Source organism: Manis javanica, chromosome 5 (genome assembly GCF_040802235.1).
Source record: "Manis javanica isolate MJ-LG chromosome 5, MJ_LKY, whole genome shotgun sequence".
Classification (NCBI taxonomy): domain Eukaryota; kingdom Metazoa; phylum Chordata; class Mammalia; order Pholidota; family Manidae; genus Manis; species Manis javanica.
In genome coordinates, this window is record NC_133160.1 from 1,048,953 (window position 1) to 1,106,150 (window position 57,198).

General features: G+C 58.4%; 4 protein-coding genes and 1 long non-coding RNA gene across 10 annotated transcripts; 2 read left to right on the plus strand and 3 right to left on the minus strand.

Moving 5' to 3' along the window:
- Positions 1-495: 495 nt before the first annotated feature.
- On the plus strand, positions 496-16,597 carry TCFL5 (transcription factor like 5). Of its 3 annotated transcripts, none has more exons than XM_037006459.2 (6): positions 502-1,194; positions 2,154-2,337; positions 2,620-2,782; positions 4,170-4,416; positions 6,240-6,381; positions 15,829-16,597. In XM_037006459.2, exons 1-6 carry the CDS (start codon positions 563-565, stop codon positions 15,949-15,951), a joined length of 1,491 nt encoding a protein of 496 aa, XP_036862354.1. In that variant the 5' UTR covers positions 502-562; the 3' UTR covers positions 15,952-16,597. The 3 variants fall into 3 exon arrangements, with proteins under 3 accessions (XP_036862353.1, XP_036862354.1, XP_036862352.2); XM_037006457.2 differs by having other exon boundaries at positions 4,173-4,416; XM_037006458.2 differs by lacking the exons at positions 6,240-6,381; positions 15,829-16,597 and adding an exon at positions 5,313-5,445 and having other exon boundaries at positions 496-1,194.
- On the minus strand, positions 14,456-40,445 carry COL9A3 (collagen type IX alpha 3 chain). Of its 2 annotated transcripts, XM_037006452.2 has the most exons (36): positions 39,847-40,445; positions 39,497-39,570; positions 38,617-39,049; positions 37,771-38,010; positions 37,155-37,223; positions 35,856-35,891; positions 35,206-35,277; positions 34,490-34,543; positions 33,442-33,477; positions 33,147-33,170; positions 32,936-32,989; positions 32,543-32,596; positions 32,110-32,151; positions 30,885-30,941; positions 30,457-30,510; positions 29,829-29,882; positions 29,555-29,608; positions 29,156-29,209; positions 28,718-28,771; positions 28,014-28,067; positions 27,273-27,326; positions 27,127-27,180; positions 26,951-26,995; positions 26,803-26,856; positions 26,679-26,732; positions 26,172-26,225; positions 25,995-26,066; positions 25,777-25,812; positions 25,222-25,266; positions 24,102-24,134; positions 23,788-23,934; positions 23,611-23,665; positions 20,330-20,512; positions 18,294-18,371; positions 17,172-17,378; positions 14,456-14,542 (listed from the first exon to the last, which is right to left on the minus strand). In XM_037006452.2, the coding sequence occupies exons 4-35, from the start codon at positions 37,840-37,842 to the stop codon at positions 17,188-17,190; spliced, it is 2,049 nt and encodes a 682-aa protein (XP_036862347.1). In that variant the 5' UTR covers positions 37,843-38,010; positions 38,617-39,049; positions 39,497-39,570; positions 39,847-40,445; the 3' UTR covers positions 14,456-14,542; positions 17,172-17,187. The 2 variants fall into 2 exon arrangements, with proteins under 2 accessions (XP_036862347.1, XP_036862346.1); XM_037006451.2 differs by lacking the exon at positions 14,456-14,542 and having other exon boundaries at positions 16,734-17,378.
- Positions 40,446-40,555: 110 nt separating this feature from the next.
- OGFR (opioid growth factor receptor) lies at positions 40,556-47,717 on the minus strand. Its single transcript, XM_037006454.2, has 7 exons — positions 47,486-47,717; positions 45,078-45,146; positions 44,461-44,539; positions 43,682-43,760; positions 42,861-42,927; positions 42,266-42,414; positions 40,556-41,780 (listed from the first exon to the last, which is right to left on the minus strand). Exons 1-7 carry the CDS (start codon positions 47,648-47,650, stop codon positions 40,802-40,804), a joined length of 1,587 nt encoding a protein of 528 aa, XP_036862349.2. The 5' UTR covers positions 47,651-47,717; the 3' UTR covers positions 40,556-40,801.
- Positions 43,768-51,709, plus strand: LOC140849432 (uncharacterized). 3 transcript variants are annotated; one of them, XR_012131200.1, is made up of 4 exons: positions 43,768-44,108; positions 48,529-48,595; positions 49,281-49,409; positions 50,723-51,709. It is a non-coding gene; the product is annotated as an uncharacterized lncRNA (long non-coding RNA). The 3 variants fall into 3 exon arrangements; XR_012131198.1 differs by lacking the exon at positions 43,768-44,108 and adding an exon at positions 46,562-47,072; XR_012131199.1 differs by lacking the exon at positions 43,768-44,108 and adding an exon at positions 47,926-48,046.
- A 24-nt stretch (positions 51,710-51,733) lies between these two features.
- MRGBP (MRG domain binding protein) lies at positions 51,734-56,123 on the minus strand. The gene is made up of 5 exons (XM_037006455.2): positions 55,873-56,123; positions 55,426-55,547; positions 53,396-53,477; positions 53,099-53,173; positions 51,734-52,491 (listed from the first exon to the last, which is right to left on the minus strand). Exons 1-5 carry the CDS (start codon positions 56,018-56,020, stop codon positions 52,304-52,306), a joined length of 615 nt encoding a protein of 204 aa, XP_036862350.1. The 5' UTR covers positions 56,021-56,123; the 3' UTR covers positions 51,734-52,303.
- Between the last annotated feature and the right edge of the window lie 1,075 nt (positions 56,124-57,198).

A 57,198-nucleotide genomic window follows, 5' to 3' on the forward strand; every position in this document is an offset into this window, starting at 1 on the left:
CCTAGCTGCAGACCGCCTGGTCACACCTGTGCTGGGGACGCTGTCTCGTCTGCCTAGTCAGGGCCACAGACGTGCCCCTTGCATGCTGGGAAGGGGGACCTCACATCACCCACGGTGCTGTCAACTCCCCATGGAGCCTTACTGGGTAGATGCCTCTTGAATGTTCTCCACTACCCAGCAGGCCGGGCACCTGGGGCTTGTGGAAATTCGGACTAGTCAGCGGTGGTCTGGGTCCCGTGAACACTGACCACCTGGACCCTGCGGACAGCGTGCCCTTGCAGCCTTCAGCCCCGCCGCGGTCCTCGCGCACGCGCGCAGCCTGTGGGGAGGCACGGGGCCGAGGCTAGGGGGCGGGGCCTGGCGGGGGCGGGGCCTGGATGGGGTGGGGCCCAGCAGGCTGCGGGCGGTTGGCGGGGCGGGGCAGCCAGGGGGTGGGGTTACCGTTGGGGGCGGGGCCGCGCGGGCGCGCTGCGGGCCCAGCAGTTTCGCGCCCCCAACGTCGCGGCAGGCCTCCCGGCCCGTCCGCCGGCCCGCCCGCGCGCGCGCCGCCGTTGGCGCCGGCATGTCGGGCCCCGGGCCGCGGGAGCCGCCGCAGGCGGGCGGGCCGGCGGGCCCCGAGAGCGCGGACGCCGCGCCGGGCGAGGCGGGGCTGAGCTTCGCGCCCACCGACCTGAGCCTGGTGGAGATGACGGAGGTGGAGTACACGCAGCTGCAGCACATCCTCTGCTCGCACATGGACGCGGCCGACGGCGAGCTCGACGCGCGCCTCGGCTCGGCCTTCCTGGCGGCGGCGCCGAGCGCGACGGCGCCGGGCGGCTTCGCGGCGGGCGGCGCGGCGGCGGGCGGCGCGGCGCCCGTGTACCCGGTGCTGTGCCCGCCCGCGCTGGCCGACGGCGGCTTCGCGGGCGCGGCGCCCTGCCTGGGCCACGTCGACTTCCAGGAGCTGCGCATGATGCTGCTGAGCGAGGCGGGCGCGCCCCCCGCGGCCGAGAAGACGCCGGGCGCCAACGGCCCGGGCGCCGCCCGCCCCAAGGCCGACGGCAAGGAGAACGCGGGGGCCGAGGGCGCACCCGAGGCGCGGGCCAAGTCGGCCGTGCGCGTCCGCCTGGAAGACCGCTTCAGCAGCGCCCCCGCCGAGCCCCCGCCCGCCCCGCGCAGCGCCGAGCCCCCCGAGTCGAGTGTGGCGCTCAACAAGTGGGTGCCGGGGCGCCGGCGGGCTGGTCGTAGAAGGGGTGTAGACCAGGCGCCCGCCAGCCTCTCCCTGTTGGTAGGCAGGAGCGTAGCCGGGCCCCCCCGGGCTGGCCGCCGCCGGCCTCAACAGGGAGCAGGCCGTGCTGGGTCTGGGTGTAGGCGCAGGGGATCCCTGTACAAAGCCACCGGCCTCCTGGTTGGCATCTTAACAGGGAGCAGACCTCAGTGGGCCTGGGGGCTGACCTGACAGGTCGTGGGGCCTGTGCAATGCCAGCGAGCAGGTACTTTCGAGTAGTAAGTGCACCCCTGAAGTGTTACCTCTTGTTTGCACTCTTGAGGGTGTCCACATGGAGGAGACAAAAGTGTACAGATGCTCCTGAAGACCAAAGGTTTTCCCCAAATTACCTGCCCAAATCTCGGAAGACGGCTCTGCTTCCCCCTACGTTGTTGCCCGGGGTTTGGGTGGAGGTGCAACCCTGTGGAAGCTGAGTGCCTATTGTGAAGCTTTGAACATGAGGTGCAGCCTCACCCTGCAGCCAGACTGCCAGCCCTTCGTGCGCGCCCAGGGACGCTTTCCTCCCCACCCTGTGGTTTTTCCCCACTTTGCCCTCAGCCATCAGATTTGGAAGGATGGCCGAGAGAGAGAGAGAGAGAGAGAGAGAGAGAGAGAGAGAGAGAGACAGAGACAGAGAGAGACAGAGACAGAGAGAGAGGAGGTCAGAGGTGTGGTGGGAAAGAAGGAATAAGTAAGACGACACCCAGCGCCACTGACCTCTGTGAGGGAGGCGATTTGAACTTGTCCATGGAGACAGTCATGGAGACTTCCTAACAGGTCCCAGCTCCTGTCTGGAAAATCTAACGTTGCCCATCAGGGTGTGGTAGTGAGCAGTTGAAGTGTTTCTGGAAACTTCCCTGCCACGTGCTCTAAACACGTTGTCTCTGTGTTTCTTTTGTCTCGGCAGTTTGGTAACTCTTATTCGACGTCCATCCGATTTAGTGAATGTTCCTCATCATCAGCAACAAAACAAATGCACAACGTTAGTGAAAAATAAAACCGCGGCTGCAGCTGCCTTGCAGCTGACGTACCCTCTGTTCACTGCCAATGCCTGTTCTGCTGGTGGGAACCCTAATCTTCCACAGACACAGGTAGGGAAGGTGGTTTGTGAAGCTTTGCTCTTTTCCTTATTGAATGGGTAAGTTTTATCTTAGTTGAGTCCCAAGGATTTTTTTTTCTTTCTTGGAGCTTAATACACTCTTAAAATCGAGTGTTTATGTGGTTTGGGAATATTTTTAAGTGCTTGTGTGCACCTTAGCTTGGAATTTCATACAAACCAGATCTGACATTATTTGTTAGAAGTGCATCTATTTGTGTATTAAAGAGGTCAAGTCTTCTGCTGATAGAGTTCCTGTTGCTCCCTTTTTCTGCAGAGTTCTGGTAACTCATGTGCTCTACTTGAAGCTGCCAAGCACCAGGATATTGGATTGCCTAGAGCATTTTCTTTCTGTTATCAGCAAGAAACTGAATCCACGAAACAGACTTTGGGTGGTAGAAACAAAGGTTTACCTGAGCAGGTTTGGATTAAAGTGGGAGGTAAGATGAGGCAGAAGGTGCCGGGGCTCCCCATCCTGCTGGGGCCTTGTACCTGATGTCACTGTGACCTTGGATCCGGGAGGGAGAGGCCCTGCAGGACCGTGTGTGTGCATCATAGGGGTCCTTTTCCCACCTCTTTCCCCAGGCACTTCACTGTGAACATTCTATTGCATATTTGTACTGAGTATGGGAAAAATGAATTTGGAGGCTGCTTTTTCTTAATGGTAATGTCAGTAAACAGGAAAATTTACACTTCAAGTTACTGGAAGCGCGCAATAGGTCTTTCCCCTTATTTATGCCTCATGAGTGAGGCAGGGGTCTGAAACCTGCTGAAAGCTTTAGGAGACGATCTGCAGTTGGGCGGAGCAGTGAGGGGAGCAAGAGGTCATGGGGTGACCTGGAGTTTCAGAAATAAACTGCTGAAGGTAGATTTTGATCGCCTCAAAAAAATGAACTCCCAATCCCTTTTCCCTTGGAAACACATGGTTTCTCAAGTTACCCAACAAAATAGCACAGCTCACACTAAGCTTGTCAAGAGCTGAGGGACGCAGGACAGTGATGGAGCATTTACTGCTCTCCCTGTGTCTCCTTGGGTCGGTGACATTTCATGCAAAGGTTTATGTTAACATTTGTAAGGCATAAAGACTAATGTTAAAATAGTACCTGTGCCGAGTACTCAGCTTAAGGAGTAATTCCTGTTACCGATCCTGGTTATACTTCTCTGTATCTCCCTTGAAAAATTATCACCATTCTGCTGCTTGTGTTAAGTGATCCTTTCTCTGTAGAGGCTGTGGCCTTGTGTGGCATCTGGGCAGTGTGCACCACCACACACACTACTCAGAAGCCTGCTGTTCTCTGCTTGATGGAAATTTGACATATGTCTGTAGCATAAATAAAAGCTATGATGAGACTATGTCGCTTATGGGGAGAAGAATTGCTTGTAGGCGTAATTGATCTTAAGCCACTTGGATTTTGTCTTCTTCTGAGCATTGCAGTTAGAACATCAGTTGTCAGAATAATTGTATATAAAGAAAATCTTTTGGAGAAGTATTTTCAGCTTTTGTTTCCTTTCTGAATATGAGAAGCATCAAAAAGTGCTGGATTTCTCTATTCATAGATGACAGTTAACACCTGTTGACAAAAAAGGGGGACTTTGACAAGGTCATTTTGATTACACAGTATTGGGAATGTTTCAGTGTAGCCATAGGTTTAGGTTCAGTTTTGTGGCCTGGAAGTTGGCACGACCTGCTCCTGTGGAATCGTGTAGCCTGGCCCTTCCCTCAGTTCTGGGTGCCCCTCCCAGATTTACATCTTGGATTGAAAATGCATTTGTGGGGATAAGTTAACAAGGAAAAAATTTAAATGCCCTTTTGTCGTCTTTGCAAAGAAGAAGCGCTATGTAAGCAAGCGGTCAATAAGAGGAGTCGGAGCAGAATCCACCAGCCAGATACGGATGTGCAGCGAAGGGCCCTGGGAGAGATCCAGAATGTGGGCGAGGGTTCTGCTGCCACACAGGATGCCTGGCAGTCGGTGGAGTCCTCACAGGCGAGCCTCGGGGAGCAGGCGCAGAGTGGGCCGCCAGGAGGGCGGTCTCAGCGCAGGGAGCGGCACAACCGCATGGAGAGAGACAGAAGGTAATGGCTGTGGCGTCAGGACCGGGCCACCAAGCCTGTCGCAGTCACTACTGGCGGCAGATGGCTACTGCGTGCAGTAGCTTAGCCATCTCTGTGTTCAAAGGGAAGGAAAGTCGGCAAGAATAAACAGTGCCTTTGTTTTGCTAGGTAGGTCGGGGTCCCCAAGATACCTCCCAAGTTAGATGATGCAGTGGGGGGACTCATGGTGTCGATTCATTACAGAGGGACAGCTCAGCAGAGGCAAGCAGGGAGGAATCGGGGGGCCCAGACACAGGCCGCCAGCGCGGTCACCCCCACGTGCCTGTTTCTGCCAGCGCCAGCCAGGGAACCTGGAGGCTCTGTGCCCTGAGACCTTACAGAGCGGCCATGCAGGCTTTCTGTGCCTGGCACGCAGCCAGGCTCCGCACCTCTGGAAGGAGAGTGGGAGGCAGGCCGGTGTTCAACAAGAGCCTTACTGTCTGCGCAAGCAGGGAGCCCCTCCTAACGAATGGAGGGGGGATCCTCCCAGAATCTGAGTTCCCAGATGCCAGTCAGGGACCAGCCTCGCGAGCGGGCCTTCCCAGGGAGCCGGAGTCCGCCACGGGAGCACTGCTTACAGTGGCTGCTGAGTCTTGCTGTTTTTTTTTTAAAGAATGTTGAGGAAAGAGGAGGCTAAAACTTCAGCTTGTTTATCTATAGAGTTATTCGTACTGTTGTAGAATCAGAAGGTACTTAATTTCTTTCTGTTGTAGCTGGGTTTTTTCATAGTGTTCCCCTAACATGAAATTGATTAACTTGGTCATTTATTGAGCACTTTGTACCAGTTCCCGTTTTAGACTCAGGAAATACAGCAGAGCAAGACATCTTTAGTCTGTGAGCCCCAGTGCCAAACTAAAGCGATTCATTTCTTTTCAAAGGGATGTATTAAAGCTCGCTGGCTCGCCAGTCATCTTAGACATGTGCACACACTCTGGCTGAAGGACTTCACTGACTCACTGTAAACTATGAAGGACATTCTTCCTACTCCGACATCAATAAACATTTACTAAATACATACTGTGTGAAAACCCTTACCTGTTGACAGTGAAAGTTTGAATTCCGGTTCTGCCATTGCCTAGTTTAACGACCTTCAGCAAACGCTTCGCCTCCAGTCTGGAATTTCTCCTCTAAAATAGAGATGCTATCTGCCCAATAGACTTGAGATGAGGGGTAAAGAAGCTGCTGTGTAAGGAGCCTCTGGCCCAGTGCCTAGAAGTTAGGGAGTGTCTGGGAAGTGCCGGCTGTTGTTTCAACCTTGCAAGTTTCCACATAAAGTTCTAAGTGTGCAGTTGGGAAATGAGAACAAGAGCCACACTGAGTAAGCAGCTCGGTGTCAGCTTGTATAGGACGTGACATGCTACCCAGTGGAACGTGTAAAAGTCAAAAGTGGTTTAATAATTTAAATCACGACTTGAGCCTTCCTCTCTCTTGAAAGACCAGGTTTGGGATATTAAAAGTCTCTGGTCTGTGGCCCTTTTTGAACCAGGGCCCCTTGGAGAATCAGAGCTGTGCCTCCTTGGTGTGAGTTCGTTCCTTAGGATGGTATCAGGGCAGCTCAGTGTGTTGGGTGGAACAGTGACCTGCCCTGAAAAGGCACGGACAGTTTTGCTTGTGCATTCAGGGTGTTTGAATCCATCCTTGGTCCAGACTCAAGCCTGTCCCTGTCTCCTGGCAGTGAGAAGCGGGCAGGGAAAGCTCCCGGGGTGGCAGGTCTGCATGGGTGCGCGCTGTGCACCCTTGGGCCCCTGGTTTGCCCTCCTGCTGCTGCCACCGCCCTATGTGGCTCCCCTGGACTTTGATTGTAGGCGCAGAATCCGCATCTGCTGTGATGAGCTGAACCTTTTAGTCCCGTTCTGCAACACTGAGACCGATAAGGCAACGACTCTGCAGTGGACGACGGCGTTCCTGAAATACATTCAGGAGAGACATGGGGACACTCTCAGAAAGGTGAGTGTTTAGGCCGGCATAGTGTCAGAGTGCCGCAGCCCTCAGCGCTCTTACACATGCATCCCCTGGGCTACGTTTGTCCCTCGGACTCTGGGTCAGATGCTGAGTCCGGCAGGAACAAAGCCTGCCCGTGAGCGGCGTGGCCTGTCCTTGCCGCAGTGGTAATGACAGCCCAGCTTTGTTCACAAAGTGACAGAGTAGTGACTGAGTGTCACTTGCCAGAGAGCAGCTTGAGCACCTGCTCCGTGCAGTGGTCTGTGTCAGGGCTTCATGGTTTCAGAGGCCTGTGAGATGCCTTTGCCTTCAGGAAACTCTGGGAAAGGGATGAAGTAAAAAGAGCAAAAGAAAATAGGGACAGACAAACGCCCAGTCAGTAGCCTGGACGTCAGCCATTTTAAGAAGGCAGAGAAGCGATGCTCGTGCGGGCGTGGTGCCTGGGGTCCACTGGGGGCTCCGGCTGAGCACCTGGTCCTCAGTAAGCCCGCACAGCCTTGACCCTGTCTCTCGGGCTCCAGGGGCAAGCTTGGCTCCCGCGGGCCAAATGCTTGGTGTGGGTGAAACCCTTTCTGGGGGTTCAGGTAAAAGGTGAGGTGCTGTGGCATATTGGGTCCTGTGCTCTGCCTTGGGGGACCTCGGTTCCAGATGCTGGCCCAGAATTCTGACGCCCAGGATGCGTGGCGAGGCCCTGGGGAAGTGAGCCTAGTGCCCTGGTTTTGCCCCCTGCCCTCGCTGTCACGCCGCTGCACAGACTGCAGGGAGGCTGACAGGAGGCCGAGGGGGGGCTGGCACAGCGGGCGCAGAATCTCTGCGAAGAGCCTCCCAAGTCTGGCTCCTAGGAGGCCCGGGAGCGCCACGGTCAGCCTGCTTGCACTGTGCGCTCAGACTCTGTCCTCTGGGTGTCCCTCGTCTGTGTCCACATGGCGTTTACGCCCTGTGAGTCACGTGACTCCATCAACTTCCTTGCTTCCATCGCATGTTTGGCTGCGTCTTAGAGCAACACTTTATCAGATTTCTTCTAATTGAATCATTATAGTTATTTATAATGCAGTTACTCTTCAATATTATTTGTTAGAGGTAGACTATTGGTTTAATAAAGCTTTTATGTTTTAAAAATGACTTAATGTTTGCTTCTGTGTACCTAGTGGTATTATTGATGTAATTCATTCAAATATGATGAAGGTGCTCACAACAGAAAATTGAGTATCTATGCTGATTAAATAGGTTAATTAGAGATACCGTATTATGTATACATTAAGCCTCCTGGGTGTTTCTGAAATTTAATGACATTGGACTTGTAAGTTGTTTCTGGGTCAGATTCTAAGGCCCATCAAGAAACAGGCAGTACTGACGCCAGGCAGGCTGCTCGGGAGCCACCTGCCCCGTAACCTCCCCTCTGCCTGCGCAAATGCTGTTCTCTTAAAGACACAGTCATGAGAGTCTCAAGTGATTTTCTTAAATGACTTTAAAACACATTTCATTCCACGCATCCACTCTTGCCAGGCTTCTGTTCAAGAAGCTTGGGGGTACTCTGAATGAGGCAGACCCCGTGGAGGGAGCTGGCGCATGTGGGCCTCCTGCAGAGCGGCCTCCTGGGTCCCTGTCCGGGGTGCCCCGGGGGTGGGGGCGTTCAGGCAGGAGCCACAGGCCAACCGTAAAAACTAAACAGCCAGTTATTTTATGGCAGAATGAGTTTATTTGGCAACAGCAGGGGAATTGCACTTAGGAAGCAAGCTAGGCTGCCACGGGTGCATGGAAGACCCAGAGGGAAGGTCGCTCTGGGCTTTCAGAGGAAACAGGGACGGCCCACCAGTAGTTCAGAGGAGGACGACGTGGCTGAGAGGCCGGGAGGGGCTCTTGAGTCCCTTAAAAGGGGAGAGGTCCCACGACGGCCTCCCTGGCCACGGTCTCCTGGCAGCCGGGCACCCCTTCAGGCCTCTGGCTCCTCGGTGCTCGTGCTGTGTGGCGCGTGGCACGTCACAGAGGTTGCCAGGCCGCTGAGAGCAGGGTGCGTGGAGTGGGGCTGGGCCCACTCAGTCTAGGGCCGGGAGGTGGGGCGAGGCTGGGGAGGGCAGGGTGGGCGGCGAGCCGCGGCTGCTCCCAGCCGGACATTCGGGGCCGGTAGGCTGGTCAGTGAGTCTGCAGGGCTCCGTGTTGTCTGCAAATGGATGGCTCACTTTGTATTTTCTAATGGACCAGTGCTGTGAACACCTGTGCCCCACCCTGTCGCGCTTCTTCATGCACCCAGTGCCCTGTGAGCTCAGTCAGACACCGTGAGGTTGCCTCCTAAAACCTAGAGCCCTGTCCTGCCTCTAGGGCCAGGGTCCAGCTCGGTCCAACTCATTGTCTTTCTCCTTCGTCGTCGAGTACCTGGCCACACTCACATAACCCAAAGTGTTTTAAAAATGATGTTTATAGCTGTGTGATATTTTCCCCACAGTCAGCGTCCATCCATGGATTAGGCAGTGCATTTAATCATAGTTTTAAGTCTCTTTAAGCCACAACAATCCCGCTCTACCCACGGTCACTTACGGCATTAAGATTTTGAAGTGATCAGGCCAGATGTCTGCAGAATTCTGAATTCAGATGATGGCCTTTACTTAGAGTAGCTTAAATTTTTTGATACAATTTCAAATTTACAGAAAAATTACAAGTAGTGAGAGCTCCATGTATGCCCACCCTGTTTTTCCCAGCAGCCGGGGCTGACATTTTGCCCTATTCGCTCTCCCTCCATCTCCTTCTTTATATATCTTCTTGAACCATTGGATATTAAATTGCAGACACCATGCCCCTTTCCCAGTATTTATGTGTGTATTTTTAAAGAATAAGTACACGATCTTACATAACCAGAGTACAAGGCTCAAAAATCAGGAAGTTCAGCATCAGTGTAACACTATTATCTGATTCAAGGCTAGTGTTCAGATTCTGCCTGTTGCCCCCGTTATATCCTGTGCAGCTTTTTTCCCAGTCAGGATATGATCCAGGGTAATGTGGTTGTGAGATGACGTTTGGAGTCATGAGTGTGAGCCTCAGCAAGGCTCTGGGGACTGGGCCTCCCCTCCCACCCCGTCTGAAGCAGGCCTGCCCCGCCCCGCCGCCGCCCGCTTTTCCTGCAGGACCAGCTTATTAGGTGCACACGTGCCGTCGCGTCCCCACTGCTGTCCTGCACGCAGGAACTCTGGGTCCCCTCACCCTGCCGGCAGCCACCCGTTTCGTTGCTCTCTTAGCTGCAAAGTGCAAAGGAATCATCTCTCTCCTTTCTCCCACAGCCTTTGACGGCCACATCCCTGTTAGCCAGTGACGGGTGTAGGGGGCAGCGGTGCTGACCCACCCCCCCAGGCTCCCTGCCCCCGTCCATGCACGCCAGTCCTGGAGCTGGGTGCTGAGGGAGCCAGGGGTCTCACTGTGGGCATCCGGGGGTGCCTCCTCCTCCCTCCTGGTTGGGATCTGGGCTTTGGCTTCCAGCTGGGGCTGCCTGCCAGCTCCTGGTGGCATTCCGGGCCAGCCTCTGGCACCAGGGCTTCTACTCTGCAGCTCTCTGTCCAGCCACGTGCCCCCTTGCCCTGTGTCATCCCTAGATCCTTGTCTGTACCCCAATCTCTGACACCGTTGGCTTCCCTGGGCATGAGAACCGGCTTCTGGGCTTGTTCTGCTGTGCTGTCTTTGGGGGGGCAATGGGGACAGTGGTTGTGGTTTTTCTGTCATAATTTGCTTTTATGTTAATTGTTTTAAAGCCTCATTCTTTTTTTGTTCAAGTTTAATTTTTTCTGGTGGCTTGAGTTAAAAGTTCATTTATTTTCATTTTCCTAATTTTCTAAAGCTCTTCTTTTTAAAAATTTTAATGATATCTTTTTGTTTAATGCAATAAATCCAAATTACTGTCATTTGGGCATTTGATTGCTGTCTGAAAATTATCAGTGGTGTATGTTCCTTTTGTTTTCGTTTGTTTTATTGAGGTACATACAATAAAATGCACAAATCTCAGTGTGCAGGCCCACGTATTTTGGCATGTGTACACATTCATGTAGCCATCACCCAGGTCAGGTGTCGAACATTCTCACTAATTTTTCCCCTTTTTCCTGTTTTGCCCACCCCCCTCACGGCGACCACCAGTCTGTTCTCTGTGTCTGAGTCTGTTTCAGTTCGTTCATTTGTTTTTGTCTTTGTTTTTTTTTAGATTCCACATATAAGTGAAATCATAAGGTATTTGACTTCCTCTAGGTCCATCCATGTTGTTGCAAATGGCAATATTTCCTTTTTATGGCTTAGTAATATTTCACGGTGTATACGTCCCACCTCTTCTTTATCTATGTATTTATTGATGGACACTCTGGTTGCCTCCATATCTTGGCTATTGTAAATAATGCCGCAATAAACATAGGGGTGCATAATCCTTTCGAATTAGTGATTCTGTTTTCTTTGGGGAAATTTGCAGAAGTGGAATTACTGGGTCCAGCGGTATTTATATTTTTCGTTTTTTGAGGAACTTCCTTCCTGCTTTCCACAGTGGCTCCAGCAATCTACATTCCCACCAGCAGTCTGGGAGGGCTCCCATTTCTCCACATCCTTGCCAGCATTTGTTATTTTCTGCCTTTGGGGTAGTGGCCCTTCTGACTGGTGTGAGGTGATGCCTCATTATGGTTTTGATTCGCATTTCCCTGATCAGCCACGTGGAGCATCTTTTTTACATGCCTGTTGGCCATCTGTATGTCTTCTTTGGGAAAATGTCTGCTCAGGTCCTCGAACCCTTTTTTAATCAGGTTGTTTATTTTTTAGTATTGAGTCATATGAGTTCTTTATATATTTTGGGTATTGATACCAGATGTATCATTACTAATATCTTCTCCCATTCCCTAGGTTGCCTTTGTATTTTGTTGGTGTCCTTTGCTGTTCAGAACTTTTTAGTTTGATGTTGTCCTACTTACTTATTTTTGCTTTTATTTCCCTTGCCCGGGGAGACATGTCCTAAAAAAATTACTAATGCCAGTGTTCAAGAGTTTACTGCCTATGTTTTCTAGGAATTTTATGATTTCATGTCTTATATTTAGGTCTATAACCCATTTAAGTCTGTTTTTGTGTATGGTATAAGGTGATCTGTGCATTTAAAGCAGATTTCTGTTGTAGTGATCTTTTGAAAACTCCCACAGGTTAGGGTGTTTCTAAGCATTTTATTTATTTATCTCTAAACATCTAAATAGATGTCTTCACAGGTTTTCATTGTCTCTAAATATCTTACAGTTTCATTTGTTCGCCTCTTCAACATAGGAATTCTCTAGGAATTGGCTCTTTTCCATCTGTGTAGGGGTTTCTGTCTTTAAGAACAGCTTTATGTCTGTTTCTCACACTTACCACACTGTGATCTGTGAAGATGATCTGTATAAAAAAGCGGTCTTTCAGTGTGTGGAGACTTCCACTGTGACCTCTTGTGTGGTCAATTTTCTTGGAGTCTGTGTCTGGAAAAAATATACATTCCCTGTTTGCAAATTCTTTATGTCAGCTTGAGATCATTGGCTGTGATCAGACCTGCTCTTTTGTCTCTCAGACTCGCTCCGGGTGCTGTTCCCAGCGTCCTGCCTGTTTGCGTCCGTTTCTTTTAACCCTTTGCCTTCCACCCTCTTACCTCCCTACCCACAGCCCCAGCTTTCTTCCTCTTCATGGCTTCCTGGTATAATGTCCTGACGTGTGATTGGAACCATCTCTCTTTTTCCTATTAAGAAATACTATTTTTATTATTGGCATTCTCAGATTTACAAATCTAATGTGACCATGAGTTTTGGCCAGACATCATCTCAGGGTGTTGTAAGAATCCTTAAGCCTTAGTTATTTCTCTTACGTTTTGTCCAAAGTGGATGCTGCTGAGAGTGGGCCGGCAGTTGCAAGCTTACCTCTGGCACTGGAGGTCTGCGGTCTCACTCTTCGCAGCCGTTCCAGGGACCCTGCGAGAGCCCGGAGCCGCCGCTCAGCCCTTCTGGCAGAACCACTCGGAATAAAGACGGACACCCGGCCAACCTTGTGTGTGTGTGAAGAAAATCTCTCCAAGTACTTTGTTATATCTGAGAAATGATTGTTTTCTTGTTTCTGACTTCCCTTCAGTCATTTTCAAAGCTAAATTCTACCTTCTCAACTGTAGACAAATACTTCATATTTGGTCTTTGGGTGTCAGAATATAGGAAATTACCAAAATGTGGTTTATCTTATGTTGCACTGAGATCCTAAAACCTTTGAAAGTTTGGTAAGAAAATACAGGTATATTGATGCACAGCTGCGGCTTCAGAACATAGGTGTTGTGGGCATAGCCTGTTTTATCGCTTTAATGCACTGTGCAGACATTATGTTTCTTACAAATTAGAGGCTTGAGACCAGTAGGGAATGTCACCGCAGGTCTGGTGGAAACAGCAAGAGAACTGAAGTTGGACGTAGGGCCCGAGGGCAGGACCGCACTGCCGCGTCTCACGGCAAAGCCGGAATAGACCACAAGCTGCTCACTGCAAGCAGAAGGAGGTGCTTTGAGGTGGAATCTGCTCCTGCTGAAGATGCTGTGGAAACTGTTGGAATAGTAAGGATTTGGAATGTGATGTGAAACCAGGTGATAAAGCAGCAGCAGGGGATTGACTGCATTTTTGAAAGAAGTTCTGTGGGTAAAACGCTACCAAACAGCATCACAGCTCCAGAGACGGCGCAGTAAAGGAGGGGGCAGCTGGTGCAGCAACTTCTCTGAGTTCTGGGTTTAGAGCTTGCTGTGGCCGCCCCAACTTCAGCAACCACCACCCCGATCGGCTAGTGAGACCCTCTGCCAGCAAAAAGATTACAAGTTGCTGAAAGCTCAGATGGTCAGCATATTTTAGCAATAAAGTATTTTTTAAAAAAGGTGTATACTTTTTTTAGACATGGTACTGTTGCATACTTAAAAAACTACAGTATAGTGTGAACATAACTTGGATATACACTGGAAAACTAAAACTTCATTGGACTGGCTTCACTGCAGCAGTCTCGAGCCCGGCCTGCAACATCTCTGAGGTGTGCCTACAGTACCAGGCGACAGAGTCCCAGCCGGTCCCAAGATTTGGAAGTTAAACCAGTGGCAGTAACTTCCCTTCCTGTGAATTAAATATAAACCTACAGCCCAGCAACAAAAGGTATAGTTCAAAAACGGGCAAAGGACTCGGATAGACCTTTCTCCATGAAAGTTAAGCAAATAGCCAGCAAGCACACAGAAGGTGCTGCGCATCACTGATCACCAGGGAAACGCGAATCGAACCACAGTGATGTCACGTGACATCCATGAATCATGGCTATCATCAAAACCCAGAAAATAACAAGTCCTGCAGAGGATATGGGGGACGGGACACCTTGGGATTGCTGGTGGGATGTAAATGGTGTGTCCGCTGTGGAAGACAGTCCGGTGGTTCTTCAGAAGGGTAAACAGTTACCACATGACCAGCAAGTTCATGTTGGGTGGATCCCAAACAAATCGAAAACAAGGGCTCAAATGGATGCTTGTAGGTGAGTGTTCATGCAGCATCATTCCCAGCGGCAAAAGGTGGAACCAACTGAGGGTCCAGCAGTTGAATGGGCTAGCAAAGAGGGGTCTCTCCATACCACGGAGGGCTCCTCCAGAAACACGAGGACACCCTCACCCTCCGGCAGCACGAATGGGCCATAAGGGCCTGGCGCTGAGTGGGGTAAGCCAGACACAACAGGACAGACACTGCGTGCCCCCACTTACAGGAGGTACCAGGGCGGCCAGTCCATAGAGGCAGGAAGTGGGAGGTGGGCGCCAGGGGCTGGGTGGCCTATGCGGAGCACATGTTGAATGGGGACGGTGTGTCGGTTGGAGAAGATGAGAAAGTTCTGGAGATGCAGGTGGCAATGGCCGCACAGCAGGGTGAATGTACCGGATGCTATACTTCAGGTAGAAATGGTTAAAATGGATCTTACATTGTATATATTTTACTATAATAAAAACATTAACTTAGATCTAATTGTGTAAGAGTGCTGTGCTTTTTTACTTTTAAAAAGACTTCGGGAAATTCGTGCATACACAAAAGCGTGAGAACAGAAGCAGTCGTAACAGCTTCAGGCACAGTTTGTTCCAGCTGTACCTTCCCATCCTGCCACCTTCACTCGCTTATTTTACAGCAGCTCCAGACTCCTCATCATCTCCCTAGAAAGGAGAGGGTTGTTTAAAAATGTGATCATACATCGTATCGTTCCAGAAACCATCCCCATCTTCCTGCACTTGACATGAACCAGGATCCAAACGTAGCCAACCGGAACGTCTAATCTGTAATGGCTCCTGTGTCCTCTTTCCTTGCCAGTTATTATCAGAGACAGAAGCGTCTCTGGTGTCCCGCCTTCAGTGTTTTGCATGCCTGACATCCTCTGCTGCCCAGAGGCTGATGAGATTCCTGCTACCTGCACGCACTTGTCTCCTCTCGGGAGGTTTAGGCTGACCTGTGTGCTCAGGACTGGTCGGTCTGATCCTGGCCCTTTAAAGGGACATTGGGGCCAAGCCCCACGAACAAGCCCAAAACCAGCAGGGCTCTCTCTGTGGGTACAGAGACTGCCCCAGCGCCATGCCTCCCACAGAGCCCTCACCTCTGTGCGTGGGAAACACACATGCTCAGGGCTCAGGATGTAATGGGTCCCGAGTGTGTGGGTGGGTGGTGGAAAGTTCTGGAACTGGATGGTGCTGATAGCTGCACCGTAGTTTGAATGTACTTAATGCAACTGAATTGAATATTCACAAATAAAATGGTGAAATGTATATTTTACCACAATAAAAATAACATACAGATATGGCTGTTTTTAAATAGAAGGCGGCTTCATAACATGGTACAGCATTTTGAGAATCTCTTGGAAAACCAAATAAAAAGAGTTAAGTGTAACTACAGCTGAGCCTTGAACCAGGTGGGAGTTGGTGGGGACAGCCGCCCATGCAGTGGAATATCTGCATATAGCTTTTGACTTCCCAAAAATGTAACTACTAATAGCCTATTTGGATTAGAAGCCTTACCAGTAACATAAACAGTCGCTCATTTTTTGTGACATAAGTATTAGCACATTTTGTGTGTTATATGTATTGTATACTGTATCCTTACAGTAAAGTGAGATAGAGAAAATGTTCTTTAAAATTTTCACAAATCTCCAAATAATTTTCCACTGTATTTATTGAAAAAAATCCACATAGAAGTGCACCCCCATGGCTCAAACCCATGTTGGTCAGCAGTCAACTGCATCTGAGAAAAATGTTTGAATTTCTATTTTTATTTTATATACCCCCTTACAAGATGTGACCTAAGCTGTGAATGACACCTTAATCTAACTATATATTTTGAAGTACAGCTCTTCATTTCAACCTTTTGTGTTTCTAAACATAGTAGTTTTTATGTCTTAAATGTCTTTGATGTTGATAAATTCAGTATGTAAGTGATCATTTCTTGACTTCAGGAATTTGAAAGTGTATTTTGTGGCAAAACTGGCAGAAGACTCAAGTTGACCAGACCAGACTCCTTGGCGACGTGCCCTGTGCAAGAGGGTCCGCAGAGCACCCCTGCCGTGGATGTTAAGTAAGGAGCTGAACGCCAGTTCCTGGAGAAACCGGCCATTCCCTTGCGACCACAAGCATCTCCGCACCCCCGGACTCCGCGCTGATAGTCCGCCTTGAAAGGGCCATGGTTCGAGTTGAGGGGCTCTGGTGGGACTGTGAAAGCAGATTTTTAAGAATACCTAGAACAAATTACTTTACAAATGTCCTCTTAGACCATTTGGGGATGAAGACATCTTGACAATCAGTAATTTATTAATTATCTGTCTGATTTCATCATGTTTTCTTAACATGATAACTTAAAAAAATTAACATCCTTTGTAATTTCTTTAGTCTTAAAAGGTACATTGCTTTTTACTTATTTTATTTACATTTTAAATATGCCCTCTTAGCAACTGGAACAAGTTAAATAGTTCTTAACTAGAAGTAGTTTGAGATTTTATCTCATTTGTTTCTCACTCCCCCTTGTAATGGTCCCAGTGGAAAGGCACTATGTCACAAAAGGCAGTCCTGTCCTGACCCTTCCACTGAATGTCCTCCAGACTTCCCGTAAGGCCCCTTTTGTCCACATGAAACATTGTCACGGCGGGTGGCTTCAGGGCCTTCGCTTTCACCTGGAGGGTCATGCTTGCTATGTAATAAACTGTAGTGTTTGGAATGGAGTTTTTCAAATGAGTGGCTTTATTTATTACAACAGATCATACCAGTAGACTTTAGTGTGATACAAAGTCACCTTCAATAAATACTGTTTTTTGGAGATAGTTTGTCCACAAAAGCAGGAGCTGACTCAGGTGAGAGCTTTGTGTCAAAGGGACCCATACATTAAGTTAATTTTTTGTTACACTGTGGGTAGTCAATCTGAAGATATAATATCACTTTATTGAGATTATATTTAGACTTTAAACAAATGCTATGTAAACAAGTCGCTGAATATTATCTGTTGGAATCCTACAAAACTTCGTGTATGTACACGCTCTCTCCCTCTCAAATGCTGGGTTTACAATTTTATTACATAGGGTCTGTGTCTGAGGTATGATGTCACAGCTGAAACGGACCACCGTTAATACTCGCGGAGACGGAGTGCTTGACAACAGCTCAGGGACGGGCACGGTTTCCCCTGAAACCAAGCGTCCAGCTGCTGCCATTGAGGACATGTTGGGGCAGCCAGGAAGGCCTCGCCTGACGGCACGGCAGCACAGTGTGCAACACTCCAGGCGTGGCCCTCGGGGCTTGCCACTCCTCTCACCTTCTGAGGTTCTGTTTTAGGAGCGTCTAGCACCTGATTTTTCCCCGCCGCCTCCCATCACGGCTCCTTGGCAGGCAGAGGTGTCGCAGATGCCAGGGGGCCCCTGGGCTCCAGCAGCGCCGGGAAGGCCAGGATCTCCAGGAAGCCCGGGCTCACCGTGGGCCCCGTCGCGGCCGTCTTTGCTGATGCCAGGCACACCTTGTGGTCCTGAGACAGAGCGGGAAGGTGAGTGTGCACGCGGCGGGAAACTACACCGCCCAGCCGGCCAGCCCCTCTGCCTCACTAGCTTACTTCCTGACTCTGGAAGAAGCCCTGGGTAGGAGTGCTGGCCACGGGCGAGCAAGGGCAGAGGCCCTAAGTGGGGGAAGAGGTGGCGGGTGCGGTGAGAGGTGCGCACGTCAGGGTTTGCCCTCGGGTGGCAGCTGGCACGTGAAAAAGAGATCTTTGGAGCTGCATGGAGAGCGGGTGCAGAGCGGGCAAGAGGGTCTGCACGGGAGTGGCTTGTTGAGTGATGCTGGTGGCAGCCATGGGGACGGGTGTGGGTGAACAGAAGGGGAAATCTACCTGGCAGTGGCACCTGCCCAGGTGCATGGTGGGCGGAGGCAGAGGTCAGCAAAGTTGAGACCAGGGGGTGAGTTGCAGCCTCGAGGGCCAGGAGAAGAGCATTCGGGTATTGGGGTGCAGCAGGGCCCGTGGTATGGAAGGGGCTCAAGAGCTGGAGCTGACTGCCAGGATGTGTGTGTAGGTGGCAAGGATTCCAGAGGCGTCTCGGAGAGGCTGGGGTGTCCCCTCCGGTGAGCAGCTCTCCCTGCCGCCACCCCATGACAAAGCATTTATGTTGGATACTGAGAATGTAAACATTCAGGGTATGTTGGGGCCAAGGAAGAAAATTCTGTTAGAATCTACTTAACAAGTAGACACAGGAGGGCCTGTTTATTGATTAATGGCCACTCTCCTGTGTAGAAGCTTAAACTATTCCTCAGCTCAGCTCTGAGAATGCTTGGCCAGGAGAGAAATCGTTCCTGTGAGAGAAAACGTGTCCCACCTGCCACCCTGGCCCTGCTCTGTGTACAAATGTAGGGAAGGTGCCCCAACAGGAGATTTAGTGGCAGCGCCCCGTACCTTGGAGCCCCTGGTCTCCATGAGGCCCGTCAAGACCCGTGCCAGCCAAGCCCTTGTCTCCTCTGTCGCCCTGGTGGCCTGTGGTAGGTATTAACAGAAGCACGTTTAGAACACCTGGTGCAAGTTTAAGGAAAGCCCTCTGGTGTGTCGCAAACCACACCACGAGCCCATGGTCCCCCCCTTTTACAAATAGGATGCCCGCTTTTTAAGCTTTCTGCTGAAGTAAAACACATTTAGGGAAGTACCCACCACACATTGAGTGTGAAGGCAACAGACTGAATGAACCCACTGTGTGACTACCCAGCGTCAGAGTGGCCACTTTTGATGGTATTCTAGTTTGTTTAAAATATTTCTGTCGAGCAGCTGAGTACCTATTTTATACTCCTACTATCATGAGTTTGACCCACAAGTCACCTAAGGGTGTTTGGGATGGTCCCTCTGTGTCACGCCAGCCTTCCACTCCTCCTGGCTCTGGGCACCGAGGCGTGCTGAAGCCCGTGTGTTGTGCAACAGGAGACGTGAACAAGTTACTGTGCAGTTGGTTTTCTGGCAAATCAGCCTTCCGTGGGGACAGCGACGCTCGACAGGAGCATTTTGCAGGCAGTCAGCCTGCTGTCGGTGCGCTGGTGTCAACGGTAGCAACACCAGCTGTGTGCAGGCTGGTACGTCAGTGCGTGTTCCTGCCACGGAGTGGAAGGTGGGCCTTGGTGGCCCTGAGGCCCAGGGCAGCAGGGCTCAGCTGCTGTGACTTGCTGGCCAAAGTTGGTTCTGGGGAAGTGCCCCTGACCTGCTGTGTCGCAGGGGAGACGGAAGCTCAGGGGAACGGTGACTGGTGCCTGAAGACCTGCAACGGCTGTCCGGAGGTTGTCCGCTTTACTGAGGAAGGGACGGCGGCCCTGGGAGGCAAAGCTGTCTGTCAGCCTCCTGCCGGGAAAGGCCTGCCTTCCACTGCCACACAGGAGCAGCGCCCTCAGAGGACGGGCATCGACCAGCTGGTCTATGTGGGGGCTCCACTTGAACAGCAGCAAAGCTGTTTTTGAATTTTATTTTCAAAAGTTTTGCAGGCATTCAGATCCCTGTTTGAAAAAAATGCTATTTTGGTCTTTGGTAGGAAAATGCAGTCCTGGTGCCAGAAGTTACAGGCGTCGCCGAGAAGACATGGAGCTGTTAGGTGGTCACGTCGACGGGATGAGAAGGCGCCGGGACGCGTCTGCTGCGGAAGCTGTTCACCTCCACCTCTGGGTATCTTCAAAGTAGGTGGCCTGGTGCCTACGGGACACTTCCACCTGCTGAACTGAGTCTAGCCTCACGGAGGAAGAAAGGAACTCACAGAACCAACTTTCTCCTGGAGACTCTGAAGCTATTTTTCATAAACAGAAACTTCTCTGGTCAGGAAGTTGAATGAACGGGAATAGTGGGCTTTAAACCCTCAGTTTGGGCCATGAGGGTAGCTGAGTGGACGGTGGTGCACTGTCAGGATTTTAACATGAAGTGAATGAATGTCCAGCAGTTCATGCGATCCCCACAATGTCAGCGTGGTCACTGTAAACAAGGGGCCACCGCGTGGGGTCAGCACGGCAGCCTAAAGCGTCTGTGATTTCACTGCATTTCTGAATTGTGTCCTAGTTCTTTAAAGTTCTTAAGACGGATCTTTGAATCTTACCATTTTTACCTTTTGCAGCAGAAACGTTCATATATGCCAGTTTTCATCAATATAGGCGCTAGCACTTGTGAATGGGGTTCCTGTTTGTTCTTCCTCATGCTCTTATCCACCCCTCCTCCCCCGAATGTTGTTCTGATGGCATCGGAGAAAAGCGTCCCATTTATAAAACATGTTACAGTCCCTGTGGGGTAATGAGGAGTCAGCGGCCAGGCCCCGAGGCCCAAGGGGCTTCCCGCCAGATGGGCGCTGGCGGTGGCTCCGCCCTTCAGCACCTTAGCAGCATCTGACATGAGCCAGGGACACCGAGGCAGCTCGGATGTGTGTGTGTGAGACACGGGTCTTGGCAAGGCCGGAAGCCCACCGGTGTACCCACCTCTGGGTCCAGGATCCCCCAGCTCTCCAGTGGGACCGCGATATCCAGGGGGCCCTCGAGCACCCGGGTGGCCGATGGAGCCTGGGGACCCCGGAGGTCCTGGAGGTCCAGCTGGACCAGGCCGACCCATGGATCCTGGTGCTAAAGGCTTCCTCAGGTGAGCAGCTAATTGGGCGATTTGTTCTTTTGGAAAACAAAGATGCAAGCATTTATTCAAAGAGGGTTATCAAAGGTAATTTATGTAAAGCATAAAATAACTATACTGCTTTTGAGAAGGAAGTTTTGTTTATTGGTTTTAACTGCTTTGGGGTACAGAATCAATGCTGTTCGATTTCCTCAGCATACCCAAGAGAGAATCACAAGCCTAGAAAGGAGATTCTCATTTTTTTGGAGCTCCTTAAAAATCCCACAAGTCCACCAATATCCCTGATGAACAAAGATGCAAAAATACTCAACAAAATATTAGCAAACCGAATTCAAAAATACATCAAGAGGATCATACACCATGACCAAGTGGGATTCATCCCAGGGATGCAAGGATGGTACAACATTAGAAAATCCATCAACATCATCCACCACATCAACAAAAAGAAGGACAAAAACCACATGATCATCTCCATAGACACTGAAAGAGCATTCGACAAAATTCAACATCCATTCATGATAAAAACTCTCAGCAAAATGGGTATAGAGGGCAAGTACCTCAACATAATAAAGGCCATATATGACAAACCCACAGTCACCATCATACTTAACAGAGAGAAGCTGAAAGCTTTTCCTCTAAGATCTGGAACAAGACAGAGATGCCCACTCTCCCCATTGTTATTCAACATAGTACTGGAGGTCCTAGCCACAATAATCAGATAAAACAAACAAATACAAGGAATCCAGACTGGTAAAGAAGAAGTCAAACTGTCACTATTTGCAGATGACATGATATTGTATTGTACATAAAAAACCCTAAAGACTCCAGTCCAAAACTACTAGAACTAATATTGGAATTCAGCAAAGTTGTAGGATACAAAATTAATACACAGAAATCTGAGGCTTTCCTGTACACTAACGATGAACTAACAGAAAGAGAAATCAGGAAAACAATTCCATTCACAATTGCATCAAAAAGAATAAAATATCTAGGAATAAACCTAACCAAGGAAGTGAAAGTGAAAGACCTATACCCTGAAAACTATAAGACACTCTTGAGAGAAATTAAAGAGGTCACTAACAAATGGAAACTCATCCCATGCTCTTGGCTAGGAAGAATTAATATCAACATGGCCATCCTGCCCAAAGCAATCTACAGAATTAATGCAATCCCTATCAGATTACCACCAGCATTCTTCAAAAACTGGAACAAATAGTTCAAAAATTCATATGGAAACACCAAAGACCCCGAATAGCCAAAGCAATCCTGAGAAGGAAGAATAAAGTGGGGGGATCTCGCTCCCCAACTTCAAGCTCTACTACAAAGCCACAATAATCAAGACATTTTGGTACTAGCAGAAGAACAGAGTCACAGACCAATGGAATAGAATAGAGACTCCAGATATTAACCCAAACATATACAGTCAATTAATATATGATAAAGGAGCCATGGACATACAATGGGGAAATGACAGTCTCTTCAACAGATGGTGTTGGCAAAACTGGACAGCTACATGTAAGAGAATGAAACTGCATCACTGTCTAACCCCATACACAGAAGTAAATTAGAAATGGATCATGAAATGTAAGTCATGAAACCATAAAACTCTTAGAAAAAAACACAGGCAAAAATCTCTTGGACATAAACATGAGCGACTTCTTCATGAACATATCTCCCCGGGCAAGGGAAACAAAAGCAAAAATGAACAAGTGGGACTGTATCAAGCTGAAAAGCTTCTGTACCGCAAAGGACACCATCAATAGAACAAAAAGGCATCCTACAGTATGGGAGAATATATTCATCAATGACAGATCCGATAAAGGGCTGACATCCAAAATATATAAAGAGCTCACACACCTCAACAAACAAAAGGCAAATAATCCAATTAAAAAATGGGCAGAGGAGCCCATTAGTTCTCTAAAGAAGAAATTCAGATGGCCAACAGGCACATGAAAAGATGCTCCACATCGCTAGTCATCAGAGAAATGCAAATTAAAACCACAATGAGATATCACCTCACACCAGTTAGGATTGCCACCATCCAAAAGATAAACGACAGCACATGTTGGCGAGGCTGTGGAGAAAGGGGAACCTCCTACACTGCTGGTGGGAATGTAAATTAGTTCAACCATTGTGGAAAGCAGTATGGAGGTTCCTCAAAAAGCTCAAAATAGAAATACCATTTGACCCGGGAATTCCACTCCTAGGAATTTACCCTAAGAATGCAGGAGCCCAGTTTGAAAAAGACAGATGCACCCCTGTGTTTACTGCAGCACTATTTACAATAGCCAAGATATGGAAGCCACCTAAGTGTCCATCAGTAGATGAATGGATAAAGAAGATGTGGTACATATACATGATGGAATATTATTCAGCCATAAGAAGAAAACAGATCCTACCATTTGCAACAACATGGATGGAACTAGAGGGTATTATGCTCAGTGAAATAAGCCAGGGGGAGAAAGACAAGTACCAAATGATTTCATTCATATGTGGAGTATAAGAACAGAGAAAAAACTGAAGGAACAAAACAGCAGCCGACTCACAGAACCCAAGAATGGACTAACAGTTACCAAAGGGAAAGGGACTGGGGAGGATGGGTGGGAAGGGAGGGATAAGGGGAGGTGGGGAGGAAAGGGGGTATTATGATTAGCATGTATAATGTGGGGGGGCACAGGGAGGGCTGTGCAACAGAGAAGACAAGTAGTGAGTCTACAGGATCTTACTACGCTGATGGACAGTGACTGTAATGGGGAATGTGGGGGGGACTTGGTGAAGGGGGAAGCCTAGTAAACATAATGTTCCTCATGTAATTGTAGACTAATGATACCAAAAAAAAAATCCCACAAATCCAAGTGGCCAAAAGATGTCCACTTGGTCTGTCCAAGCCAACAAGGTACACTTATTTGTCCCTTGTCCCTGTTTCATTGACCAGACCTGCAGAACAGCCACCGTGTGCCAGTCCTGCAGTAAATCCTGCAGGGAGCCTCTTCCACTCAGTGCAGATGCACCCACTGCACCCCCAGGGCCACAGGCGGCTGGAGAGCCCGCCCACAGCTCAGCTGGAGAGTGGTGGAGGGGCCGGGGGGGGCAGGGCGGGACCCGGGACCGAGGAGCCCGGGAGGAGCCCACTCACCGCCGATCATGGCCCCGCACAACTCCCTGATGCGCTGCTCGCTGGCTTCTCGGCCCTGAAAGTCACCCCACAAGCGGGTCAGCAGATGGGCATGCCGGCACCCCCACTACCTCACTCTGAAAAGCAGCTGGCCAGTGCTGATGGGCAGGGACTCAGGGAAGGGCGGGAACCACGTACCGGGACGCCAGGTATCCCTGTCACACCGGGCACACCTTGTACACCCTGGAAGCCGACGGGGCCGGGGGAGCCCGGGACGCCCTCCACACCACTGGTGCCGTTGGGACCCTGGATGCCTTTTGGGCCCAGCTCCCCTCGACTGCCAGGCTGGAGAGAGAGCAGGATGAGGCCGGTCACAGGCAGGCCACCCGGGGGCTCGCCAGCCCACACGCCCCCCCCGAGCAGAGGGGCTGGGGTCCGCCGACCCACAGGGCCCCGCCGGCAGCCTGGGGGCGGGGAAGCCCATGGGCTCCTTTGGGTTTTTCAGCCCTCACCTCTCCTTTGGGTCCTACAGGGCCACGGGGACCCTGCAAAAGAGAAGTGCATTTTAATTCTCCTTCGTGGTTGGGTGGTACTTGCATCTAAAGAGATCACCTAGCATATTGGTTGGGGATGAAATATCAGAGAGGTTACATCCTCCTAACTCTCCCAGTACGTTGTTCATATTGCTGAGTTTGGAGATTATGTACTGAGGCTTCGGTGACATCTTCCTTAGAGCGTGTTTAGTGGCAGCACAACACCTTTTCTGATGGTTTACTTTGTTCCCCCTTTTGTTGTTATGGATAACGGCGAGCTGAGCGTCTCTGGCTGAAGCCCCCCTCCAGCTGTGTCCTCAGGAAGCTTCCCGGCTGGTGTGAACGGGTCACTGTTACGACTGGACAGCAGAAGCCGGGACCACTCACTGGCGTTGCTGTCTGGGTGAGAGCCGGCCACCACACTGCTCAGGCTAAACAGCAGCCTGCCCTCAGCGAGGCCGGAAGGGAGCCCCCAGGAGGCCACGGGGCGCAGTGTGCATGTCGCCCGTCCGATGCACGGACCCGGAGCCCCAGGGTCACGTCTGCTTCTTCCAGCCGATCCCCAGCCAGCCTTGACACCCACACCCTTGAGGCGACCTTGGCTGGAGGCTGACAGTGCGAGCCGGGCTGCAAGGCCGCGGTGACGGGACCAAGCGCGGCCACCTCCTCCTTGCCAGACGCTGAGCAAGGCTCCATGACAGTCCAGCACCCTGGCCACTGGGCAGCCAGGGACCCTTCTGCCCAGAACTCCATGGTCGTTTCTGTTACCTCCAGCAGAGCCAGGAGTCTTTCGCTGAGCTGGGATTCTGCTGTGAACTTAACCCGAGGGGTGGCTCTGCGGAAGCAGTTTTCTTCCATGAACACCCAGCAGTGACCAGCACAAGGTCACTTTGCAGGCACTGCTCAGGGAATGGGAGAGTGTAGAGAGCCACACAGCCAGGCCTCGGAGCCCCGCAGGGACAGCGCCCCCACCCTGCGACTCACCCCCAAGACTGAATCCCCCGTTCCTCCGCCTGGATCTGCGGGGTTCCCCTCCCCCAGATGTGGCTGGTTCATTCTCAGCTGTTACCAAACGTGAGGCCAACTCAGTTGCACTTACCAGGTCCCCTTTGTCCCCAGGAAGACCATCAGAACCTGCGATGCCCTGAAAGTGACACACCCCAAGTTACGGGACCATCCGAGCCTCAGGCTGTTCTCAAACCTGGGTGGGAGCCGGCCAGAGACCAGGCCCGGTGGTGCCGCCGAGCTCTCTGTTGTTGTCGTGATAAAGCTTTTCTGCCAAGCAGAACCCCGGTCCTGGGCCAACATACAAGGCGTGGTGCTGCCTGACCATCAGGGCAGCAGAGCCACAGCAACACAGGACCCCCCACCCCCAGCTTTCTGAGAGACTCAGCAAAGAGAGGCCTGGGGTACAGACCCCACCCCTTTCTGGGGTCACTATCCCAGAGGGCCCGCAAGGAATGCATCCTCCCGGTGAGGATCCCAGGGGGCCGACCAGAGGCGGCTACTGTTGTGCCCAGGAGTCAGCACATGCTGCTGGACTGGCCCCCCACCACTGGTACCCAGGGGATGTGGAAGCAGGGAGAGAAGTGAGGTAGGGGCTGCTCAGAGCTCTGAGGGCAGTGCTGCACCTGACCTGCTGGTACCCACTCACCTGGTCTCCCTTGGGGCCTGTGGCTCCTCCAAGGCCCTGCAGCAGAGAAGGCTCAGCATCAGGGGGGTCTCAGGAAACACGGAGGTGACCTGCACGGAGTCTTGTGCACGCCCCCTGCTCCCGCCCCCTGCTGCCAGGCCCCGCCCCATGGGTCTGTGGGGCTGTGGACAGCGGGTACAGCACAGGCACAGGATGCCCCTGCTGGGACAGCCACTTACCCGGTCACCCACGCCACCTCGGAGGCCCTGCGGGCCTGGCACACCGGGGTCTCCCATACTGCCCTTCCGGCCCTACAGACAGGGACCCAGCTTGTCAGCACCCACAAGGGAGCCCTCCCCCACCAGGCTGCCCACCGGGGCCCACTGGGTGCAAATCCTGCCTCCAACCTCACCCACCTGAAAGCCCTGGATGCCAGGAGCCCCAGGAGGGCCCTGTGGGCCCAAAGCTCCCTGAAAGACAGAAGAAAGGTTCCAGGGTAGGTTGGTCCTCCCACGGGGGGCAGACACGGGAGCTGGTCCCCAGCACCCTGGCCAGTCGCTGGGACAAGTCAGGGGAGTCCTTGAGGGGTCAGAGAGGTCCTGGGACCCACGCACCAGCTGGACCTGGTGCCAGGCCACCCAGGGCCACCCAAGCCCTGTGGTGGTGTCACTAGCTCCACCTGGGGTTGGGGGGCTTCTACCCCAGTCCCAGCCCGGGCTGGGCTGCCCCTGCCACACACAGTGGCTCTGCCCCCTCAGCAGAGGTCTCAAGACCGGACAGCTGGGGCCTGGCCCTCACCATCTCCCAGCTTTCATGGGCTCAGCCCACTGATCTGTCCAAAATGCCAGCCCAGCCATCACAGAAATTGGGTCACATAGGGGTGATTCCCCACCAATGCCCTCCCCCCCCCACCCCCCACTCACCGCTGAGCCCCTGTGGCCAGCCTCGCCGTGCTCCCCGGGCACGCCAACATCTCCCTACAGGGGAAGGGAAGGTGTCAGCAGGGTCTCTGTACCAGGGGGCGGAGTGCGGGGTGTGGGTACTTACGGGGACCCCAGGCTCTCCTGAGGGGCCAGCCTCGCCGAGCTCGCCGGCTCTGCCCTGCATGGGAAGGAGAGCTCTGGGTGTCCACCCACGTCCTTCTGCCCGGGACCGGGCGCTAGCCTCCCCTCCCCCGGAGAAAGAAGCCACTCACCAGCTCTCCCCTCTCGCCTTTGGACCCTGCTCGTCCTGGGAGACCCTGCAGCAGAGTCGGGGGTCAGCTGCCAAGTCCACAGGAGAGCACCCCACAGGGCGAGGGGCTCCGACAGCTTCCGTGGCCTTGATGCTGAGCCCCAGCTCAGGGGCCCCCAGGAAGCCCTGTGCACTCACCGGGAGCCCATTGGGGCCCTTCTCTCCTGGGGCACCACTGCGACCGGCCTCTCCCTGCAGAGATTGGGGGGAAATGGGGTACTGAGGCTGGGAGGCTGGACTCCCCACAGACCCCACCTCCCTGCAGGCCGCTGCTGTGTACCGACCTTCTGGCCATCGAGTCCTGGCACGCCATCCCAGCCGTCCTTGCCTGGAATGCCCTGGGGATGGGGGCAGAGGCCTGGTGGGCAGCAGCTCTCTCTTCCCCAATCCCCGCACCCTCCAAGCCACTCCCCCACACTGGGCGGGCAGCCCCTGAACTGCCCTGGGGGTGGTGGCCTCACAGCTCAGTGGTCACCTGGTGACCTGTGCTGCCCTCAGACCACAGCTGAGGGGCAAGGACACCCAGCAAGCGGGGGTAGGCACGCGCCAGTCAGACCCTGCACTTCCCTCCCCATCTGCCCAGACTTCACGGAGACCTGGCACCAGGAAGGTGTCAGGGGAGCAGACGGCTTCCCCCACCAGCCTTCCTCGGCCTGCCGTGTGCTCCAGACCCCCCACTCAGGGGACGGGGCCAGGAGGGAGTGTGGGTCTGGGCTGAGTGTGGATGAGGGGACACAGATGCAGAAGATGGTACCCCAGAGCCGTGCCCACTGGTGCTGCACCACCCACTGTAGGAACAGTGATGGAACCCACAGTCCTGGGCAAAATGCAAATGTGGGTCTGTTCAACCACCATCCTGTGTTTTTGGATGGTGACCAACCACAGGCCACTACATGGAGTGAGAGCCGCGTGCTGGGCAGCGTGGCCAGGCTGAGCCCCAGGTGGAAGGAGAACGACCCTGGCAGGGGGTGGGGGGAGCGAGGCCTGGGGTCCGCGCATGGGCCCTGGAGCCCCCGGGAACTCACCGGCTCTCCACTGGGCCCGGCCACTCCAGGGACCCCTTTGGGACCCGGTCTGCCCTAAAAGACACAAGCAACTGCAGCTGGGCCCGTGAGGGATGCCCCTCCCACACCGTCTCAGTCCCCAGTGGGCCGCGGCCCAGTGCCCACCACGTCCCGACACGTGTGCAGGGCTGGGGCAGCTGCAGGGGCCAGTCCCAACCGCCTGCCAACTGGGACCCATCCTAGGGTCCTGGGGACATTGCAGCATCCGAGGCCACCTCACAGACCTCTGGCCCCCTGGCTCAGTCCAGGGGAGGACCAGGCTGGTGTGGGGGTGTCCGCAGCAAAGTGCCATGGGGGGCAGTCCCTTGGCTGCCCGGCCTCCCTGGTCTCACGGAGGCTTGCTTGCTGCACCGAGCCATCTCCTGCTGCCCCTCACCACAGCACAGCATCCTTGGCTCAAGGGACGGGTCGGCTGCCCAAGGCCTTGCACAGATGTGTGTCAGTGCCCAGGACGCACCCCAGTCTGGGCCACAGCTCCTTCCTGGCCGCTTGGAGAGGAGCTTGTCAGATACGGAGCCGCTGAGGGAGTCAGGCTGGGGGCCCTCAGGCTGGACCCAGCACGTGTCCGTGGCTCACCACCCCCCACCCCATGTCCCCTGGCATGTGCCGTCCACGCGCCCTCTCCCCCATAGAAGGACCCAGAGAATCGAGGTTCTCTCACTTACAAGGTCACCCTTGGGGCCACGGAACCCCTCTGGGCCCCTCTCGCCTCTGTCCCCCTGAAACAACAAGGGGGAGCAGGGACAGAGTCAGTGACTTGGGAAGGTGGACTGAGGGGCAGCTGGCCGGGGTCAGCCCCAGGAGTGGCCCGGGTGGCAGCCTGATGCCGCTGAGGGTCGCTAACAGCACCTCACTTTATGTCCAGAAAGAGAAAGACGCCACACCTCCCACAGAGGACGGACACCCTTGTAACTCACCTCCATCAGGTACCTGATCGGGTACATCACTAGTACCTGCCCAGCAGTGCCCTCCCATGCCAAGGGGTGTGCCCACAGGAAGGACCTGCAGCCCAGTGGGGCTGGGCAGGTGACCGAGGAGGAGGGAAGGGGACAGAGAGTCTAGGACTGCACAGGGCTACCCTCCACCCCCAGACACACACATACCACTTTCCCAGGGGCTCCTGGGATCCCGGGTGGCCCTCGGAATCCAATGGGACCCTGTGAAGGAGAGTGGGGGGTTCATCTGGGGCCTCTTGTCTGATGCCTGGCCAGTATCCCCAGGGACCCAGTTCAGTCTGGGGAGGTCCTGCCTCAAGCACCCATCAAGCATCCCCCCCCAGTTGGCCACCCAGTGGGGCCCAGGCCTCTGCCCCCACATTTGCCAAAGTACCCCTTTCTCTCCTGCACCTGCCCCTCCCATCCCCCTTGGGTCGAAGCCACACAGGCCCAGAGGCAGCCTTGCTGAGGTCACACAGCGCAGCCCAAGCACTCAGGGGGCCATCTGGCCTCTGGAGGTGGCCCCTTGCCGCCTGGACTGATCCCCCAAGGGGCTGGCAGACTTACCCGGTCCCCCGGGGGCCCGAGTGGCCCTGGCAGTCCTCGTAGGCCCCGAGGACCCTGTGGGGAGAGAGCTGGAGATGCACGGACTGCACCCTCTGGGGGGGCACTGAGGGGTCCCAGCGGGTGAAGGCTATGACCCCAGAACTGGTAGCCTACCAGGCACCACCCCAGCCCAGTTCCCATTGTGGGTGTTGGTGGACTGGCCCCCACAGACCTGAGCTGCTCAAGGGACTCCAGCCCTTCATCCTCACCCATGCCCCACCCTCCCCCAACTCACCTGCAGTCCCACAGTGCCTGGGATGCCGGCAGGCCCAGGGGGGCCGGGGTCACCCTACAGTGGAAGTTGAAAGGCAGTGGTCAGCTCTCCCAAACCTTCCCCAGCCGGCCAGTTCCCATGCAGTGGGGTCCACCCCACTCACAGCTGCACCTCTGAGGTTGTGGGGGCACTGGCCTCCTGCAGAGAGCAGTGCCCCTGGCCTCTGCTGCAGTGAGGCCCCAGCCCTTACTAGACACCTCCTTCTGGCTGGGCTAGGCCTCCTCTGCTGCCCACATGGCAATCTGGCCACTCCTGCCGGGCTGGAGGACACCTGGCCTCACCCGCAGCCTGAGGGTGAGGACAGAAGACACCCCCCACCAGCAGCGGCCATGGGGAGAGAGGGCAGGGACTTCAGGGTTCACTTGGGGCTGAAGCCAGCCCTTCTGGCCACCGGTGGGGCCGGCCCAAGCTCAGGGAGCTTCCCCAGGAGGCCAGGTGGGCGGGGGTCTGCCAGAGGCTCTGCCCCAAACCACTTGGTCTGACCAGTCAGGCCGTGCCGGGGAGGTGTGCAAAGCAGCTGCTTCATCAAGGCGCTCCTTCCCCCGCCCTGCCACCGCCTGAGCCGCAGCCCCGACACCACCAACTTCACCTTCTCGCCGTCCTTGCCAACTTCTCCTTGCTCCCCTTTGTAGCCGGTGGGTCCCTGAAAGCCAGCGGCGAGTGATGTCACAGACCCACTCCCAAGCAGCTTTGAACCCAGGCCTGCAGGGCCTACAGCTTGGGCAGGGAAACTGAAGCCCAAAAAAGAGGGCAGGGCTGGGCCAGGGAAAGGGGTCGGGACCCAATGCCAGCTCTCCCCCTTGCCCTCTCTCAATGCCTCCCAGTCCTGGAGGCCAGAGCCCATTGGTCACCAGTGTTGAAGGGGTCAGGGGACGCTACTTGCCCTTTCTTATTGCACCAACCCTGGAACCAGGCCAGGCTTTCTGGACACCCACCTCCCTCATATGGGTACCAGGCAGCCTCCTGCAGGGCATGGAGGTGGCTCAGGTCTGGAGTCACTTCTCAAGCATGACTCACCTTGAACCCTGGCATCCCCGGGGGCCCTGGAGGGCCTGGCGGGCAGATGGCCGGGCACTGTTGGAGAACAGAGAGGTCAGACCCCTGCCAGACAAACAGCAACCTGATGGCAGCTCTGAGCAGGACTTGGACCCTGAGATCAGCATGCGGGGGCCCTGATATGGGTCTTCCCGCAGGGGTGAGGAGGGCCTTGGACAGCACTGGGCCTCCTGGGGCCCAGACAGGGCCTCATTCAGTACCGGCCTCGGGGTGCGGCGAGGCACTGCCCAGGAGCCAGACTGCGGCTGCCCGGCCCCCGGGGGCCTCCCCCTCCCAGCCTGGCTCCAACTTCTCTGCCCCAGTTCAGATGCCAGGTTCAAGGCAGCCATTCAGCTCGGGAGCTGCTGGCTTCACAAAGGGGCCTTCGTCTCTGTCCCCCTGCTGACAGCAAACTTCAGGCTGTGGTTCCTCAGGGCACGAACGCACTTCAGGAAGGGATGTGTGTCCCTCAGGCACAGGCTGGATGCCCCATGCCTGAGATGGCACAGGGGTTCTAGATCACTCCACGGCTGATCTGGCTGAAGCCATCAACCTCCACCCCAGCCACCCTTGCCCAGCCCATCCTCAAGAGGCCAGCCATTCGCCTCAGGGACACCGACCAGGTGCTTGGGACACAGGGTGGGGGTGAGCTGGCAGACAGCACCTGCGGGCAGCCAGACCGGGCTCAGGTCTTTGAGAGCCCAGAACCTCTGCCCCATGGAAGCCAGCCAGCTCGGCCAAACTGTGAACGGCTGCACAGGACAGGGGGACACATTTGGGGTGCCCAGTCACTGTCTTTCTTTTCATACCAGCCATAGGTGCCAAGACTAAGACAAAAGTGAGTCCCGGCTCTAGTGTGGAGGCCTCTGCGCTGGGAACCCCAGGCGGCACGCGCACCGTGTGGCCGGGAGCACTTAATGCAGCTGTGCCAAGAACACTGGATTGTTTAACATTTGATTTTGCTAAACTAAGATTCACTGCCACGTGTGGTCAGGGTGATGGGACAGGGCAGGGCCAGGCCAGTGGCCGAGGTGGGGCAGGGAGGGTGCAGGGGAGGCTGTGGCCGGAGCTGGAGGGCTGTCCCTGCCTTCCTGCAGGGAGGGGACAGGCCATGCCCCACGCAGGTCTAAGATGGTGGATCAGCCAGAGCCCCCTCCCACCAAGATCAGCACCCCCAGCCCCCTTCTCAGTGACGGTAAGTGCCCACCTGAAGGTCAGCAGCGCCTTCGGGGAGGACCCCTGGGTGACCCTGAAACACAGAGACAGCTGACTTTGACCTGCCCACCTGCCCTTCCCCTCCCACCACTCCAGGACCTCCAGGGGTCTCGGCCCCCAGAGTGGCCAGGGCTGCTGGGTCAGCTGCAGGGCACGTAACAATGACAGAAGCCACCCGCCCTTGGGGCCGGGTGGCTGCCAGTCCTGAGCCCTGCCTATGCCCAAGTCAGTGGACCCAGCCACTGCTTCAGCCCCACTTAGCCGGCATCCGGGGAATGCCTAGGAATCTCCACACAGGCACGGGTCCTGGGGCGGGAGGCCCTGAAGACAAGGAGCCTGGAGACAGGACTCAGGCCCACCACACAGTTATCCGTGCCTGGCACCTCCCCCGAGGAGCTCTGGAGCCCTGTGCCCACAGTACTTACAGGGGGTCCAGGAGGTCCCGGTGGGCCAGGAAGGCCTGGGAGTCCCGAGGGTCCCTGGGGAGAATGATGTCTTAGATGGGGCAGGTCCAGCCCCCACCTGGCCGGCTGCTTCTGAGGCCTCCCTGTCCCACTGGGCCCTGTGGGCACTCTCCCAGGTCCAAACGCCCCCGCCCTCCACTGACACCCTGGCCCTGGCTTTGAGCTAGTGGACTCCAGGTGTCCCAAGGTCGGGCCTGACCCTGGGTATCAGCCAGGGCTTCCTCCATCAAGGTCCACCGAGAAGGAAGGGGGAGAAAAGGTGGAGGGGAAGCTCCTGGCAGCTGACCTGGGGGCAGCCTGGCAGGCGGGGCACCTGCTCCAAGCCTTGGGGGAAGGTCTGGGACAGCCACTCACCGGAGGGCCCCGGAGGCCGATTCCACCTGGGAGGCCACTCACCCCTGCCTCGCCCTGGGGAGGTAAAGAAGTGAGGAATGGGGGTCTGCCCCCAGGGAGCTCTGAGCACCCCCTCTTGTGGCCTCCCCAACCCTGTGGTTCGGGCAGCCGGGGCGGCTCTGGGCATGGCAGGCATGCCTGGGTGGGGGCTGCAAGGGCTGTTGGTACTCACGGGGGGTCCGGGCAGGCCTTTGCCCTACAAAGCCAAGCATGGGGTCAGAACTTTCTGGGCACAGGACAGGTGTGCCCACCACCCCTCCCCCTAAGATGGTCAGGTGGGCTGCTGGGAGAAAGTACACACGGGGATGAGACCCCCACCCAACCCCGGAGACAGAGCACAGCTCAAATATGCCCCAGGACCCTGCCCAGGGACCAGCCCCACAGAGGGCAACAGGGAGGGCCAGGCACGGCCCTGGTCAGGCCCTCTGGCTCCTCGAACGCCCCCTGGGAGCCAAGGCAGTACTCACCCCCAGCCCGGGCGGCCCAGCAGGGCCCAGACTTCCCTGCAGGAGGAAACCAGGCGTCGGGGATGGCAGGACCCAGGCCCCCTGCCTGTTTGCAAGCCCTCCCTCCTCCCTCCCAAGTTCATCCTAGTGCCCCTCTGAGGAGGGTCCCCGTGTTACACAAGGCCAGGGGCAGGGGGCGGGGGCCCTGATGCCCAGTGGCCAGGGCAGGTCCTTTGCCAAAAGCCCTGCTGAGGAGAAGCCGGACCTGTTGAAAACAACTGTGGGAACAAGCACAGCACAGGCCAGACGGGCCACCGGGGAGGCCCGGCACAAGGGCCGGCCTGAGCCACACAGAAGTGCCCCATGCCTGTCTCCTCTGGGAAGCCCTCAGTGCACTCACCTCAGACAGAGGCCACTGAGACCCCGGCCCACAGCAGGCAGCCCAGAGTCCTGGGCGGCCAGGGCCCGCTGGCCCCCCCCCCGTCCTGTCACTACCCTGCCTCCAGAAGACAGGGTCCTTGCACTGCAGGCCCCTCCCCTCCCCTGTCCCCCTGCCAGAGGCTCCCTGCGGAAAGACCAGAGCCAGCGTGCCCTCCACCCCTGCCGAGGGCCTGCCGGCCACCACAGCCACCCCACCCTGTTCCCAACTCCGAGCATTCCCTCGGCCGAGCTGCCAAAGGCAGGCTGTGTCCTCGCATCCCCACCTGGCCCCGCCCCTCACGCCAGGCCTCGGGGACTCACTTCTCCACAAGGGTTGCCCTTGGAGAAAGCCCTCCTTAGGGGGCACTGGGCAATCAGGAAGGGGGTATAAGTGGATGATGGCCAGACTTGAGGGGTGGCCTAGGTGACCTCGGGCCCCTCAGGAAGGCACACAGAGGGGGCACCATGTGGGCTGGCCACTCGCCACCCTGTGCCCACCTGAGCTCCAGCCCCCTCCACCCACTGCAGGGGCAGGGCCCTCAGAACCACTAGCCCCATGACTCTGTGGATGAAGGGTGCTTAGACTGGCCACCCCTGGCCAGGGACCTCGCCCCTAAACTGAAGGCATGGATGTGATATAGGCACTTACCCGTTCTCCAGGGGCGCCTCTGGGTCCAGGGGGTCCATCCCCCCCGGTTAGACCCTGGGGAGGCAGGCAGAGGGAGGGCTTGAGGGGTCACATGAGAAGGATGTGCCCCCGCCAGGGCCCTTCCCTAACTAACACAGTCCCGAGAGGCCGGAAAGACCCTCAGGTGTGCACCTTCCTCTCCTGACCCCATGCACGTCCACTTGGTGTTCCCAGGGGCTCCGGGGCAGCCTGGACAGGCCAGCAGCAGGAGCACTGCTGCAGCTGGTGACCCAGCAGAAAGCCGACTTCTCAGACCCCCTCTAGTCCTCACAAAGCCCAGGTCGTCTGGAACCAGGCCTTGAGTCTGAGGACTGCTACAGTCAGCCTGGAGTTTGGTGGGGCCTGGATAATGGGTGTTTGTTCCCAGATAAGCAAGGGCTGGCGAGACTTTCACCTCTGGGGGCTGGCTCTGTCCTCTGCCAGCCCCCAGGGCCAGATGCTAAGGGCCTGGGAGGAAGGCCAAGGACCCTGCTGGGGGATGTCCGGAGACACTCTTAGGACTGGGTTTCCTGCTTGGACAGGCCCAGCTGGAGAACAGCAATGAAACCTGATGCCTGGGCACTGGGCTGGAACCCCTCCAGGCCTGCAGGGGAGTTGGGGGCTCATGGGGTGGGGGAGGGAGGGGCTCAAGGGGGGCAGGGCCTGAAGGGCCCCCAGGGAGGAGCAGGCATACTCACGTCCACGCCAGGCAGTCCAGGCAGTCCTGCCTCTCCTGGGTTCCCGGGCTTCCCTGGGGCCCCTTTCAGTCCCTGTGGGGTGGGGGGCAGAGGCATGAGCAGAGCCCTGGCATGGAGCCCTGGCCTTCCCCAAGGGAACAAGCGCTTCCCAGGGAGGGCACCACCCGGCAGTGAGTTGGGCGCCTCGCGCCAGAGCCTTGGCCCTGCCTGCTCCCCTGCAGACTCCGCCCCCGCTGGGCCTGTGGGTCCCCCTAGATCCCCACCCTGCTGGCCTCAAGAGGGCTGCTCTTCCCAGCCGAGCCCCTCAGTGGGATGTATCTGTCGCCCCAGTGAAGGGCTGGCAGGCCCCACAGTGGGGCCCCCAGTGAGCCCCAGGACCCTCACTTCCTGGGCCTAAGCCACTCTGGCCATGCAGGGTTGTACAGACCCCTCCTCACGTGCCCAGGCACTGGCTCGGAGAAGGTGTAAAGCCAGGCCAGGCCCAGAGACACCCGCCCCGCCCACTCCCGTCCCACTCCTTCCTGGCGCACCACCGCTCCAAGCCCTCTGAAGCCTCCCCTCGGGTGACCCAGGGCAAAGCATGGCGGGAAGGGGTGTCAATGACCCCTCTGTTCCAGGTCTCCCCACTGCAGACTGACAGGGATACTCACCGGGGGCCCAGGCAGACCCGGAGGACCAGCTTCCCCCTGCAGAGGGGGAGACACCCACATGTGCAAGCATCCCCTGAGCGCCCTGCCCCGAAGGCCCCAGGGCACAAGACAGGAGCCCCTTACCCCCTGCCCACCCCTCAGAGAACCTTCTCTAAGACGCCGAGGAGGCGCTGTGGAGGGGTGAGCTGGCAGACTGGGGCTCAGCCCCTGCAAGACCCACACACCTTTTGGGCCCACTTTGAGGGCATGGGGACAACCTCCCCCCGCCCCCAAGAAATGAAGGGAACATATCATGAAGCCCCACCCTCCATTGGTCTGAAAATCTCCAGAAAGTGGGCTTCATGCTGAGAGGCCTCTAGTTCCATCGGGTCAGAGCAGCAGCACCCCAACACACAGAGGCTGCGGAAGGCACCCCAGGTCCCCCACCCCCACGAGGCCTGAAGCCCTTTGAGGGAGCTTCCAGGACAGGCTTTAGGTCGTAGCTCTCCCAGAAAGACGGGCTCTGCTTGGCTTCTCCTGGCTCCCAGCAGCACAGGGGCCCCAGGGTGCCAGGGGCCCAGCTGGGAGAGGGGAGGGGCATGCGCGGCCACCTGGCTCCAGCCTCCCCCCACCCCTCTCAGCTGTTGCTGAGACCGCTGGTCTGGGGGAGGCTCAGGCCATCGAGGGCCAGGCAGGGCCTTGGGGACTCAGAGAGAGGCTGAGGACTGGCCGCAGGGGCTCCACCTGGGAACAACACAGGTGGGGAGAGCCCGCCTTTGGGGGCTGCAAGGGGGTTTCGCCCGGACAGTCCCAGGGGAGGGTAGGCTGCAGGATTCCAGCTGCCTCCCCGAGCTTCTCGGGCTGCCCTTCGCCTGGGGCACGCATGGAGGGTGCCATCTCTGGGACAGAGCTGGTCCCCAACACCCTCCCCAAGGCTGGCTCCAGCCTCTGGCAGCCCCCAGCAAGACCCACCCAGAGGGACAGGCCCTGCACCTCCACCCGGAGACCCCAGGAAACAGGGTCACAAGCACCTCCAGGGACCCAGACACACGCAGCTCAGTGCCCACATTTCCATTCCAAAGACCTCCATGTGGCCCCCCACCTGCTCTGGGGATGCAGTCTCTGTGGGGTGCACCCCAGCAGAACAGAACTGTCTTTGTTTCTCACCCCACAAAGGGGCTGGCCTATCGCCCCAACATCACCCCAGCCCTAGGGGGTAGGACTTAGCTTTTGTCTCCATCAAGTCTGGGAGCTCAGGGAGGTTGGAGCCAGAAAGAGAGCCCTACAGGAACCCCCACCCTTCCCGCTCCACCAACTCACATCGATGCCATCCTTGCCTGGCTTCCCAGGTGGCCCCGGGGGGCCAGGGGGGCCCCGAGGTCCCACTTTCTGAAATGGAGAAATGTCATTAGGCGGTGTCCTCCCACCCTCTCCCATGCGGTGGGTCCCCCTGGTGGCACTCGGGCCAGCAGGAAAGAGCACCCCCTCTTCCTGGGTCCTGAGCAGCCCTGGGGCCTGCCACAGGGGCTCACGATACCACCCCCCAGACCCCCAGAGCCTTTGGCCCAAGCAGTTAGGCCAGGTGGGGCTGTGCCTGCCCTGCAGGGAGTTGCGGGGAACAAAGGCGACCTTGTGCGCATCCCCGGTGGGCGCTGCAGTGCTGGCGGTGGGCTGAGGCCCCGTGGGGACAGGGCTGCCCCCTGGGCTCATCCCCGAGGTGTCCTGGTTTCCACGGGGGCTCAGCCGGCGATCAGCACCCCGCACCCCAAGGGAAGGCAGGTTATGGGTCAAGGCGGTTCCCAGGCACCCCCTGGCCCTGGGGGTGAGGGGCTGCTGCCCCCTGGCTGTGCCACTCCACGCCTACCTCAGAGCCCCGGACCCCTGCCCGGGGCTGCCGACCTCCCCTGCCAACGCAGCGCGCCCTGCGCCGGCTCACCTGCGCCTTGGTTGCCGTCGTGGCCAGCAGCTGCCCGAGCAGCAGCAGGACCAGGGTGGGGGCTCCGGCCATGGCTGCAGTCGCACTCTGAGCGCACCGCGGCGCAGCGGCGCGGTGGGCAGGCAGGCGGGGCAGGGGGCGGGTGGACGCCAGGTCCCGCCCTGGCGGCGGCAGCACAAGCCCCCCATTCAGCCAGGCCCACCTGGGCAGGCGGGGGCTTCCGCACCGCCCGGCGCCTCCCTGCTGAGCCGGCCAGGGGGAAAAAAGAAACCCAGTGGCATTTTTTGGCCAGCCTCTGAGTTAAAATTATCCTGGCTCTGAGCACTTGCACACAGACACCTTTTAGCAAAAAAGAAAGACACTCTTTTCTCCCCCTGCTCCTCAGCCAGGGTGTGGGGAGGGGAAGAACCCGCACGGATGGCTCCCTGGGAGCAGGGGCAGCTGTGGGCGTGCAGGCAGGGTGCGGAGGCTGAGAGCCCCATCCCAGCCCGTGAGCAGGCCTGGAAAGACCCCCATGAGGGCAAGCACCCCCGTGCCAGGCCTCCACAGGGCCCACCAAGCCCCCGCTCCTGTGCAGGCCCTGCCTTTATCCATTGAAGTCGAGTTAAACTTCCAGCAAACTGAGGGGTCCCACGCGTCAACCCTCACTGGCAAAGGCCTCTCCCGCTCGGCAGCCCCCAACCCCGCAGAGAGCAGAGTGGTGGCCTGGCCAGGAGGAAGCTCCGCACGACCCTGGGGTCCGAGGGCACGGGACGGCCTGAACCCCGAGGCTGGCATCAGCTGCTCCCGTTCCTCACAAGCTTTGGGCAGCTCAGGGTGGCCAGAGTCAGGCAAGCTCTGCTTCACCTGGGAGGGCACGGGAGCGGCAGGAGGGCCGGCAGCTGGGGCCAGGAGGCCCCCATGGCCACCAGAGAGGACCCTCGGACGTCCAGGTCACTCACAGGCCCCGTGGATGCACGGAGCCTAGCTCCACCCCGGTATCTGAATCCCGGTTTATCTGCACGTGCTCCTCTCTGGGAAATGCTGTTGCAGGATTTACAGTCAGTGTGCTGTGCAAACTTCACTTCTGCAGCTGGGAACTCAGGACTTTGTACACGGGAGGAAGGGCACAGTGGGGGGCAGGGGGCGGTGTAACAGGGCGAGTCTCACGTCACTGTTGGTCAGGCTGTGACTGGCTCCTCCAGGCGGCCACGCTCATGGGGGTGTGAACTGCATCAGGCCGGGCGAGAGCAGCCCTGAGCTCCTGGCTTCCAGCAGTCCGGGTCACCCCAGCACGTCCCTGGGGACCGCAGGGCAGGGCTGTGGGGCGAGCCCAGGCCTGGGAGCTAGCCTGCGTCTCCCCGCCAGCTCTCCCCCTGGTCCTCCGGCCTCCCCCAGGCCCCCAGCCCTGCTCCGCCCACCTGCCCCTGCTGCACCAGGCTTCAGAGGAAGCCCAGTTGGCCTTCCCCGGGGCAGGGAGCACCTGGCGTCAGGACCGCTGCTGGCCCTACCTCTCCTGGGCCCAAGCAGCTGCCACAGCCCAGGTTTGGGGACCAGGGCCAGCCTCACACCCACCTGGCAGTCTGCTGTCAATGGCCAGAACCAAAGCAGTGCCCACCTGCTTCAGCTGTCACTGTCCCTGGAGCCTGGGGGGCAGGTGGGCCCGAGCTGCCTGCCTGTCCCCAGGTCCCTACGGCTGGGCACAGGCCCCTCCCCGAGGCCTTTGCCAAGGGGATTGTCCACTCACTTCAGGCTTCACCTGAACTTGAGCCCTATGGTGGTCTTGGCTGAGGACCCTGACCACTGGGGGTCAGTGGGATCCTGTGGGAGAGACTCAGTGTTGATTCCCCAGACCCAGATCAGTGCCTCGGTTTCCCCTCCATGGTAGAAACCCCATCACTGAGCCGAAATCCAGTGCAGGCATCCGGGGTCCCACTCCTAGCAGACCAGGGGTGGGGAGCTGTGGGGAGGGGAGTCAGCAGGGAAGGACAGCCCCCCTCCCTCCCCAGCCCCAGTCCTGGAGAAAGGAAACTCCAGGTCTCTCCCTCCAGGACCTGCAGCTGGCCCGTCAGCCCTCCCCGCGGCACAGGGGCTGACCTTCGGTGCGCTCCATGGAAGTGGGACTGGATCCCAGCGACGGCGGCGCCCTCCCCGCCCCTGAGTTGTGATCGCCATCACTCATCTGCTCAAAGGCAAGCATGGGGCCCTATGCCGTCTCCTCACCCTGTTGACTCTGATGAGAAACGCTGATGTCAGGAAGGAGGGGTCCTGGCCCAGGGGGACAAAGCCAGGCTGTGAGCCAAGCATGCCCTGTGCCCATGGAGGGGCCTCCTGTGGGAAGGAGGCTGCGGCCACGCCAGGTGGAGGGGCCCAGGGGGTCCTGGGAAGGCTGTGCCTTAGTGCAGAGGTGAACCGGGGGTGCTGTGGCTATCAGGGCAGGGACAGAGGGGACAAAGCTGCAGACTGCTGCTGAACTTGCTCCCCGAAGCACATCAGCACACCCCAGATCAGGGCAGGAGGCCTGGTCCAGACTGGGGCGCACCCAGACACAGCCCCTGCCCCCCAGCAGCCTTGAACTGCTGACACAGGCAGCCACAGGACTGACTGCTGGGCCCGCGGCTCTGGGACGCTGTGGCCAGGGTGCCCTGGGGGTGGGCAGGGCTGCCCCCTGCTGTGCCCCCAAGGTGCTGCCATGGGCAAAGCGGAACCACAGTGGGCCCTGGCTGCTCTGCACCCAGGGGAGGAGTCCAGAGAGCAGCAACAGCCCTGAACCCAGACCCTGCAAGCCCACCATCCACGCGCAAACCAAAGTCAAATGAATTTATTCAGAAAAGGTCTCAGCACCAGACTGAGAAAAGGACCCCCGTCCCAGCCCCAGACCCTTAAGGGCCAATTCACAGGGGGGCATGGCACAGAGGGGGAGGTGGGACACGAGGTTGCCACAGGAAGGGCGGTAGTCCTGGCTGTCCCTGAGGGTGGGGCCTGCCTTCCCAGGGCTGCGTGACCAGCAGGGAGCCCAGTGGGCTTGGCTCCCAGAGCTCAGGCGCCCCTCTCACGGCTTCTCGGGTCTGGCAGAAGGCTCCGCCTCAGCCCTCTGGTCTGCTGGGGGCCCTGCGGCGGCTGGGCTCCGGGGGGCTCCCTGCTCCGGCTCCACCTGGCCGTCTGCCTCCTCTGGGGCCCCATTCTCGCCTTCTCCGGCTGTGGGGCGCTCTGATGAGGCGGGGCTGGGCATCCGGGCACTGCTGCCAGCTGACACCGCAGGGCCGTCCTCGGCTCCCTGGTCCACCTTCCTCCGCTTCCTCACCTCCTCTGCCCCCTTGGGCCCCGAGGGCCGGGGGCAGGGCTGCTCGGGCTCTCCTGGGTCCTGGCTGCCCATTTCCTGGGTCCCGGAACCAGCGCCGCCCTGGCTGAGGGCGCAGCCCTCCAGGTTCAAGGCGATCGTCTCCACCTCCGACGCGCTCTGGGGGCGGGGCTCCCCGGGGGCCTGCTGCCGCTGCCGGTTCGCCTCCAGCTTCCTCTTCTTGCTCTCCTTGGGGCTCAGGGGTGCCGGCCCCTCCTCCCCGAGGCCCCAGGCCTCCTCCCCCTGGTCCTTCAGGCCTCCTGCCTCCGGGGGCTCCACGGCCGCACTGTCCCTGGCTTCGGCAGGCCCACAGGCATGACCCTGGGCACCAGCCTCGACGAGGGGGTCCCCGCCACGCTCCTCCCCCTCGGCCTCCCTGGGACCCACCAGCAGGGGTGGACGGAGCGGCGAGCGTGGCCTGAGCCTCCGCAGCTTGTCGTGCGGCCCCCACACGAACTTGCACCGGGGACGGAAGTGCTCCCAGGCGAACCGCAGCAGCTCGCGGCGCCCGTGCCGGCAGCGCACAGTAAACACGAAGTAGTCCAGCGCGCTCTGCCGCACGCCAGGCAGCTCCTGGCGCACCAGCGTCTCCTCAAGAAAGAAGCGCACCAGCGGCACCTGGAAGTGCTCCAGGCCCAGCTCGCCCAGCGACTTGAGGATGCGCGTGATGCGAAGGTTGTTGTGGCCATGTCTGCGGGTGGAGGGGCGGCTGCATGAGCGCCTCTAGGAGCCCAGCATCTACCGGCAGGGACACGCAGGCCCCATGTCCATCCCCATCTGCTCACTAGCCCCCGCCTCACCCCAGCTCCCAAGGAAATGGCCCACGAGCCTGGATAGCATGGGTGAGGGGCAGTGGCGCCCCTCTAGAAGGGTGACTGTCCTCTCGGCAACCGGACACCCTCCCAGGCATAGCTGGAGGCGGGCCAGAGGACAACCCTCTAGGACAGGGACCAGGCATGGTCCCTGAAAAGCTGCTGGGCCCTGCCGGCTGACCCACACCCTGCAGGCTGGGGGGCCACAGCCAAGATGCCAGACTGACCAGCACAACTTCCTTTAGGTCCCCATGCCCCAGCAGGTCGGCCCCGACCCTGCCGGCGAGGGGCTCCGTCACTTGCCCAAGTGCCCCCCACACCTGTCCTGACCAGCACCCGGCTGGAGGCTGTGGGGCGGCCTCACCGGTTGAGGTTCTGGAAGCGCTTCTGGTAGTTCTGGGCTCGGCACACCCTGCCCGTGTCTCGGTCCTCGAGCTGGATCCCGTAGAAGCCCAGCATGAGCTCATAGGCCTGGACAAGCCGCTCCCTGACCTCCGTGGAGCTCTTAAATGCCTGGAGGAAAGCCCCATGGACAGGGAGCTCAGGGGTCATGTGACAGTCATCAGGTGGGGTGACAGGGTGAAGGGGCGCAGAGACGCTCTGTCACTGACGGCTGCACGGGTCTCACCGGGCCGAGGCGGCAGCTTCAGGCCTGGGGGAGCTGAGGGCCACGGGAGGGGCTCGTGGTTCTCCCAGGCTGGACACACATGCTGTGTCCCAGGCACACCTCCTGCAAGTGCTCCTCGGCCCCCCAGGGCCTCTCTCCCTCCCGGGGGGCCCCACTCTAGCCCAGACCGAGGCAGAACCCCACTGTGATCCTGCTCACAGCCCCTGCCCTGGACTCCCTGGCTTGGGAGACCCCCCCGATCAGATCTCTCTAGAAGCTTGTCAGGGGCACCAGGGTGGGGACAGTTTGGAGGGAGCATGACAGCTCCTGCCCTCCCAGCCTTGGCGCTCACCTCGACCTCCCGGAGAGTGAGGGGCTTGGCATGCCAGTTCACTCCTGGCTCCCGAAGAGGAAACAGCCTTTGGGAGAAGAGACAGCACAGGCTCCGTCAGAGGCAGGCGTCGGGCACATGCCAGCTGGGCAGCTTCTCTGGCCTCACCACTCAACTCCAGGACGGACCGGCCAGGCCAACACATGCCTTGGGCTCGGGATTCCAAGTCAATGAAGCCAAGGGGCAAGCCGGGTAGAGCTCTGGGGGGGACGTCATAGGCCAGCACACAGGACAGGTGGGCGTGCAGTGCACACGCTCAGAGGTGAGGCTGGCCTGCCGGCCATTCCCCACGGCAGCCCGGGCTCTCTTTAGTCTTACGTTTTCTTGCCTGTCACTAATGCTGAATTATGCCCTGTGACACCCTGCACCCAGGAAAGGGCCCCTGCAAGCCTCAACAGCACTGCGCTTGCAGGGCAATGTCAAGGGTCACTGCTGAGGGTCACCTCAGCCACTGTTAGAATACTGCCACCCCACATGTCAGAGGGACTCCAAGGGACATGCAAGCCCCAGCTGCCCTTGGGGTCCACAGGACACACCCTCGCTGCCTGCAAGCTGGCACATCTGCAGCCCTTCCTGATCCCCACGTCCAGCTTCAGCTTTCAGCCAGTTTACTGAACCCACAGACTGTGGGTCAGCAGTGTTCCCTCAACCACCTGGGCCCCGCATGGCCTGCAAAGAGTCCAAAGTGCGCCTCCAGAAAGGAAGTGCCCGCTCAGTGAGCACCAGGACCCGGGTGCTCCGGCCCCCTGCCGGCGCCCCACCCTCCAGTCCCGCCCACTCACCACTGGATGTAGGAGTGATTGTCCTCCAGGAGGTCATAGTCCCCCCTCCAGTTGCGAAGAATATCCTCAATGAAACAGCCTAGGAGCCCCACGGGGAGGTCAGCATGGGGCAGGGGTGGCCTTCCCCTCCCCTTCCCCCCACCCCCTCCCCGGAGGAGCCAGGGCTAGGCAGCTCCGGGTTGTGCACAGCTCATAACTTCAACCCCCCAACTGCAGACCCCACTGCCGACCCGAGCAGAAGCGCACGCTGGGCAGGAGGCCGGGGGTGCCTCAGGACAGTGGTCCCAGACGGCACCTGTCCTTGCAGGAGGGTAGCCTGCCAGCTGATCAGAGCTGCAGCGAGGCCCACCCCGCGGCCTGCCTCCCGCAGGTGGCTGCTCAGTCGGCTGAGCCTGACGGCGCGGCAGCTGACACTCCACCCTGGCAGGTAGGCAGCCACACGCAGCGCGCACGCGGGCCGGGGGCTGGGCTCCCACGAAACTTCCCTCACGGACGCTAAAATCTGAATTTCGTATCATTTTCATATGAAACAAAGTATTATTCTACCTTAAACTTTTTCCAACCATCTAAAAACAGGAAAACCATTCTCACTCCTCAGTTCACCTGCGCAGCTTCCCCCAGGGCAGCAGAGACCAGGGCCTGAGCCGCCTTCAGTGCCCTCAGCAGCCTCCAGGAGGCGCCATGGGGCTGCCTGAGCGACAGGCCCCCTGAGGGAGGCGTCCCGAACAGGCTCCAGGGCCACCCTCTGCTGGGAGCTGTGGGCGGCAGGCGGTACACACCGTTCGGCAGGAACTGGATCTTGTTTCTGTAGAATCTCAGGTTTGGCATGTCACCACTGCTGTCTTGTTCTACCAAGTCCTGAAGAGCCAGAGGGGGCACGGATCATCCCTGGAAACAGGCTACCTCGGAGGGGCCCTCAGGCTAGAGTGTTCCTCGGGGCGGGAGCGGCCGCTCTTGGCCCAAAGACCTCCAGATGTCCTGAGGGCCAGCGAAGACCCCGAGTGCCCAGCTGGGGCCCCTCTTCTGCAGGCTCTGTGCTGGAGGGCAGCAGCCACTGCTGACCACCACCCTCCTCACCAGTGTGGGCCAGGACCGCAGTCCCCTTCCTCTGCACCCCAAAGGCAGCCCAGGGGGTGAGCATGGCACAGCCTCCCACAGACATGACCCCAGCTGGCACTACTTCTAAGTTTTGCGGGCAGGAACACTGAGGTTCAGAGGTTGGGGGCCGCATGCATCACCCTGTGATTAGGGGATGGAGCAGCAAGCCCAGGCAGGGTTTCCGGCAGGATGCGGGACGCTGTCTAAACAGAGGGACACACTGCCCACCTGGCCTTTCCTGGGCAGAGGGTAAGGGTGCTGCCCCACGTGTGTGAGGGCGCCGCAGGCAGCTACCTACCGGGTAGTGGTGCCGGTACCTGCGTGTGTCCCGCACGGCTCGCCAGTTTCGGGCCCCCGTCATCCTGGACTAGGAAGAGAAGAGATGGGATGAGACTTCTGGGTAGATCCTCCCCATTCCTGGAGGCAGTCTACCAGGCAGGTCCCATCCCCAGCAAGACCCCATCTGGCGAGGGCAGCAAGAACCCGGGCCAGCTGTCAACCACACCACAGGGGCCGGGAGGGCTGGAGCTCAGCCCCTGCCACCCACTCCAGCTCTCAGGACCCCTGACCAGCAGGCACATTGCTTCACTTCCTCCTTCCATGTTTGGTGGCTACCCCCACTTGGACTGTAGCCCCAGGACCTGCCCTCGGCACCTTCATCTTCCCCAGGGCTCTCCGTGTTGTGCTCTAAGTTGTCACTAGGCTTGTGTCCCCAAGGGCAGTGGCCTCACCGCCTGCGGCCCTACGAGGGGCCCCAGAGGCTTGTCACAGGGTCTAAGGAATAAATGACCAAGGCCCAGGGAGCCAGTCCGGGCCTGCCCAATCCCACCCACTCATCGACCGGACCCCACGTCCCCTGGCCTCCAGCCCCACTGTGGGGGACTTCTCAGCAAGATGCCAGAGGCTCGCTGCTGCCCCCAACCTCTGCATCCTTTGTCTCTGCAAGCCAAGTACCCTGGGGTCCTTGGAAGGATGGTGACCAGAATGCTGGGTAAATGCAGAAGGTCCCACCTTCTTACAAGACGGGGGGCAAGGGGTGGGGCCGAGCCCAGCCTGGGGTCCAAGGCTGAGAGGAGGAAGGGCCCCGGCGGATATAGCCCCTGGGTGTGACAGGTGGGGACAGCTCATCTCAGGGGCACACCTAGGTCCCAGGATCCTGGAAGGAGCAAAGGGACCCTGGAAGGGGGTTCAGGAGGCCAGGCCCGCTGCTGGGTCCCCTGGCTCTGGCCCCATCCCCACCCAAGATGCTCTAAATGGTTCTGAGCTCCAGCCACCATCTGTGGCTGCCCCTCTGCCCGATTTCTAAACCAGGGCCAACTGCTTCTTGACTACGAGCCAGTGGCCAGCAGATGAAACGGAAACTCACAGAAGCTGGCCCTACCCCTCTGTCAGCTTCTGCTTCTCTTCCTTCCTGGGGTCATGTGCCTCCCCAGGGTGGCTCAGGAGGACAGGTCGTGACCAGACAAGGGCCCTGCACACGGCTCAGGGTAAGGCCGGCCCCACTAGTGCACATCTGACCCAGCCCAGGGCAGCTGGGAGAGCCACGGGGTTCTGGGAGGAAGGTGAGGACTCCGCGGCAGGACAGAAGCCACAGCGGGAGGGAGATGGAGAGGGGGTCCAGGGGTCGCAGGCATCTCGGTCAGTCATGGCGCTGGCCCACCGCTGCAGAAGCGTGGCCCGCGGAGCTGTGGCGAGGGGAGCATCCTCTCACCTAATCCACACAGCGAAGAACCCGACTCCTGCCCCGCACGCCAGCCTGTTACCGAGACCACTGCCCGGCCTGCCTCCCGAAGACTCGTGCCCGCCTGAGACACTAGAGGTGCTGAGGCTGCTGGCCTCCCAGGCAGGCCCAGGGGCCCCTCGGGGCCCCTCGCTGACGCCTGGACACAGAGAGGTACACCTGAACACCGGAGCTCCATCCGCAACGGGGAGAATCCACTCCAGAGACCACACAGGTTGGAACTCAAGACTTCCTAGACATGGTGCCGAGACACCTGCAAGGCACCCACACGGGGTGGAAGGCGGCACCCAGCAAATGCTAGCAAGAAACCGCTGGTCCTTGGAAAAGTAGCTAGTGGTAACAAGTAACCGTTACTGGTAAAAGCAACCTGCTGCTTACAATCAACTGCAACAAAGTAACGGCTGCTAATGACAAGTACCCAGCGGTACAGGAGAGGCATGGCGGTGATCACAAGTAACGAGTGACCAATGGGCACCACCGCAGCCTCTGCTCAGACACGGCACGCAAACGCAGACCCCAAGGCCCTTCCCAGGTGGCCGAGGTCGGCCCCAGGTGCGTGGGGGGGGCTCTGCACCCCCTGAGGGGCAGCAGGGGGCCTGGGCGCGGTGAGGCAGGGTGGGGTGCTCCCTCAGTGCCCGGAGCCCCACAGAGGGCGGAGATCTATTTAGAGACAGAGTCTAGGGCCTGGAGGTGGGCGTTACGGTCAGGCCTGGGGCCTCTGCGGGGCCCCCTGGCCGGGCCAGAGCTGGGGCTCAGGCCGGGGCAGACCTCAGGGTGTCGCGGGTACCGCCGGGAGGACGGGGGTCGAGAAGAGGGCAACAGCCGCACTGGGGGAGCCCGGCCCGAGCCGGGTGTCCGGGAGCTGCCCCCGCCCGGGCCCCCGGGGACGGCTCTCCCCGGAGCAGGGCCTCGCCCCCCACCCACCGCGGCCGGGAGAGGCCCCCGGGTCGGGGCCGGGGCTGCACCTGGGGGGCGCCGGGCCGCTCCGCCCGCTCGTCCGCGTCTTGGTCCTCGTCCTCCGCGCCCCCCGGGGCGCCGGCCTCGCCGTCGTCGCTGCCCGCGGAGCTCGGGCCCTGGCCGTCCCCCTCCGCGTCCTCCTCCCAGGTCGAGTCGCAGTCGGGGTCGTCCATGCTGAGCGCCGGCGGGGCCCGCGCAGGGCGGAAGCTCCCGGGCCGGGAGGAAGCGCGGGGGCGGGGCGGGGCGGGGCTGCGCGCCCGCGGGAGGGGAGGCGGGGCGCCTTCCGGAGCGCGCCTCCCCTGCACGAGCCGGGCCAGAGGGTGCCCGTAGGACGCCCGCCCCGGGGCGTCATGCCCCCGGATGCCCCCATTCAATCCCAAGGACAGTGCCCCCCCAAGGGTGCTTCCCCTGGACGTCCCTCAGAAACTGTGCCCCTAGAGAAAATGCCCGCCGAGAGGGTTCCCCATAGAGATGCCCTCAGGAGGATACTCCTTGGAAGTTGTCTCCCCAGAGGACGCCCCAGGATGTCCCCCCATTCCCCCTTGGAGATCCCCCGGGGTAGCCCCCAGGTATTGGCTTGAAGCTATGGTCTCATCAGAGGCTCCTTTGGGGAGTGAGCCACGTGCAGGCCCCCTCAGGTTGTTGGCAGAACTCATCTTCTTGGGGCAGTGGGATGGAGACCCCTGCGTCCCCTTCACTGGCCATTCGCAGCTGGGCAGCTTGCCTCCTCAAGGCCGGGGGAGGGTTTCTTCCCAGCCAGTGGCTGAGTCCGGTAACGTGCCTCACTGTGGGCCTGACCGCCAGCCCAGGCACTTAGGGGAGGCGCCATGCAAAGGCCCCAACCCCAGGAGGCAGAAATGACCGGGGGCAGCCTTGGGCTGTGCAGCACAGGCCCCTCCAGCTCTGTGTCCCTTAGAGGCCCCTGTAGGCTGGGGTAGCTGCCCTCTTGACACTGGCACATCTTGAACACCCGAGAGTCACCTTCAGATGCAAATTCCTGGTGACTGCGGGTCCCCACCTAACATCTGCCTTTGATGTTTCTGCTGAGCAGGCACAGGAGCTCTGGCGAAGCTGGCGAACCGCCGCCTGGAAATGGAAATTTAGAGCGGCCTCCGCAGGTAAAATTCATCTGTAGCTACTATACCACTTTATTGTTTCAAAAATGTTAGCTAAAACCTAAGTGTGGCTTTTAGATTTGGCTGTGAGGGCTCCTGGGGAAGCTGCTTGTGTGGTAACAGCTGCATGAAGGTGGAGAAGGCCACGCCCAACCCCCCAGGACGCTGACTTCCCCCTCACCCTGCACACCGGCCTCGGGCTGCCTGTGCCAGTGGACAGTGACAGCCAAGAGCTGCACAAAACCCTCCAATTCTGGCCATGGGCAAAGCTGGCAGCCTTCCTGGGGGCTGGCTCAGCAGCAACCTTTACTAACTGTCTGGGTGCAGTCTCACATGGCTGGAGCCTGTGCACATGCTGTCCCATTTTCTAAAAGGACAGTGGTGACCCCCCCACAGGCACGGAGCTCTGAGCAGTTCTGTAAATTGTCTGCCATCCATGGCCAGGGTAAGTTTCCTGGGGAGTGAGCTGCTGATGGGTGTCAGGTGGGCCACTTCCTGTTAGTCAGTTGGCAGCTGGCTCTAGAGGCCCCGGCTGTGACACCCCGGAGGATGCACACGCTGATGGGTCCTGGGGCAGCCAGAGAGTTTGGCTGCTCAGAGGGCACTTGGGTGGGCGGGCTCCACTCTCTGCCCCAGAAAAGAGAGGCAAGCATGCAGCACAGGACAATGTCTCGCTTCACTGTTCCAGCCCAGTGTGCCCGCCGTGGATGGGATGGCCTCCCCCACTGCCTACTCTCAGGTTTAGGACACCAGATGCTCTCCGCACCCAAGGAGTCGATCTCAAGGCTTCACCTACCTCCTGCGTCACAGACTCCAGGTACCCAACTGCACCTTCAGCTGGTGTTGTGCAATTTGCACATGGTTCATCTCAGAGGGGTGTTCACCCTTGCAGCTCAAATCCTACTGCAGGAAAAATGGGGGCCCTGTGTGCTGCAGTGCAGGGTTGCCCACTGTGGGCTCAGTGCTCCAGACAGCACCAAGGCTGGGCAAGGGCCACGAGAAGCACCTGCAGTCACCATGGCCCCAGGATGCCATGCCCATGGGTGTGCCCCCACCGGCCAGGCAGGGGGCAGTCCCTGTGCTAGCATAGGTGGCCAGCCTGGACGAGGTCCTGCTCCCGGCTGGGGGTCCTGCACGAGTTCAAGAGGCAGGTTCAAATTAGGGTTGCCTTTTTCCCTCAGGCAAAGCCAGTTGCAGTTGTTACCTGTCCAAGCTTGCCCACCCCCACCCCAGCCTCTCAGGTGCCCCCTGCACCCTGAGTGCCCACCAGGGTCTGGGGCTGGGGCAGAGCAGAGACAGACACCCCTCAAGCATCGAAGGCCTTTGCAGAAAGTAGCAGGGCAGCTGTCAGGCCCAGCTGTCGATGCAGAGCCTCTGTGAAGGTGCAGTCCCAGGCCCACGACGTTTTAATAGTCTTACTGAGTGTGAACCGTGCAACCCATTAGGGGTTTCCCTTTGCTGTGCAGCCATCTTGCACTTCGGCCCCATCCAGCGTCCACATTACGTGTCAGCGTGCACAAGACCCGAGTCACAGACTGGAATCCTAGTCCTATCGGGAGAGGTTAAGTGCCCCAGAAGCCTGTGGATTCCACCTGTGTGGAGCACACAGCCCAGAGCTGGGACTCCTGCAGGGAACCTGAGGCCCTTGAGCCTGAGCGCCCAGGAAGCTCAGGTTGGCCTCAACCCTGCTGAGGTCTGCAGGCCCCAAAGGCTCAAGGCTGTGGGGGCATGACCTGTGCAGGGTGCCCAAGGCTGAGGGCGGCCACCTGTTCATCTGCTGTGATGGGCTTGCCCTGCCCCTCCAGGAAGGCAGCAAAATGTTAAATGACTGAACAAGGCAGGTTCAATTTACTGCCTGGGCTTTTTCAGCGTGTTCTGAGGTCCCTGATCCTGCTGTTGCGGAGGGCTTACCAGAGCCCGGTGAGGTGTGCCCCGGCCCCTCCAGCTCCCTCCCATCACTGTTCTCTGCCAGTTCTGGACTCTCAAGGGTCAGGCTTCTCCCACACATCAGGACCCCAGTGGCAGGACCTGGCACTGAGTGGGGCTGGTGGACACTGCTAGTGAGGTCAGGGGTGCATCCCACACTGGCCCTCGCACTGGCTGTGAGACCCCCTGCTCCCTCCCTCTCAGCTGCACAGAGCCTGCCACCTGCCACAGGTGATGGGGCATCCGGCATGCCTGCACATTTGGAAGTGAGCGTGGTTCCTGTTGTCATGCATCACAAGACCTGATCTCAGTGGCTGCAGCGCTGGTGGCAGGCACATCGGGAAGTGACATCCCAGACTTCGTCCCGGGGGGTGTGGTACTGGTGAGAATGGGGACCTCCCGCTGGAGACCCACCCTGTGGGGCTCTAACCAGCTGGTTTAGCCATGCTGTCTGTCTGCTCTAGCCTCCAGGGCAGGGTGGCAGGTAGGAGACCAGCTGCCAATCAGGTCAGGCGACCTGACACAAGATGCTCTTTCTGTGCCAAGTGCCGTCAGCCCTGTGGGGGACGTGGGACGCAGTGCTCAAGGCCCAACAAGTGATGGTGGGTTTGGTGCAGGGCAACCTCTCCACACACAAGGCTCCTGGCCTCGGCTTGTGGGCTGCAGTGAGTGTGACCTCCTGCTTCCATATGGTGGGGTGGGCTCTGCTGGGCAGACAGGCCGTGTTTCCTTGCGGCTTGTCAATATGAAGAGCCGGGTGGGGATGGCTGGCAGGCGCCGAGCTCCCAGCCACCCAGCAAGGGGCTGCTTGCTCTGTATTTGAAGGGCTTGTCACACTCAACAAAGTAACTCCTCTGGACCTGTTACTTGTATACACATTGTATCCAGTGAACAATTAATAAACCACCTAAGCTTCAGTTAGTAAATCTTGGAAAAGTAACAACTTCCTGTTGTAGAAAGGGTAACTTATTTTGGTATCAAAACCACACACCCCAGGTTGCTTTTCTGTGCTTTAATGCTGCAAACGCAAGGGTATTCCAGTCAGCCCACAGCCCTTTGTCCCCTCCACTCACTCATTTGGTCTGTTTGCAAGTTACTGATAATACAAAAATAACTGCTACGAATTCTCTGTATCTGGCATATAAAAACTGAGCAGAAAGAATTTCAATGGTCATTACCTTAAAACAAAACAGCTCAGAAAAAATGCAACACACGTTTAACTTCTGCAGAATTTTTTTCATATAAAACACTAGTAAAATAGGTTTCTTAAAAATTAAATAGTGAAGTACCAACTAAATTATATACATCATTACAGTACAAATAAACGAGGCCCAGCATCCAGTTCTCGGTTTCTCGGGTGGGGGCGCCACGTGCGACCCGACTTCCTCCCGAGATCACAGCCAGCTTAGGAAGGGCAGCTCACAGACAGACGGGTGGACAGAGGGGAAGTCACCGGGAAGATGAGCGCCCCCCGGAGGCAGAGGGAGAGCAGCGCTTTATTGCTACTGTGGGGCTGCTGGCCGAGCCCCTCAACTCTGCGCCAGGCAGCCCAGACCCACAGGCCCTTGCAGCTTCCAGGGAGCACCGGAGGGGCAGCGGATCAGATGGCAGGGCACCCGTGGGTGTCCAGAGGACAGAGCCTGGATGCACGACTCCAGCTGAGTGCCGACCCTGGCCTCCCAGGCCCCTAGAGCCCCCAGGCTCCGAGGGGCACTGCCCGGTGGCCACGGCGCCGCCCCCCACCCCCACCCCCGCCCACACTCCTCGGCCGCGGCTGTGGGGCCCCTACGTTCGGCGCCGCTTGGCAGCGCTGGGGCTGGAGGGGTTGCTGTTGGCGGTCAGGACCTTGTCGGTGACGCGGCCGCGCTTCCGCTTGTCCAGCCCTTCTCTGGACCCCAAGTCCGAGGAGCTCTTGTCTTTGTCTTTGCTGGACTTTTCTGTTGCTTTCCCCAAGCTTCCTGAAGATGAAAAAACTGGGAGACAAAATCATTTGGCTGAAAACAGAATATACAGAATTTTATTTCATCTTCCTGCTCAGTCATAAAAATCTGTATCTACACACGACACTGAACCCAAAAGGCATCTCCTGAGCTGGGGGCGCCCGTGTGGCCTGAAGAGTGCCCGGTCCCCCTGAGGACTGGCTACTGTGCTGGCCTCGGCACCACACGCTTGGGTGGCAGGCCCCGCCACACCATCCACGCACCTGGCCTGCCAGGAGGACCTGTGGCTCGGCCCCACGCCGTCTTTGCTGCTCGGGTTGTATCCTGAACTGAGACGGCCGGCTCGGGTTTTACTCCAAGCAGAACCCCTGCACTGTGCGCTCTAGTCCGCCTGACTGGACAGTGGTGCCAGACCGCCTGTGGCTCCTTCACGGTGCCGGCCCCGTGCATGACTTCACGCACATCGAGGCTCCTGCTGGAGCAGATGGAAGCTGCCTTCTCAGGAGCCAGACGGAGCAGCCCTGGCTTCTAGCAGACTTACTGTGGGCGGGGGTGCATGGGGCGTCTGCAGGGAGGCCTGCCCGGGAGGCGTGCTATGTCCCCAGGCCCAGGGCAGGTGCAGGGTACGCTCCGTGCTTACCATCGTCAGCCCCGTTGTGGGGGTCCACGTCCTCCTTCATCTCCTCTTTCATTTCTTCTTCAATGACCACTTTTCCTGAGGGACACAGCAGAGGTCACCCACATGGTAGGGGCAGCCCTGGCCGTGGGGCTGTGGGGCTCTGCTGGAGGATGCCCTACGCGCACCCCTCCCAGGCCTCCCCAGGCCAGGCAGGCTTGTGACCCACACTCCTCCTGGAGGCTCATGATCTTTACCCCGACACCATCACCCTTGGACGTGCCTTTTCCAATTCCAAGTCTGACCTTGCCTGAGTCTCACCTTCTCGGACTTCTTGGATGATTTCTTCTGGAAGGACAAAGTTCCTCTCTGGATTTGGGAAGGGGAGAATCTCAGACTCATGCTGTCGGCAAAGAGAACATTTCATTTTTTAAGAAACAAAGACAAAAACATGACTTTTTGCAAATCACTAAAAATTCAGGAGTGACCAACGAATGCACACAGCTGTTTCGGAGGGCTGCAGTGGGGCCTGAGGGGGTGAGGACCATGGTGCTCTCCCCGCTTGTGCCGTCTACAGGGACTGGGCTTTGAGATAGACCCGCAGAAAGCAACACCACAGTGCAGCTGCTGGTGGGACTGATGGCGCTGGGGAAGCCCTGCCTGCAGGCCTGGCCTGGCCCTGCACCACCAGGACGTGTCCAGAGTGACAGCTCTGAGGAAAGGCTAGAGCACCTCTGGCTCCTGTCCACGTGGACAGACATGGCGGGTGTTGGCTGGGAAGCCACCACCATGGAAACCAGGTGCGGACAGCAGAGCAAGGCCCGTGGAAGGCTCCTCCTCAGGGTTCCACCCGTCCTGCAGGCCCCATGTGCCGGAAGGCACAAAGACTCCAGAGACACAGGACAGCTGCGCAAAGGGAAAGGTGAGCTAGCGGGAAGAGTCTAGATCGGGAGGCTCCGCAAATGGGGCTGCCGCTCTGCAGCTCAGATGGGTGAGCCAGGCGGCCAGCCTGTAAGTGTGATCAGCAGTTCCTGGTGCTTCAAACCCGCAGACTCCAGGGCCCGCAGGCCACCCTGTGGGTGGTCCAGGGCCTTGCATTTGTAAGGCCCCCGGCATCTCCAGCATCAGCCCCACAGAAGAACTGGGGTCTAAGGAGATGGCCTCCCAAGGTCCTGCCCAGCCCCCCATGAGCGCTAGGCCAGGATAAGGGGTACGGATGAGAGGGGAGATGGCCACCTGTCCCAGGCTTATGCCCTGGGTGATGTCCTGTAGCACCGAGTGTCATGTGGGCCCCGCGCCGGGCGTCGCAGCTGCGGGCTCCTCTGAGCCAGTGTCCGTCTGTGTCCCCACTGCTCCCCAGGGGGATCCCCCAAGGACAGAGACCCTGCCACACTTATCTCCGGAGCACCGAGCATGGGAATTCACCGGGGGCAAGGCTGCTCCTCGGGGGACCTCCTTCAGTTCAGCAGTGTGCCCTCGATGTGGCTTCCCACAGAAACAGTGCTGAGTTCCCAGGGCCCTCCCCACGGACAGGGCAGTCAGCCCTCGAGGACAGGCACCTTTCCCTCTTTCTATGCCACAACCAGGAGACGAAAATGACCTGCCCAAGGCAAACAGGAGGCCGGTGGCAGTGCAGGGTCTGCGTCCAGGGCCAGGGCACGTGCTCTTGGCTCTGCGGTGCGCCCCCCAGGCCTCAGTGGGGAGGGCTGGCGTGGACCCAGCCCAGCAGGGGGAGCAGAGCCTGCCCTAACCCCAGCACAGGTGCCCATCCCTCTGTCCTGACACCCTCCCCACACTGCTCTCTCCAGGTGCATGTCCTCACCAACTCTGCTGCCACAGGGCTCTGGTACCTGCCAACCCTCTGCCTAGAACACCTGTCTCTTCTGGCCATCCTGGTTACCTAGTTAACTGGCTCATTCTCAGACACAGCTAGCAGGGGGGCCCATAAGGACCGGGACCCCGCCTAGTCCTCACAGAAGCCACCACATTCAACTTGACATGGCTCAGATCCGGAGTACTCTGGGGCCTCCCCTAAGACTGACCATGGCCTGAGGGCCCCTCCCTCAGGCCTTGGCTCCTTGGTTGTCTCCCTGCAGGGCCCTCACTGACCACCCAGAGTAAAGTAGGTTCCACACGGGAAACCTGCTGCTATTGCTAGGTTTGTGTTTACTACTTAGAACTACCTTACTTAACACTGGCTCCCCGTGGGATGTCCACAGGGCGTCAAACTCCCTGAGGACAGGGGGCACAGACCCCAGGGAGAGGCATGGAGGGCGCACCGTGGCCCGCTCCACCTGGGGGAAGGAGGGGCTCTGGCTGTGGGAGGACAGGGAGGACCAGGCCCAGCTCACCAGCGCCTGCATGTCGTACATGGTGCTCAGGTGGTCCCAGATGACCTTGGAAGGGACCTGCCGACCGATGTTCTGGCTGAACTTGTCCCGGATACAGATCATGTGGAAGTGCCGGTTCACACCTGCGGGAGGAAGGGGCCGGCTTGTTGGGGAGGGGTGGGCAAGGAGGTAAGTGGGAGAAGAGAGACGGGCGGCAGCGGGGGAGGGCTACGGACGGGAGCAGAGGTCGGGGCAGGAGTGGGTACGGTGTAGGGGGGTCAGCAGGGGTGGGTGGGCGGTGTAGGTGGGGCGGCGGTCGGTGGCCGGGTGGTGGGCGGCAGGTGTAGGAGGAGGTCTGCGGAGGGGCTGGGCTGTGGCCGCGGCGGGTGGGCGTGGGAGGCCCCGCCCGCGCCCCCGGCCCTCCCCGCCCCCACGCGGGTCCGCGGCCTCGGGCGGCGCTCGGCTCACCGACGGGCTTGTGGCCCAGCATGGCGTGGAAGAGGCACACCTCCACCTCAGGGCTCCACACCACCGTCTCTTCGGCCGGGCTGGTGGCCGCCTCCCCCGGCCCCTTGTCGCCCGCCGCGCCGCCGCCGCCCACCTCGGCCTCCCCCATGGCCCGGCCGCCCAGCGACGAGCCCCCGGCGGGAGCGGGCGCGGCCACCGGCTCCGCGCAGACGCACTCGCGGCAGGCGCGCGCTTGGCGGGCAGGCGCTCGGGGGCGCGCGCGGCAGAGCGCAGGCGCAGAGGGTAGAGCCCAGCGGGCCCCGCGGCGCCCCCTGGCGGCTCCGGGGTAACAGCGGAGCTTCTCGGGGTTGAGCAGAAACAGGCCACTGCGAGGCCTGCCCGCGCAGACGCCCAAGGGCTTTGACTGCTCCTGGCTGACCCCTGACCGGAGCGCGGCACAGAGGGCTCCCGGGACGCGGGGCGGAGCCAGGCAGGGCGGGGGCGGAGCTTGGTCCGACTCGCTGAAGCATTGACCAATCAAGGCCGCCGGGACTGCCCCGCCCCGCCCCGCAGGCTTCTCCCCGCCCCCTTCTGCGGGCCATGCCCTTCGCGGCGCCGTGCGGAGGACCCGCCGCTCAAAGTGCCCTCCGCGCCTCAGCGGGTGTGGACTCTCGGGTCCCGTTTCCGGGTCCCCTTCGCCTTTGCGGCCTGCCAGCTGTTTGTGACGGGCAAGGCGCAGAGTCAGTTTAGGCTTCAGTTTCCTCCTCGGTGCTGTGGGCGCCTTTCCCAGGGGTACTGATGAGCGCTGGTCGCCCTGCCGGCCGTCTGCTCGGGTGCCCAGGACCTGGGCTTGGCCCAAGGCCGGTCAAACGCTCGGGTTTCGTAGGAAACAACTGGAGCCACACTGGCGGGCGCTGCCCCTTGGCCGGTGAAAGCTGTGGTCAGCCTCACCCACGGTCAGCCGGCTGGGGCCTGAGTCTCCCCCTCTCTGTGAAGGGGGCTGCTGGCGAGGCTCTCCCACATTGCCACAGGGGAGATGTGGCCCAGAGGGAGTTCTGCCATGGTCCAGGGCCACCAGCTGTCGTGTGGAGCCACTGATTCTGGCTGGGCCTGGGCTCCTCACCCTAACCCACAAGAGAGACTAGACGCCTCTGGGTTCCTGCAAGGCGGGGATGGAGCACCCCCATGGCCACCTAACACAGGCTGTCCCAGGAAGCGCACAACAGATGGCGGCTCCATCATTTAATCTCCTGACTTCCCTGGACGCTTGGAGTCCCTGCTCACCCCTTCACCTTATCCTGCCTCTTCCACCTGGAAGGCCTCCTCCCTGGGTAGGCCCTCTGTTGC

What these genes read in the sequence shown, in the direction of transcription:
- TCFL5 (XM_037006459.2), top strand. Translation starts at nt 563, where the DNA reads ATGTCGGGCCCCGGGCCGCGGGAGCCGCCGCAGGCGGGCGGGCCGGCG. An exon ending in CTAATCTTCCACAGACACAG is followed by an intron (nt 2,338 to 2,619) that starts GTAGGGAAGGTG and finishes CTTTTTCTGCAG; the next exon opens with AGTTCTGGTAACTCATGTGC. An exon ending in GGTTTGGATTAAAGTGGGAG is followed by an intron (nt 2,783 to 4,169) that starts GTAAGATGAGGC and finishes GTCTTTGCAAAG; the next exon opens with AAGAAGCGCTATGTAAGCAA.
- COL9A3 (XM_037006452.2), bottom strand. Translation starts at nt 37,842, where the DNA reads ATGGCCGGAGCCCCCACCCTGGTCCTGCTGCTGCTCGGGCAGCTGCTG. An exon ending in CGACGGCAACCAAGGCGCAG is followed by an intron (nt 37,224 to 37,770) that starts GTGAGCCGGCGC and finishes TCTCCATTTCAG; the next exon opens with AAAGTGGGACCTCGGGGCCC. An exon ending in TCGGGCCCCCGGGGGACCGG is followed by an intron (nt 29,210 to 29,554) that starts GTAAGTCTGCCA and finishes TCTCCTTCACAG; the next exon opens with GGTCCCATTGGATTCCGAGG.
- OGFR (XM_037006454.2), bottom strand. Translation starts at nt 47,650, where the DNA reads ATGGACGACCCCGACTGCGACTCGACCTGGGAGGAGGACGCGGAGGGG. An exon ending in AATCACTCCTACATCCAGTG is followed by an intron (nt 42,928 to 43,681) that starts GTGAGTGGGCGG and finishes CTTCTCCCAAAG; the next exon opens with GCTGTTTCCTCTTCGGGAGC. An exon ending in CGCTTCCAGAACCTCAACCG is followed by an intron (nt 41,781 to 42,265) that starts GTGAGGCCGCCC and finishes CTCCACCCGCAG; the next exon opens with ACATGGCCACAACAACCTTC.
- MRGBP (XM_037006455.2), bottom strand. Translation starts at nt 56,020, where the DNA reads ATGGGGGAGGCCGAGGTGGGCGGCGGCGGCGCGGCGGGCGACAAGGGG. An exon ending in GCTGGGCCACAAGCCCGTCG is followed by an intron (nt 55,548 to 55,872) that starts GTGAGCCGAGCG and finishes TTCCTCCCGCAG; the next exon opens with GTGTGAACCGGCACTTCCAC. An exon ending in TGTACGACATGCAGGCGCTG is followed by an intron (nt 53,478 to 55,425) that starts GTGAGCTGGGCC and finishes CTTTGCCGACAG; the next exon opens with CATGAGTCTGAGATTCTCCC.